The sequence below is a fragment of the Chelonia mydas genome, chromosome 1, assembly GCF_015237465.2.
Source record: "Chelonia mydas isolate rCheMyd1 chromosome 1, rCheMyd1.pri.v2, whole genome shotgun sequence".
Taxonomy (NCBI): Eukaryota; Metazoa; Chordata; order Testudines; family Cheloniidae; genus Chelonia; species Chelonia mydas.
In genome coordinates, this window is record NC_057849.1 from 208,913,655 (window position 1) to 208,985,743 (window position 72,089).

A 72,089-nucleotide genomic window follows, 5' to 3' on the forward strand; every position below is an offset into this window, starting at 1 on the left:
CTTCTGATTCCTAGGCACACACATGCGCTCTATCTCCACCCCACTCTGCCTCTCTGGGTTTTTGGTGGTTGTCTCAGGGCTCTGTGTCACTGTGCAGTGCTGCAGGCACAGTAATACACAGCAGAGTCAGACTGTGAGAGGCTTTTCCATTTAAGGTCCCATTTTTTGTTGTTTCTCAAGGCTGTCATAGGTTTGGCTGTGAAACTGGTTCCTGGTCCATCTTCTAGAGAGTAGAAGAGCCCCTCCAGCTCCCTTCCTCCCTGCTGCCGGTACCAGTACATGTACTTGCAGCTGGTTTGTTTCAAGGTACACTGCAGGGTTGAAGATTCTCCTAAGCCCCCCACGAAGAAGGGCAGCTGCTCCACGTAGGCTGAGCCCACACCTGGAAAAAATGTGAATTTTTTTTTACAAAACACAAGGGGACAAGTGAGGAGTGGAGGAAGAGAGAGAAAAAACTTGAGATGCAGTAAAAGACACAAAATGGACAAGACAGTCACTTTGCCTGTGCAAATAAACAGGGGCCTTTGTGTGGTATTCTTGGCTGAGATTTCCCTACCCTGTGGAGAGAATTGACAGGATATGTACTAGGAGTCTCCCATCTGGATTCACTCTGGAATGGGACAGTCTCAGGTGGGTGTATTTTTACCCACAAGTCCCTGCTTCTTGGTGATTCTCTTGGTTCCTCCAAGGGTCTTGAAGTGGATCAGACAATGTCTAGAGATCCCCTAATACCTCAATCTCAGTCATAAGAATATGTCCCCTCAACTTGGGACGCTGGCCCTCCCTGCCCCACCCCCATCCTCATAGTTACTTAGATGTACCTGGGACCGAAAGGAGCAGTGCTGAGAGCAGATGTCTCCACATGATGGAAACTTTCCCCTGCTCTGTCTCCTCCACACTGTAGGCTTCCTCTTCTCTATGCCTCGAGGGGAGTGAGAGGGGAAGGGTAACTACACTCCGCAGTGGGAGGAGAAACACTGTGGTGTCACTTTAGAGGAGAGACTTACTTCTGCCTCTGTCATCCTCTCCTTTGCCTCCTGGACGGCCAGTTTCATGAACGCTTTGGAAATTGTTTTCTGGTTCCCTTCTCCTGGGTGATGCCTTCCTCTCACTAACATGGGAATAAGAATTTATCCTGAGGAACAGTAATGGGGAAGACAGCAGCTGAGGGGAGGACACGTGTGCCGTGTTGCAGGCACCAGATTCTAAGTCTGGACAGCAGCTCCTGACACTCAACTAGAGGCACCCTGGTCTAGGGTTCAGGGTCTAGGGGATTACTGACACTGGATTATTTACAGAATGGCTGAATATGGGTTACATGTATTGCTTAATACAGTATTCTCGTACTCAGGACAGTGTTATGCTATCTCTCTGTGAATGTGTACTAATGCCAGAGTTTGTCTGTCTGCCTGTTTTTTTGGAAAGTAGAATATAGAAAGCAGAAGAAACATCATCTCTAAGGTTTTGTCAGAAGTTATTCCAGAATAAAGTAGAGTGTGAATTTGAAGGGCAATAGCTATCCTGGAATAAGAGTATCCTCAAGCTAGCATGGATGTAAATAGCAGTGTAGCTGTGGTAGCACAGGTAGCCAGAGTTCTGGCAGTACAAACCCACCTGAACCTCATGGGTCCATATTCGGTACAGCTAAGATATGCCTCCACTCCACTATCCTTGCTACTGCAGATACATGGTTATTTATACTCACCGTAGTACAATGGGAAAGAGTGTGAGTATGAGTAGCCAAGCAGGAGAATCACACTGCTAGCTCATTGAGAAGTGGACCCCATCCCCATGGTCATTCAGACAGTACCAGGGGCCCAGAAGAGCAGTGCTGAGAACAGAAGATGTCTCCACATGGTGGCAGCTTTCCCCTGCTCTAGCTCCTCTATGCTCTGTGTTTTCTTCTCTCTCTGCCTCAAGGGGAGTGAGAGGGAAGAGCAAATACACTTCTCAGAGGGAGGGGAAACTCTATGGTGTCATTTCACAGGACAGACTTACCAGTTTCCCACATTGACCCTCACTGTACTTTCTTCCTGGCCAGTTTCATGAATGTCCTTGACACTGGTGTCTGTGCCCCCTTCTCCTGGATGACATCTTCTTGACATTAATACAGGAATGAGAATTCCTCCTGAGGCATGATGATGGGGAAGGCAGCATCAGAGGAGAGGACACTTGTATTTACATAGCACGCCACAGATCTTAGGTATGAAAAGGGTGAATACTATATCTGTTATTTAAATTACATTTCCCTATAGCAGTTCACTGTTGTGATTTTATCTCTCTCTGTGTATGTACCTGTGTGAGTGCAGGTGTATGTCTGGCTCTTTCCTGAACAAAAAAAGAAACCAGAAAAAATACAGTTTCTAAATTAAAACTGTAGCTGGTTTAAGGTTACAGCTCTGAGCATATTACCCCTCATGTGCGGAGAGCACTGAACAATCTGGGGAGTGTCAGTGTAACACACCGGTTTGTACGTTTTATAGAATCATAGAATAGAATCATAGAAGATTAGGGTTGGAAGAGACCTCAGGAGGTCATCTAGTCCAACCCCCTGCTCAAAGCAGGACCAACACCACCTAAATCATCCCAGCCAGGGCTTTGTTAAGCCTGACCGTAAAAACCTCTAAGGATGGAGATTCCACCACCTCCCTAGGTAACGCATTCCAGTTCTTATCCTGGCTCCCTCTAGTGACCGGCTGGCAGAGCTGATCAAAGTGTGTGGGAAACAGAATAGAGCACACATAACCAGAGGGCAGGTGTGTCCTGTGTGTGGGGAACCATAGGTGCTGGAACTGGGGGTGCTGCTGCACCTCCTGGATTGAAGTGGTTTCCATCATATACAGGGTTTAAAGTTTGGTTCAGAGGCTTTCAGCACCCCCACTATACAAACTGTTCCAGCACCCCTGAGGGGACCTAAAGGAGAGAGTTAGCAGCATGTTCAGAGTGGGCTGCTGTTGATGTAAATGATAACAGTGCCCCTGACATTGAGAAAGGGTCTCCCTTGACGAGTCTCTGCACAGTTGGTGTTATTCCATCTCCTTCCTGCTGGATAACTAATCAGTTCCCCTGCAGCCTCTTTGTTTCAGACTCTGGGTGCTGGGCTGTGATTCCCCCTTCTTGGAACTAGGGGAGGTTTTTGTCACCATCTCCACTCTAATCTCTCACTGTGCCCTTACTGCAGGTGCAGTAGATGGTCTGCGACTGAGTCACATTCTGCATCTCCAACCTGAGCTCTGTGTTACTGACCCGCTCATACCGATAGGAAGTTCCCTCCTGGATTATTTCCTCCTTGTCACCCTTGGTTCCTGATTGCACCAGGAAGTGCAGATGGCCTTGGGCATCCTGCCAGTACCAGCTCATCCAGATGTAGGTCGTGTCCTTCAAGGTGCAGGTCACTGACTGTGACACTTCTGGCCTCACCATGAAATAGGGGGGTGACTGCTCCACTAATCTGCCTGTTGCACCTGGAAGACAAAGGGGTCACAACCAATAGGTGAGAAACCTCCCCAGGGAATCTGATCTTACCAGGTGGTTATTGCACGGAGCCCTGGTCTCACCTGAGAGGGCAGTGGCCAACAGCCCTATAAGCAGAGAGAGGAGCTGCAGCAGCTCCATGTCCTGTCAGCATCCTCACTGGGAGGTGTCTGGGAGGAAGGGGGTTTCAGATCCTGGGGGAGGGGAGAGGACGAGTGTACTAGTAAATAGGCGTGACCAGAGGTAACACTACTGATAAATGTGCTAGCTCAGCGTGCCTGCTGTTTGTGTGTGACACTCCCATACTGAGAGGAACTGCTCTGCCCCCTGGACAGTAGAAGGAATTGCTAAACCTTGAGGAACTCAGGCGCATGCCATCTCCCAGAATACAGTGAGAATTTCATGTGAACACAGTACACCAATGCACCTTGTCCAGTCTATCCTGTCTTGCAGTGCTGCACTGAAGAATCCACCATGACCCCTGGTAAATTGTTCCAAGGGTTAATTACTCTCACTGTTAAAAAATTATGCCTTAATTCCAGTCGGAGTTTATGTGACTTCAACTTCCAGCCACTGGATCAGGTTATGCCTTTCTCTGCTAGATTGAAGAGACCAATATCAAATATTTTCCCCATCATAGGTATTTATAGACTGTAATCCAGTCACCGTTTAACCTTCTTTTTAAGATTGAGCTCCTTGAGTCTATCATTATAAGGCAGGTTTTCTAATCCTTTAATCATTCTCGTGGCTCTTCTCTGAATCATCACCAATTTATCATCATCCTTGTTGAATTGTGGACTAGGCAGGTAATTCCAGTAATGGTCTCAACTCTGTGTACAGCATTGCTGATACCACCTCCCTGTTCTTACTCCATATCCCCCTGCTTAGACATCCATGGCTCAGCAATCATGTGAATAAGGCATTACAGTCAGGTCAGAACAGTCCCCAGAGACACAGTGAGACCAAACCACAGGGCGAGGGTTGGGGTCCAGCAACTGGATTTGGGGGTTTAATTTAAAGAAATAGAAAAAATGAAGAGAAAGAAATGGAAAGTGAGAGAGCTGGAGCAAAGGGAATAGTGAGAGAGAATAGGAAAGAAATGGAAGAAAATGTCAAGGAAGAAAGAAAAGTGTTAGCAATAGTGATCAAAGTCCAATTTCAAGAGACCAACAATGAAATCCTGGTCCCATTAGGGCAAAACTCCCATTGCTCTTAATAGAGCCAATTACATCTCAAGTGTGCAACATGGTCACTGATCTGGTGTGGGGGTTCCTGATGACCCTTACACTCCTTCTGGAGACAATGTATGTTCCAGACACTTCATCTTGGAAGTACACCCCTGCATTGTCCTTCCAACGTCTAAGCACACACAGCTCCCTCTATTTCCTCCCCTCTCTCTGTCTCTCTGGGATTTTGCTGGCTGTCTCAGGGCTTTGTGTCACTGTGCAGTGCTGCAGGTGCAGTAATACACAGCTGAGTCTGACAGTGAAAGTTTGTTCCATTTTAGTTCCCAGTTTTTGTTGCTCCTCTGGGCGGTCAAGAGCTCGGCTGTGAAGTTCACCAATTGGTCTCCATAAGAGTAGAAAAGCCCTTCCAGCTCCCTGCTTCCCTGCTGCCGGTACCAGAACATCCGGTCACAGTTGGACTGTTTCAGTGTACACTGCAGAACTAGGGACTGTCCTTGGCTCCCAGTAAGGAAGGGCAACTGCTCCACATATGCTGAGCCCACACCTGGAAGGAAATCGGAAACTACATGACAGAACCGTGCAGAGAGTGAGAGGACAAAAAGAGAGAGAGAGAGAGAACAAGTGAGAAAAGAATGAAGGGAAACCCAGAGGGAATGATGAGCAGAGAAAATGGGAAGGAAACAAAAACAGTGAGCAAACAAATGGATCTGCCCTGAGCCAGTCCTGTCTGGGAGTTCAGGCTCTCATGCACTAAATCAGTAGGAGCTATGCTAAGGGTGTCCCAAATGGGAGGGGTATTTTTGCTTTAGTTCCCCCACTCCTTAGTTATGCTCTCTATTCCTCCCAGGGTCTCAGAGCAGATAAAATGTGGGGAGCAGACATCCCCTCCACCCTCAGTCTCAGAGAAGAGAGTGTGTGCCCTGGACACGGGACTCTGCCCCTCTTTACCTTAACCCCATTCCTTGTGTTTCTCGGCCCGTACCTGGGACCCAGATGAGCAGTACAGGGAGGAGATGTCTCCACATCCCTGCAGTAGTGTCTCCCAGTTCTGTTTCCTCCATGATGTGAGTTACCATCTGTCTGTCCCTTAGGGGGAGTGAAGGGGATGGGCTAATACACTCTACAAGTGATCTCCAGCTGCCAACAGGGCTACAAATCCTCCAGCCCCACCCATTTGCGTTTCCATTTGTGTCTCTCTCTGCATGTTTCTGGTTTTCTCTCTCTTTAGGTCTTATTCTGTTCTCACTGTCCCCGATGTAAGTGAGGAGTAACCCCACTGAAGTCAAATCAAGCCTACAGAAGTACAGCCAGTCAAGTGAAAGCAGAGTGCCTTGTGTGTCTGTTTCTAGGGCTCTTTGTGTCCATCACCAAGCCTGGATCAGAAATAACACAATTTTTTAGAGAGCGATTCATTGCACTGCACTCAGAAACCTACACCTGGGATATGACCAAAGACCAAAATAGCCTCAGAGTCAGTAACTCCCAGCCTGAGTGAAATCAGTCCTGTAACCTGGGGTGAAAGGCTGCATGTCCTATTCTTGGTTCCCATAAGCCCGACAGTATCAGCAGAGAGTACGGGGGGTTATTGTTGTCACTGAACCCTGCAGAAACCATCTGGTCATGGCCTGGCTTTTTTGTCTATACACCACTGCCCCCTGCTGGGAGGAATCTGTGAGAGCTGCTAAAGCATGTACTAGCTTCCTCTGCTGGCTGTTAATGGTGGAGTGGCACAATCCAACAGTCTAACAAGCTCATTGTTAGAAAATTATGCTGCTTTCTAACCTGAAATACATGTCCCCAGCTCAGTATTGGCCATAATGAAGAGAGACAGGATTGAAAGGAGGAGTCTCTGACAAAGCGGGCTGGGAGGCCAGGGGTCATATTGTGGCCCTGTTGTCTCCTGCACTATGGCTTACTGCAAGGCAGAAGTCAGTGGTGCTGTCCCTGGGGCTGAAATTGTTGTACTCCAGGGAAAAAATAACTTTGGGGTTCACAGATGTCATGGGGAAACAGCCTTAAGACCGGGCCCTTAATTTGTAAAGGGGGAGAGATTCTGGGGAATGAGAGGAGAGGTGTAGAAATAAGGTGGGGAAGTGAGGAATGAGATAAAATAGGAGAAGTGGGGGGGGGGGGACAGAGGGGAGAAAGCAGAAGAGCACAGAAGGTTCGAAAGGTCTCCCTCATCCAGCTTGAAATGGCTCCCATTGCCCAATTTCATTCCATTGAAGGGAGGAGAAAGAGAGGGAGGAGTGAATGAGGAGACAGGGAGAATGGGGAAAGGAAGGTGTGAGAGAAGAGCAGGGAAATGGGGGAAGAGAAAGAAATGAAAAGTGAGGGTATGGGATAGAGACAAGAAGGAGAAAAGAACACCGGGCGGGTGAAGAGAGAAAAGAAGGAGAGAGGACCGGAAGAACAGAAAAAGATTTAGGGCACAGTGTCACAGACTCACAGGTCGTGCCTACTCTTGGCCCCTTCAGCGTGACAGCCCTTCTCTGGGGTCCACTGTCTCTTGGGGATTAAGCCCCGCCACCTCCTGGAACCCCATCTATCTGAGCCTTAGCATGCCTCTCTCTCGCCATGGGCCCCCTCAGGGAGTTCACTTGCTCTGGACCCCCGGGGCCTCCACTCCCAGAGGGAATAATGCAACCCTGTTCTCTAGACTGGAGCGACTCTAGCCAGCGTAAAACCCTCAGGCCTGGCCTCCCTGAGCATAGTACATCTAAGTCTCCCCTGCATCGAGGTAGGCTCTGCCTACTCTCTCTCTCTCCAGTCCCGAGACCCTGCGCTTTTCAGCTGGGCATCCGAGATCACCGTCCCCAACTGTTCCTCCCCTGTTCTTTGTCTTTTATCCCAGGTAAACCTGTCGCTGGGCCCCTCTCTCCTCTGTCCTTTGTTCCCCTCTGGCTGGAACGGATTGGTCAGGTCACCGGGGTCCTCTCTTCTCAGCCCATTGTCCTCCCACTGGCCAAAACCAGCTGACGGCCAAGCTGGCGTGGGCCTCTTCGTCACCAGGTCACCAGTTGTTCGGGTTCCGCATCTCCAGGCTGCTTTCTGGGGGTCCTGGCTGTTAGGCAAGGTCACAGCTGGTCCTCTGCAACAACAAACCCTCTCCCACCACTTTGTTAAACATGCAGCACACAGGGAAACTGAGGCACGCACACACTATTCATGTAAAACACTACAAAAATCCCCAACTTTGTCATCCACAGCTACACTAGAGAGTTTACAGCAGCACAGCTCCACCGATGCAGCTGAGCCACTGTAAACTCTCTAATGTAGCCTCTCTAAGCCGACCAGGAGAGAGCTCTCCCGTCAGTTTAACTACTCCAGTCTCAGAAAGCAGTCGTCCACGCCGGCACTGACAGCAGTGTAACTTATGTTGCTCAGGGAGGTGATTTACTCAGCCCCTTGAGAGACATAAGTTACGCTGACATAAGCTATAGTGTAGACATAGCCTTAGTAGGAGAGAAGAAGGAAAGAGGAAAGGTTCAGAAAAAGAGGAGGAGAGAGGCAATAGAGAAGATAGGAAAGGGAGAGGATGATATATAGGGACAGGGGTGGGAGGTGTTAGAGCAAGATGGAGTGCATCTTATGCAGGAGGCAGGCCTGTACACGGGTGTGGGGGAAGTCCTTTCCCTTTGCAGGGAGGTTTATTCTAAGCACTTTTGGCAGTTGAGTCACTGTGTGATCTTGCTTAGCACAGTAATATGTGCCTGAATCTTGCAACTGGGCTCTCTCTGCAGACAGAGACAGGACATTGTTTTTTGTCCCACTGCTCTGGAAGTGACCTTCAAATGGCTTCTCAAAATTTGCACTAGAGCCTTCTGTAGAAAACACCACCAGCTGCAGCCTTGCGTCCTTCCCCACGGCCTGTTTGTACCAGTACATGGTCATGAATTGAGTTGTTGATAGAGAGCAGTTCAGTGTCAGTGGCTGTCCCTGACTGACCACCATGTCTAGGGGTTGATGGATGGCACATCCTGTGAGGAAATGGAAATGAAATTAGATGAGGGTTTAATGTGATGAAATTGGGGAAAGAACTGGGGCGTAGATTTCTGGCTAGAGATCAGGAAACATTTCCAAAGGTGAGGGGTCTACCAGGGGGTAGAAGATTGATTACCACCTTCATTTTATAACCTCACTGTAGACATCCTTAGAGAATATAACATTGGAAACCACCCCACAGGGACTGGGGACAGTGTGAAATGGAAAAAATGCCCTCTATAAACTGTCCCATCTCTACTGTCTCTGATAAGAGCAAACAGATCTGTACACGCGTTTATGAGCTGTTGGTTAATTTAATGGATTTCAATGGTGCTCACTTACCCAAGGGGACAGGACAACCATGAAGAGCAAACAGGGAACCACTGGGTACCTGCACGTCTGGCTGAGGATCTGTCTGAGACAGCTGCATAGACACACACAGCCTGAGCCTGAATCAGAACTTCCAACCTCTGGCAGAGACTGTGAGACAGGAAGTGATGAGAGAGAGAGTGAATTTTGTTCAGGGAGGGGTTGGGGAGGCAGAGTGAGAATATTCAGTGAGACAGCAGTTGAATCACTGTAATACATGTTAGCAGGAGATATGACCCATACACAGCTGTGTGTATGATCCTAATTGCTACTGTGGGGGTATTTGTGTGGAGGAGTAGGGGCATTTTGGGTGTTTGTTTTCAGTTCAGTAACAGAACTAGGAGCTGGAGGAAAGAGCCACCAAGAGAGCCAAGCAGTTTTTTCTCTCCTCCTCACTCTTCTCTCCAGACTCCCACTAAACACGGAAGCTACAGAGAGTTCACACAGCATACCTTCGAGTTTGTTGTATGGGCTCATCACATTTTTCATGCCCCTGAGATATGCCCATTCATATTGCACAAGATCTGAACAGTCAGCAGCGAATAGCTTCGCTCTCTACCAGAGCTGGACTGGAATCTGTTGTGTTATTCTCCACATGCACACAAGAAGAACTGGTGTTAAACAAATAAATGCTTTCATTAATGGCTTTACATTCACCTAACAGCACAGTGCCTGTTCTCAGCTGCAGCAGGCAACTTCCTGATCACAGCAGCCTTCCAGTTCCAAGTTATTTCGACATTTCTATGTGACAGTGAGACTTTGAACTCTCCAACAACACCCTACTCTCTGTCACAACTATAGCTGCTGCTCCACACACCTGTGGCCTAGGGTCTTGAGGTCTAATATTGTCTGCAACTATTCACTGCATTTCCAGCACCGTGTGCACCAATGGGAAGACACTGTTACTGAGCTCACAAGGATGGACTGCTATAGCATAAATAACACTATGGGTAGTTCTCTCATATGTGATACACAGCAATGGTGTTTGTGCGCACTCATCCCCAAGTCAGCTGACCATTTCTTTTCTTAAACTTCTGATTCAGCTTAAGTGTTAAGGAATCTTATCTCCACTGGAGTTCAGGATGGCACTGCCTTTAGCCAGCCACCCTCCACGCTCACTGTGTCTGTGTATGAGCTGGTGGCTGTGACACTGACAGTCTGATGTGTCAGGGTCTCCTTAAGCCCTTGATGAAAGTACTTTTGCAGGCTCAGTTTCAACACTCGCTCTCCCTTATATGGAACTTCCTCTCCACTGACACCACCCTCATTTGCTGCTGGTCACATTGCAGATTTGTTAGATGGACAGAGGCCTCATTAGGGCATAGAAGAAGGGTGCCACCAAATCTGTTCTTCTCCCTCCACAGTGATGCCCAGCAGGAGGAAAAGGCACCCACCAGGGACTGGGATGGGGAGCTGCTCTCTCTCTATACAGATACCTATCCCTCTCTTTCTTTCCATTTCCTTTTGCTGCACCTCTCTGGAGCTCTTGTTCACTGCCCTCCTCGGCTGCAGGCGCAGCAACACAGGGATATGTGATGTAAGTGCAACTGGGAATCACAAAGTTGAGGATGAAGGGCTTTGTCGTGTTCCTCTTGATTGTGTAGTTCATAGACTCATAGATATCAAGGTCAGAAGGGACCACCATGATCATCCAGTCTGACCTCCTGCACAGTGCTGGCCACAGAATCTCACCCACTCCTGCAATAAACCTCTCACCTATGTCTGAGCTATTGAAGTCCTCAAATCGTGGTTTAAAGACTTCAAGTTGCAGAGAATCCTCCATCAAATGACCCGTGCCCCATACTACAGAGGAAGGCAAAAAACACACAGGGCCTCTGCCAATCTGCCCTGGAGGAAAATTCCTTCCCGACCCCAAATATGGCAATCAGCTGAACCCTGAGCATATGGGCAAGATTCACCAGTCAGATACCCAGTTATCTGGGGTCATATGTGATGTGTTGACTGCACCTCTTAGGGAATGAAGAGGACTTCCAGCATCCCTTCCATTGCCTGACTCTTCTAGTATATGAAGTCATACATACTGTCCATCGGAAGAGAGGGGACACCCAGAAACCTATGGAGATGCGAAGGCAGCTCCACAGACTGCAGCCACCCCCCTACAACACACTAGAGCACTTGTCTCAGCCACTGTAGCCAGGACAGGAGGTCAGGGAGGACCAGAACACAATAGCATTGCAGGGGAGTAGGAATGGGCTTAATGATTGGATTGGGGAAAAGAAAGAAAGAAAGAAAGAAAGAAAGAAAGAAAGAAAGAAAGAAAGAAAGAAAGAATAGTAGAGAGGACAGGGACTAAGAGAAAATCATTTGGAAAGAAAAAGGAGGGCAGGAGAGAGAAAGAGCCATATCTGAGATGTATGGCATGGCAGTTCCTGGGGATCTTTACAGCCCATCTGGAGACACCGAATGTATCCTAGACAATTCAACTAGGAACCATGACCCTGCAATAACCTTCTGACTCATAGGTGTGTGCACTCCCTCTGTTTCCTCCCATCTCTCTGGGTTTTTGCTGGCTGTCTCAGGGCTCTGTGTCACTGTGCAGTGCTGCACGCACAGTAATACACAGCCGAGTCTGACAGTGAAAGGCTTCTCCATGTTAGGTCCCATTTTGTGTTGCTTCTCAGGGCTGTCACGGGCTCAGCTGTGAAGTTGGTGCCAGGTCCATCTCCTCCAGAGTTGAAAAGTCCCTCCAGCTCCCTGCCTTCCCGTCGCCTATACCAGTACATCCAGTTGTAGCTGGTTTGTTTCAATGTACACTGCAGGGTTTTAGGATTCTCCTGAGCCCCTGTGAGAAAGGGCTGCTGCTCCACATAGGCTGACTCCATACCTGGAAAAGAAGCATTAAAAAAACATGACAGAAATATGAGGGACGCATGAATGCAGAAAATGGGGAGGTGGGGGAGGGAGAGAAAAAAAGTTTGAAAGAGAGAAACACAGAGAGAAAAATGAGAAGGAGAAAAAGACAGAAAATGGAAAAGACCTTGCCTGTGCAAACAAACAGGGATCTTTGTGCAATATTCTTGGCTGAGATTTGCCTTCCCTGTGGACTGAATTGACTTTACGTGCATTAGGAGTCTCCCATCTGGGATTCACTCTTGGTTCTGACAGTCTCAGGTGGGTGTATTTTAACTCTAAAATCTCTGGTCCTTGGTGATTCTTTCCATTCCTCCCAGCGTCTCAAAGCAGATGAGACATGGTCTTCAAATATCCCCTCATACCTCAGTCTCAGTGACGAGAATGTGTCCCTCAACTTGGGACCAACTTGGGACTCTGGGCCTGCCTGCCCCACCCCATTCCTTTGGTCACTCAGACTGTACCTGGGACCCAGAGGAGCAGTGCTGAGAGCACGAGATATTGCCACATGCTGGTAACTTTCCTCTGCTTTGTCTCCACCACACTGTGGGTTTCCTCCTCTCTGCACCTCAAGTTGAAAGCGAGCTGAAGAGCAAATATGCTCCTCAGTGGGAGGAGAAACAAAGTGGTGTCCCTTTATGGAGACAGTTATGGCTGCCTATGTCCTCTTCTCTCTCTGCTTCCTGGACAGCCAGTTTCAAGAATCCCGTGGAGACTGTTGTCTTGTCCCCTTTGCCTGGATGATGCCTTCTTGCCATTAACACAGAGAAGAGAATTTCTCCTCAGGAATGATGAGGGAGAAGATGCTATCACAGGAGAGGACTTGTGCCATGTAGCAAGCCACATATCCTAGAAGATATGGACAGGAGCTCCTGACAGGTGACTAGAGTGACCCCTTGAGGCTTAATGGGTTTCAGGTACTGAGGCTGGATTATTCACAGAAGGACAGAACGTGAATTATATTTATTGCTTAATACAGTCTTGTGATAATCAGAAGGATAGGTTTATATTATCTCTCTATGAATGTGTGTTAGTACTAGAGTCCTTTGGTCTGTTTTCTGGAAATTAGAATAAAGCACGAAGAAGAAGATCATCTCTAAGGTTTTGTCAGAAGTTATTCCGGAATAAAGTACAGTGTGAATTTGAAGGGCAATAGCTATCCTGGAATAAGAGTCTCCTCACGGGGAGCTATTCTGGAATAGCTATTCCAGTCAGTTTCCCAGAATCCCTAAATAAAAACAGCTGGTTCAAGGTTATAGCTCTGAGCAAATTATCCATCAAGTGATGAGGATACTAAGAAGTCTGGGGCATGTCAGTGTAACACACCAGGTAATGCATGTGATCATGGCTCCCTCTAGTGACTGGCTGGCAGAGCTGATGAGAGGGTGAGGGAGATAGGGGAGAGCACACCTGGCTAGTGTCCTGTGTGTGGGGAGCCTGTGAGGGAGCTCTCTGATCATAGCAATATTCCAAGCCTTGCATTGCTAAATGAAGGTGACTCTGTGAACTGTCTAACCTCATTCCACACCCGACCACAACAGTAGCTGCTGCTCCACACACCTGTGGCCTAAGCTCTCTCTGCATGAGGGCAATTTGCAGAGGTGTTGCTACATGATATGATGACACTGATGCACACCCCTAATACAGAGTGCTGCGCTGATGCAAAATAGGGGTTACAGTGGTAAATCTTACTGTAATATGTTTAACTTGGTTACTCCCATATGTACTTCCTTAACGTAAGCAGGGCCTTAGATGTGAAATGTTTTGAGTCTGGGCTAGTGGTTGGGGCCCATCTCCAGCACATTATGCCATTTGCAGCAGGAGTCTTCCTCCTCCCGGATAACTGTCCTGCTCCCTGAGGAGTGGCTGTGTGAACAAAGAAATAAGGGAGAGATACTGAGGGAGGAACATAAAAACATAAGAATGGCCTTACTGGGTCAGAACAAAGGTTCATCTAGCCCACTATCCAGTCTTCTGACAGTGGCCAGTGCCAGGCGCCCCAGAGAGAATTAACAGAACAGGCAATCATCAAGTGATCCATCCCCTGTCACTCATTCTCAGCTTCTGGCAAACGGAGGCTAGGGACACCATTCCTGCCCATCCTGTCTAATAGTCATTGATGGACCTATCCTCCATGAATTTATCTAGCTCTTTTTTGAACCCTTTTATGGTCTTGGCCTTCACAACATCCTCTGGCAAGTAGTTCCACAGGTTGACTGTGCATTGTGTGAAGAAATACTTCCTTTTATTTGTTTTAAACCTGCTGCCTATTCATTTCATTTGGTGACCTTTAGTTCTTGTGTTATGAGAAGTAGTAAACACTTCCTTATCTACTTTCTCTACACCAGTCATGATTTTATAGACTTCAATCATATCTCCCCTTAGCTGTCTCTTTTCCAAGCTGAAAACTCCCAGTCTTATTAATCTTTCTTTATACAGAATCCATTCCATACCCCTAATCATTTTTGTTGCTCTTTTCTGAACCTTTTCCAATTCCAATATATCTTTTTTGAGATGGGGTGACCACATCTGCACACAGTACGCAAGATGTGGGTGTACCATGGATTTAGATAGAGGGAACATGATATTTTCTGTTCTATTATCTATCCCTTTCTTAATTATTCCCAGCATTCTGATCACTTTTTTGACTGCTGCTGCACATTGAGTGAATGTTTTCAGAGAACTATCCACAGTGACTCCAAGATCTCTTTCTTGAGTGGTAACAGCTATTTTATACTCCATCATTTTATATGTGCTTTCCAATGTGCATTACTTTTCATTTATCAACATTACATTTCATCTGCCATTTGGTTGCCCAGTCATCCAGTTTTGAGAAATCCTTTTGTAACTCTTTGCAGTCTGCCTGGTTTTAACTATCTTTAGTAATTTTGTATCATCTGCAAATTTTCCCACCTCACTGTTTAACCCTTTTTCCAGATCATTTATGAATATGTTGAATAGGACTGGTCCCAGAACAGACCCCTGGGGGACACGACTATTTACATCTCTGCATTCTGAAAACTGACCTACCTTTTGTTTCCTATCTTTTAACCAGTTACCAATCCATGAGAGTACCTTCCCTCTTATCCCGTGACAGCTTACTTTGCGTAAGAGCCTTTGATGAGAACCTTGTCAAAGGCTTTCTGAAAATCTAAGTACACTACATCCACTGGATCCCCTTGGTCCACATGCTTCTTGACCCCCTGAAAGAATTCTAGTAGATTGGTGAGGCATGATTTCCCTTTACTAAAGTCATGTTCACTCTTCCACAACAAATTATGTTCATCTCTATGTCTGACAATATTATTCTTTATTATAGTTTCAGCTAGTTTGCCCAGTATTGAAGTCAGCCTTACAGGCCTGTAATTGCTGGGATCACCTCTGGAGCCCTTTTTAAAAATTGGCGTCATATTAGCTATCCTCCAGTCATCTGGTACAGAAGCTGATTTAAATGATAGAGTACAGACTACAGTTAGTAGTTCTGTAATTTCACATTTGAGTTCCTCAGAACTCTTGGGTGAATACCAGCTGGTGCTGCTGACTTATTGCTGTTTAATTTATCAATTTGTTCCAAAACCTCCTCTAATGATACATCAGTCTGGGACAGTTCCTCAGATCTGTAACCTAAAAAGAATGGCTCAGGTTCAGGAATCTCCCTCACATCCTCAGCCATGAAGACCGATGCCAAGAATACATTTAGTTTCTCCACAATGGCCTTATCGTCCTTGAGTGTTCCTTTATCACCTTGATTGTCCAGTGGCTCCACTGGTTGTTTAGCAGGCTTTCTGCTTCTGATGTACTTCAAAAAAAATTGCTATTACTTTTTGAGTCTTTGGCTAACTGTTCTTCACATTCTTTTTTGGCCTTCCTACTTGTATTTTTAGACTTCTTTTGCCAATGTTTATGCTTCTTTCTATTTTCCTCACTAGAATTTAACTTCCACTTTTAAAGGATGCCTTTTTGTGTCTCACTGCTTCTTTTACTTTGTTGTTTAGTCACGGTGGCTCTTTTTTGGTTCTCTTACTATGTTTTTTAATTTGGGGTATATGTTTAAGTTGAGTCTCTATTTTGGTGTCTTTAAAAAGTTTCCAAGCAGCTTGCAGAGATTTCAGTTTTGCCACTGGGCCCTTTAATTTCTGTTTAACTAACCTCATTTTTGTGTAGTTCCCCTTTCTGACATTAAATGCTACAGTGTTGGGCTGCTGTGATGTTTTTCCTGCCAAAGGGATATTAAATTTAATTCTATTATGGTCACTATTACAAAGCAGTCCAGCTATATTCACCTCTTGGACCAGATCCTGTGCTCCACTTAGCACTAAATCAAGAATTGCTTCTTCTCTGGTGGGTTCCAGGACCAGCTGCTCCAAGAAGCAGTCATTTAAGGTGTCAAGAAACTTTATCTCTGCATCCTGTCCTGAAGTGACATGAACCCAGTCAATATGGGGATAACTGAAATCCCACATTATTATTATAGAGTTTTTTATTTTAATAGCCTCTCTAATCTCCCTGATTATTTCACACTCACTGTCACCATCCTGGTCAGTTGGTTGGTAATATATCCCTACTGCTTTATTCTTACTATTAAAGCATGGAATTTCTATCCATAGAGATTCTATGGTACAGTTTGATTCATTTACGATTTTTACTTCATCTAATACTATGCCTTCTTTCACGTATAATGCCACTCCCCCACCAGCGCAACCTCTTCTGTCCTTCCGATATACTTTGTACCCTGGTATTACTGTATCCCATTGATTATTCTCATTCCACCAAGTTTCTGTGATGCCTATTATATCAATATGCTCATTTAATATGAGGCACTCTAGTTCACCCATTTTATTATTTAGACTTCTAGAATTGGTATATGTCAAAGTTCCTTCCCCACTCTGAACTCTAGGGTACAGATGTGGGGACCTGCATGAAAACCCCCTAAGCTTATTTTTACCAGCTTAGGTTAAAACTTACCCAAGGTACAAACTACTGCTGTTGCAGACATTGGCCTGGGGTCCGGGTCCATCACCTCTGACCGGGTCCTGGTAGAAGTTTCCGGAACAGAGCTAGGCATGACGGCTTGTTTAGCCTGGCTGCAGGTGACCATTCCCACCCTCTTGGCTAGCTTCACACGATTGGCCAAGTCTTCCCCCAACAGCATGGGGATGGGATAATCATCATAGACTACAAAAGTCCACGTTCCTGACCAGCCCTTGTACTGGACAGGCAACTTGGCTGTAGGCAAATTGAAAGAGTTTGACTTGAAGGGTTGAATCATCACTTGGATCTCTGGGTTGATTAAATTGGGGTCCACTAAGGAAACATGGATAGCTGACACTTGTGCTCCGGTGTCCCTCCACGCGGTGACCTTCTTCCAGCCCACACTCACAGTTTCCCTCCGCTCCGAGGGTATCTGGGAGGTTTCTGGGCCTGAGGACCTCTGGTGTGATTCCTGTGCAATGAACTGTAATCTGTTGGGATTCTTGGGGCAGTTGGCCTTTACATGCCCCGGCTTGTTACATTTAAAACATCGTCCAGCTGACGGGTCACTGGGGCGAGGTGGGTTGCTGGAGAACGGTGTGGCGGGACGATAAGGTGGCTGGAGGGTTCCTTGGGGGGTAGTTGGGGCCTTGGGCTGCCCCCGGGAAGTAGGGTGTGGTCTGATGTTGTCCCTTCTGGTATCCGCTGCAACTGCGACCAGTTTTTTTCTTTTCTGCCACCTCCACCCATTTGGCTCCAATCTCCCCCACCTCAAGTACAGTTTTGGGCTTCCCGTCTAGGATGTATCTTTCTGTTTCCTCAGGAACACCCTCTAAGAACTGCTCCATTTGCATTAAGAAGGGCAAATCTTCTGGAGATTTAACACTTGCTCCTGATATCCAGGCATCCCAATGTTTCACAATGTGGTAGGCATGTTGGGTAAATGACACGTCTGGTTTGCACCTTAGGGCTCTGAACCGCCGACGGGAATGCTTGGGTGTTAGCCCCATTCTGACTCTCGCCTTGGTTTTAAACAGTTCATACTTGTTCATGTGTTCTTTAGGCATTTCAGCCGCCGCCTCAGCTAAGGGTCCACTGAGCTGCAGCCTCAGCTTTACCATGTATTGGTCTGTAGAGATACCGTACCCAAGGCAGGCCCTTTCGAAGTTTTCTAAGAAGGCCTCGGTATCATCGCCTGCCTTGTAGGTGGGGAACTTCCTGGGATGTGAAACAGTACCTGGAGAAGGATTGCTATTCTGCTGAGCCTTTGCCTTCTCCATCTCCAGTGTATGCTTCATTTCTTTTTCCCTTGCCTCCATAGCACTCCTGTGGGCAGCCTCCCTTTCCTCCTCAGCATGCTTCCATTCTTTTTCCTTTGTCTCCATAGCTCTCCTGTGGGCAGCCTCTTGGGCTTTTCCCTGTTCCTCCATTTCTTTTTCCTTTGCCTTCATAGCTCTCCGGTGGGCAGTCTCTTTGGCTGTTTCTGTTTTGGGCTCTGTCATGTTTGCCTCTCTGTTTTTAACTACCTTTACACCTGAGAGTTAGAAATAAAACAAACAAAAAACTTGGCTTGTAAAATTTTGCTGTGCTGTCCGGATACCTGTGTTTTCTGGTAGTGATTGTCAGCCTACAGAAAAATCCTTAAAAAAAACCCCTAACACCTTTGTCTCCAGGCAAATAGTCAGAAAAACCCACTAGTTGCTCTTAGGTAAAAAAAAAACTTCTTCAGGTCTGTGAAGACTTGTGAATTTCCCTGCAGGAAGTTAACTACCCTGCCTTTAGGTCGAGAAAACTCCAGCTCACAAAAGACAATTGCCTTTTGTCTCTGCTCTGGCCCCAAAGCAGAGAAAAAAAACCTCTAACTGCTTTTAGCTTAAAAGCTGCTTTCCAGCAGCCCAAAGGAAAAAAAATATTTCCTTTTAAAATCTGTGCTTCTGGTTCAAAAAATCTCAAATTGATCTCAAAATGATTTCAAGTTAATTCCACCGCTCTGCCACCATGTCAAGGTTCCTTCCCCACTCTGAACTCTAGGGTACAGATGTGGGGACCTGCATGAAAACCCCCTAAGCTTATTTTTACCAGCTTAAGTTAAAACTTCCCCCAGGTACAAACTATTTTACCTTTTGCCCTTGGACTTTATTGCTGCCACCACCAAGCGTCTAACAAATATATAACAGGGAAAGAGCCCGCTTGGAAAAGTCTTTCCCCCCAAAATCCTCCCCAAACCCTACACCCCCTTTCCTGGTGAAGGCTTGATAAAAATCCTCACCAATTTGCATAGGTGAACACAGACCCAAAACCTTGGATCTTAAGAACAATGAAAAAGCAATCAGGTTCTTAAAAGAAGAATTTTAATTGAAGAAAAAGTAAAAAGAATCACCAGTGTAAAATCAGGATGGTAAATACCTTACAGGGTAATCAGATTCAAAACATAGAGAGTCCCTCTAGGCAAAACCTTAAGTTACAAAAAGACACAAAAACAGGAATATACATTCCATTCAGCACACCTTATTTTATCAGCCATTTAAACAAAACAGAATTTAACGCATATCTAGCTAGATTACTTACTAAATTCTAAGACTCCATTCCTTGCTGTTCCTGGCAAAAGCATCACACAGACAGAGAGACCCTTTGTTTCTCCCCCAACGCTTTGAAAGTATCTTGTCTCCTCATTGGTCATTTTGGTCAGGTGCCAGCGAGGTTATCCTAGCTTCTTAACCCTTTACAGGTGAAAGGGTTTTTCCTGTGGCCAGGAGGGATTTTAAAGGTGTTTACCCTTCCCTTTATATTTATGACAGTATATAAGCACTTTAAAAACTTGTCTCCTTTTAGCTGTCTGCCATTACATGATGTAATTGAATGGGACTCTTTTTTATTTGACTGTTTCTGATCAGACCCTGCCTGTATTTTATCATTTTCCATCCTCTCATCCTCACTAGGACATAGAGATTCCCTATTAATAGATCCTCCCCGAAGGGATGTCTGAACCATGTGCTCCTCCGCACCTGTCGGCTTTCCCCCAGCTCTTAGTTTAAAAACTGCTTTATGACCTTTTTAATGTAAAGTGCCAGCAATCTCTTTCCATTTTGGTTCAGGTGGAGCCCATCCTTCCTGCATAGGCTCCCCCTTTCCCAAAAGTTTCCCCAGTTCCTAATAAATCTAAAGCCCTCCTCCCTACACCATCGTCTCATCCAGGCATTGAGAGTGGCTGTTCTGCCTGTCTAACTGGCCCTGTGTGTGGAACTGGGAGCATCTCAGAGGATGCTACCATAGAGGTCCTGGACTTCAATCTCTTACCTAGCAGCCTAAATTTGGTGTTCAGGACCTCTCCTATCCTTCCCTATGTTATTGGTACCTACATGTACCACGACCACTGGCTCCTCCCCAGCACTACACATAAGTCTATCTAGATGTTTTGAGAGATCCACAACCTTGCACCAGGCAGGCAAGTCACCATGCGGTTCTCCTGGTCATCGCAAACCCAGTTATCTATGCTTCTAATGATTGAATCGCCCATTACTAATACCTGTCTCTTCCTAATAACTGGAGTTCCCTCCCCCGGAGAGGTATCCTCAGTGCGAGAGGATACCACAACATCATCTGGAAGGAGGGTCCTAACTATGGAAATGTTTCCCTCTGCTCCAGTTAGATGCTCTCCTTTCCTGGGACTTTCATCCTCCTCAACAGCACAGAGGCTGTCAGACTGGGGGTGGGACTGTTCTACTGTGTCCCGGAAAGTCTCATCTATGTACCTCTCTGTCTCCATCAGCTCCTCCAATAGTTCCTCTCACTAACATGGGAATAAGAATTTATCCTGAGGAACAGTAATGGGGAAGACAGCAGCTGAGGGGAGGACACGTGTGCCGTGTTGCAGGCACCAGATTCTAAGTCTGGACAGTGGCTCCTGACACTCAACTAGAGGCACCCTGGTCTAGGGTTCAGGGTCTAGGGGATTACTGACACTGGATTATTTACAGAATGGCTGAATATGGGTTACATGTATTGCTTAATACAGTATTCTCGTACCCAGGACAGTCTTATGCTATCTCTCTGTGAATGTGTACTAATGCCAGAGTTTGTCTGTCTGCCTGTTTTTTTGGAAAGTAGAATATAGAAAGCAGAAGAAACATCATCTCTAAGGTTTTGTCAGAAGTTATTCCAGAATAAAGTAGAGTGTGAATTTGAAGGGCAATAGCTATCCTGGAATAAGAGTATCCTCACGGTGAGCTATTCTGGATTAGCTATTCCAGTCAGTTTCTGAGTATCCTTAAATAAAAACCTAGCTGGTTCAAGGTTATTGCTCTGAGCAAATTATCCATCAAGTGATGAGGATACTAAGAAGTCTGGGGCATGTCAGTGTAACGCTCCGGTTAGTGCTTGTGATCATGGCTCCCTCTAGCGATTGGCTGGCAGAGCTGATGAGAGGGTGAGGGAGATAGGGGAGAGCACTTCTGACTAGTGTCCTGTGTGTGCCTGTGAGGGAGCTCTCTGATCACAGCAACATTCCAAGCTCTGCACTGCTAAGTGAAGGTTACTCTCTATGAACTTTCCAACCACAACCCACTCCCTGCCATGACCACAGCTGCTGAGCCACATCTGTGGCCTAGGCTCTCCCAGCATGAGAGTAATTTGCAGTGGTGTTGCTACACTGATATAGTGACACACACACCCTAATACAAAAATGCTGCACTGATGCAAATCAGGGCTTATAGTGGTGAATCTGACTCTGGTATGTTCAATGTGGCTACTCCAGCGTTTACTTCCTTAATGTAGGCAGGGCCTGAGATGTGAAATGCTGCATGGCCTGGTCCTTAATTCCCAGAGCTAACTTCTGTGATGAGCATATTTTGTTGTGCTTGCACAACATCAAATGAGAATTAGCCCTTGCATCTTGATTTATCCTAGAAATGGGACCAAGCTGGAGAATTTGGATCTCCATTTGGATTGGAACTTCCCCAAGGTTCCAGCATGTTTGAATTCCATGATGCAGTTGGGCCTTTTATAGAGACAGACCTGAGTCAGGAAGTTGCAAGGTGATTTGCTCCTCATGTGCTGATTCAGATCTGAACTAGTGGTTGGGGCCAATCTCCAGCACATTAACCCATTTTCATGAGGACCCTTCCTCCCCCTGGATATTTGTCCTGCTCCCTGGGGAGGGGCTGTGGGAACAGGGACATAAGGGACAGATAGGGACAGAGGAAAGAGGGATAAGGAAAGGAGTGACAAAAGGAGGCAGGCTGAAGAAAGGGAGGGAGAGACAGCAGACAAACAAAAATAAAGAGTAGGAAACTGAAGAAGAAAGGAGGAGAGAGGAGGCAGAATGTTCTCCCCTGGAGTAGAGGGAGTGTTGTCTAGCAATTACTGCAGGGTCTGGAGATTCAGAATCCTGGGTTCTAGTCCTACCTCTGCTTCTCACTCTCAATGTGACCTCCAGTAAGCCACTTAAAGTATCCGTGCCTCAGTTTCCCCATCTGCAAAACAGTGACAAATCTGTGAACCACGAAGAGGTTTTAATAAACTGTTTGGGGATACTCCAGTGAAAGATACTACAAGAGGTAAAACTTTGTTCTTCCAGCACTATTAGGAATGGATACAATAACACTCAACACATGAGTGAGTCCCTAGCTGAAAGTGATTCACTAGGATGGGTGGACTGGCCTTCTATAGGGCATGTAGGGTATTCCAGGGAAGTGAGGGAGCCAGAGGCTGCAATTGTTTTTTAATTTCAAGAAGGAAAGAAAAAAGTGGAAGAAGTGGAGAAAAGGAGAAGGAGATAGCTGGGTAAAAGAGAGACAACGAATGGCAAAAAATAAACTGAAAAGAGAATAAGGAAAAGGAAGAAATAAAAAATGAAAGTACTGTAGAAAATCCTCCCTACTGCAACTGTGTGTAGAAAATAGTCAGTGAATCTGCATAGCGGTCACTGAACTGGGATTCATTTGGAGCCACCCTAGTCTCCTAGATCCTTCTGTGACACTGCACCCCATATTCTTCACAGATATATTATTATGATATGAGTATGACATAATCATAATGTATTTTATGTAAGATAAGTCATGTGAGGTGTCATTGGAAAGGTTATGATTTACTGAATATGATTATCCTATTTGTATACATGTATCATTTTTGTATCTGAAGTTAGGAATATTGACTATGTATCTGTATTACAAATGTGTTTACACCTGGGGAACGTCCATTAGGTAAAAGGGTCTCTGTCTAGACGACTGGCTGGGAAGGGATCATTCAGGTTAATGAGCCATTAGGATAAAACAATCGGCCTTAGAAGAAGCTTATCTCCACCCGGGGCGGGGGGGCTTCCTGTGGATGCTGCAGACAGCCTCCAACTCCTGGCTGCTGTGACGCTACAGGGACATGTGCAGTGGTGAGCTGGATCCGGTTCGCACCGGTTCGCGCGAACCGGTTGTTAAATTTTGAAGCAGTTTTAGAACCGGTTGTTAACCCGCTTCCCTGCAGGGGGCACTGAGGCTTTGATGGGCCCCGGCTGGGAAGTGATGTAATTCCTCCTCCGGCCGCCAGGGGCGCTGCGCTGCGGGAGCCATGTGGGCTGCCGCCTGGCCCTGGGCATGAGCCCTGATGCTGCTGCTGCTACCCCGACCCCTGGCCCTGGGGCTCCCGCTGCTGCCTGGTGGGTCCCCGGCTGCTCTGCTGGGCCTGGGCTGCGTCCTGCTGCTCGGGCTGCTCCGAGCCGCTCTCCCCGTGAGTACCCACCACCCTGCCCGCAGCCAGCCCCTGTCTCCAGCCCCCCCGCACCCCATGCCCACAGCCAGCCCCCGTCTCCAGCCACCCCCGCACCCCCTGCCTGCAGCCAGCCCCTGCCGCACCCCCTGCCCTGCCCGCAGCCAGCCCCTGTCTCCAGCCCCCCCGCACCCCATGCCCACAGCCAGCCCCCGTCTCCAGCCACCCCCGCACCCCCTGCCCGCAGCCAGCCCCTGCTGCACCCCCTGCCCTGCCCGCAGCCAGCCCCTGTCTCCAGCCCCCCCGCACCCCATGCCCACAGCCAGCCCCCGTCTCCAGCCACCCCCACACCCCCTGCCCGCAGCCAGCCCCTGCCGCACCCCCTGCCCTGCCCGCAGCCAGCCCCTGTCTCCAGCCAGCCCCGCACCACCTGCCCGCAGCCAGCCCCTGCCGCACCCCCTGCCTTGCCTGCAGCCAGCCCCTGCTGCATCCCCTGCCCGCAGCCAGGCCCTGCCGCACGCACCCCCTGCCCTGTCTCCAGCCAACCCTGCACCCTCCTGTCTCCAGCCAGCTCCGCACCCCCTGTCCTGCCTGCAGCCAGCCCCGCACTCCCTGCCTCCAGCTAGCCCTGCCCCACACCCCTGTCTGCAGCTGGCCCCATGTCCACTGGTGCCCTGCAGTTCCCAGGGCAGTAACCCTGCACACCTGCTTCAATGAGGGGGGGGCAGGAAGCAGCTGAGACCCACACATGTGCACACCCTAGGGTGACCAGACAGCAAGTGTGAAAAATTGGGATGGGGGTGGGGGGTAATAGGAGCCTATATAAGAAAAAGACCCCAAAATCGGGACTGTCCCTATAAAATCGGGACATCTGGTCACCCGAGCACACCCCCAGGGAGTGGCGGAGACCCACACATGTGAAACAGAGCTCATTTCTTGTTCAGGCCCATCTTTTTAAAAAAGAGCTTTAGGCAGGGTTAACATACACCCATATTTTCCCGGCCATGTCCGGCTTTTTGGTTCTTAAATCGCCGTCCGGAGGAATTTTTAAATTTTATGTTACACTCTGAATACCTTTGTCAGATCTTAAGATGAGCTCTGTGCAGCTCAACAGCTTGTCTCTCTTGTCTATACTTGGCAAAATCATGCAAGGTATGTAGATACGAGCATTTGGGAAAGGACATGAGTTACACAAAGTAAAGAGACCATGTTACTTTTCTGCCATAGCACAGCTAGGACATAATGCTGTGCACAAAGATTGCTCTTTTTTAACATCTTGTAGAAGTTTGGTAACGGCCCACCAGTATGTGGTGTGGGTTTGACTGAATTGAAAATGATATCCCATAGGACCAGTATACTAAAGGGAACAGGCAGCTTTCCTTGGTTCATAGTTGCTCCGTACATGGGACCACAGCAGATATTGGTGCTGATGGGGACTGTCACAGGACTATCAGTGATTCCTGTAATTGTGGTATATTTAAACTGTTTAAAGTTGTAAGCTATCATTTTAAATTTCAGGGAGGTTTCCTGGTCCTGCTTGCAAGCTATGGTGCTCTGTAGGGAAGCATGTGATCTGGGCCTAGCAGCCGTCAATCTGCAGCCAGCCAGCCTAGAATAAAGTAGGGGAAGTTGTGTCTCTCGGTCTTTAGGGAGCAGCCTGCTTTATTTCTCTCTGTTTTGGGGTTCTAGTGTGTTATTGTTCTGAATTCTAAGAAATAAAGCACTGTTATGGCCAATCAACCAGCAAGAATATTTTTTGTATTTATTTAATTTATCTGTGTTTAGGCTATGAACATAACAGTTATATAACATGTGGATTCCTTATATTTGTCACACTCACCCTTGGCTGATAGAATAACCTGTCTGAACATTTCAGAGTAACAGCCATGTTAGTCTGTATTTGCAAAAAGAAAAGGAGTACTTGTGGCACCTTAGAGACTAACCAATTTATTTGAGCATAAGCTTTCGTGAGCTGCAGCTCACTTCATCGGATGCATACTGTGGAAAGTGTAGAAGATCTTATTATATACACACCTCCTCCCACCCCACTCTCCTGCTGGTAATAGCTTATCTAAAGTGATCACTCTCCTTACAATGTGTATGATAATCAGCAGGAGAGTGAGTTTGTGTGTGGGGGGGGGGGGTGAGAAAACCTGGATTTGTGCTGGAAATGGCCCAACTTGATTATCATACACATTGTAAGGAGAGTGATCACTTTAGATAAGCTATTACCAGCAGGAGAGTGGGGTGGGAGGAGTCTATCCTGTCTTGCAGTGCTGCACTGAAGAATCCACCATAACCCCTGGTAAATTGTTCCAAGGGTTAATTACTCTCACTGTTAAAAAATTATGCCTTAATTCCAGTCGGAGTTTATGTGACTTCAACTTCCAGCCACTGGATCAGGTTATGCCTTTCTCTGCTAGATTGAAGAGACCAATATCAAATATTTTCCCCATTATAGGTATTTATAGACTGTAATCCAGTCACCGTTTAACCTTCTTTTTAAGATTGAGCTCCTTGAGTCTATCATTATAAGGCAGGTTTTCTAATCCTTTAATCATTCTCGTGGCTCTTCTCTGAATCATCACCAATTTATCATCATCCTTGTTGAATTGTGGACTAGGCAGGTAATTCCAGTAATGGTCTCAACTCTGTGTACAGCATTGCTGATACCACCTCCCTGCTCTTACTCCATATCCCCCTGCTTAGACATCCATGGCTCAGCAATCATGTGAATAAGGCATTACAGTCAGGTCAGAACAGTCCCCAGAGACACAGTGAGACCAAACCACAGGGCGAGGGTTGGGGTCAGCAACTGGATTTGGGGGTTTAATTTAAAGAAATAGAAAAAATGAAGAGAAAGAAATGGAAAGTGAGAGAGCTGGAGCAAAGGGAATAGTGAGAGAGAATAGGAAAGAAATGGAAGAAAATGTCAAGGAAGAAAGAAAAGTGTTAGCAATAGTGATCAAAGTCCAATTTCAAGAGACCAACAATGAAATCCTGGTCCCATTAGGGCAAAACTCCCATTGCTCTTAATAGAGCCAATTACATCTCAAGTGTGCAACATGGTCACTGATCTGGTGTGGGGGTTCCTGATGATCCTTACACTCCTTCTGGAGACAATGTATGTTCCAGACACTTCATCTTGGAAGTACACCCCTGCATTGTCCTTCCAACGTCTAAGCACACACAGCTCCCTCTATTTCCTCCCCTCTCTCTGTCTCTCTGGGATTTTGCTGGCTGTCTCAGGGCTTTGTGTCACTGTGCAGTGCTGCAGGCGCAGTAATACACAGCTGAGTCTGACCGTGAAAGTTTGCTCCATTTTAGGTCCCAGTTTTTGTTGCTCCTCTGGGCAGTCAAGAGCTCGGCTGTGAAGTTCACCAATTGGTCTCCATAAGAGTAGAAGAGCCCCTCCAGCTCCCTGCTTCCCCGCTGCCGGTACCAGAACATACTGTCACAGTTGGACTGTTTGAGTGTACACTGCAGAACTAGGGACTGTCCTTGGCTCCCAGTAAGGAAGGGCAGCTGCTCCACATACGCTGAACCCACACCTGGAAGGAAATCGGAAACTACATGACAGAACCGTGCGGGCAGAGAGTGAGAGGACAGAAAGAGAGAGAGAGAACAAGTGAGAAAAGAATGAAGGGAAACCCAGAGGGAATGATGAGCAGAGAAAATGGGAAGGAAACAAAAACAGTGAGCAAACAAATGGATCTGCCCTGAGCCAGTCCTGTCTGGGAGTTCAGGCTCTCATGCACTAAATCAGTAGGAGCTATGCTAAGGGTGTGCCAACTGGGAGGGGTATTTTTGCTTTAGTTCCCCCACTCCTTAGTTATGCTCTCTATTCCTCCCAGGGTCTCAGAGCAGATAAAATGTGGGGAGCAGACATCCCCTCCACCCTCAGTCTCAGAGAAGAGAGTGTGTCCCCTGGACATGGGACTCTGCCCCTCTTTACCTTAACCCCATTCCTTGTGTTTCTCGGCCCATACCTGGGACCCAGATGAGCAGTACAGGGAGGAGATGTCTCCACATCCCTGCAGTAGTGTCTCCCAGTTCTGTTTCCTCCACGATGTGAGTTACCATCTGTCTGTCCCTTAGGGGGAGTGAAGGGGATGGGCTAATACACTTTACAAGTGATCTCCAGCTGCCAACAGGGCTACAAATCCTCCAGCCCCACCCATTTGTGTTTCCATTTGTGTCTCTCTCTGCATGTTTCTGGTTTTCTCTCTCTTTAGGTCTTATTCTGTTCTCACTGTCCCCGATGTAAGTGAGGAGTAACCCCACTGAAGTCAAATCAAGTCTACAGAAGTACAGCCAGTCAAGTGAAAGCAGAGTTCCTTGTGTGTCTCTGTTTCTCGGGCTCTTTGTGTCCATCACCAAGCCTGGATCAGAAATAACACAATTTTTTAGAGAGCGATTCATTGCACTGCACTCAGAAACCTACACCTGGGATATGACCAAAGACCAGAATAGCTTCAGAGTCAGTAACTCCCAGCCTGAGTGAAATCAGTCCTGTAACCTGGGGTGAAAGGCTGCGTGTCCTATTCTTGGTTCCCATAAGCCCGACAGTATCAGCAGAGAGTACGGGGGGTTATTGTTGTCACTGAACCCTGCAGAATCCATCTGGCCATGGCCTGGCTTGTGTGTCTATACACCACTGCCCCCTGCTGGGAGGAATATGTGAGAGCTGCTAAAGCATGTACTAGCTTCCTCTGCTGGCTGTTAATGGTGGAGTGGCACAATCCAACAGTCTAACAAGCTCATTGTTAGAAAATTATGCTGCTTTCTAATCTGAAATACATGTGCCCAGCTCAGTATTGGCCATAATGAAGAGAGAGAGGATTGAAAGGAGTAGTCTCTGACCAATAGGGCTGGCAGGCTGGGGGTCATATTGTGGCCCTGTTGTCTCCTGCACTATGGCTACCTACAAGGCAGAAGTCAGTGGTGCTGTCCCTGGGGCTGGAATTGTTGTACTCCAGGGAAAAACTAATTTTGGGGTCCACAGATGTTGCCGGGAAACAGCCTTGAGACCAGGCCCTTAATTTGTAAAGGGGGAGAGATTCTGGGGAATGAGAGAGAAGAGGTGTAGAAATAAGGAAGGGAAGTGAGGAATGAGATAAAAGAGGAGAAGTGAGGGGAGGAGACAGAGGGGAGAAAGCAGAAGAGCACAAAAGGACGGAAAGGTCTCCTACATCCAGCTTGAAATGGCTCCCATTGCCCAATTTCATTCCATTGAAGGGAGGAGAAAGAGAGGGAGGAGTGAATGAGGAGACAGGGAGAATGGGGAAGGGAAGGTGTGAAAGAAGAGGAGTGAAAAGGGGGAAAGAGAAAGAAATGAAAAGTGAGGTTATGGGACAGAGACAAGAAGGAGAAAAGAACACCAGGAGGGTGAAGAGAGAGAAGGAGTAAGGACCGGAAGAACAGAAAATGATTTAGGGCACGGTGTCACGGACTCACAGGTCGTGCCCACTCTTGGCCCCGTAGGGTCCCTGGGGGGAACCCCCTTCAGTGTGACAGCCCTTCTTGGGGGTGCACTCTCCCTTAGGGGTTAAGCCCCTCCACCTCCTGAAACCGCACCTCTCTGAGCCTTAGCATGCCTCTCTCTCGCCATATGCCCCCTCAGGGAGTTCACCCGCTCTAGACCCCCGGGCTCTCCACTCCCTGAGGGAATAATGGAACCCTGTTCTCTAAACCAGAACAACTCTAGCCAGCGTAAAACAGGGGGCTTTATTGAGCGTCTGAACACAGCACAGGAAATTCTCAGTTCCCTCAGGTCTGGCCTCCCTCAGCACAGTACATCTAAGTCTCCCCTACATCCAGGTGGGCTCTTCCTGCTCTCTCTCTCCAGTCCGGGGACCCTGCTCTTTCCAGCTGATCATACTCCCCCCAACAGCTCCTCCCCTCTCCTTTGTCTTCCGTCCCAGGTAAACAGGTGGCTCGGGCCTTCTCTCTTCAGTCCTTTTTTACCCTTTGGCTGGAACTGGTTGGTCAGGTCACTGGGGTCCTCTCTCCTCAGCCCATTGTCCTCCCGTTGGCCAAAACCAGCTGACGGCCAAGCTGGGGTGAGCCTCTTAGTCACCAGGTCACCAGTTTTTAGTTTACCCCATATCCAGGCTGTTGTCCGGGGTCTTGGCTGCTAGGCAAGCTCGCAGCTGGTCCTCTGCAACAACAAACCCTCTCCCACCACTTTGTTAAACATGCAGCACACAGGGAAACTGAGGCACACACACACTATTCATGTAAAACCCTACAAAAATCCCCAACTTCGTCATCCACGGCTACACTAGAGAGTTTACAGTGGCACAGCTGCACCTATGCACCTGTGCCATTCTAAACTCTCTAATGTAGCCTCTCTAAGCCCACCAGGAGAGAGCTCTCCCGTCAGCTTAACTACTTGAGTCTCAGAAAGCGGTTGTCCATGCCAGCACTTACAGCAGTGTAACTTATGTTGCTCAAGGAGGTGATTTACTCAGCCCCTTGAGAGACATAAGTTACACTGACATAAGCTATAGCGTAGACATAGCCTTAATAGGAGAGAAGAAGGAAAAAGGAAAGGTTCAGAAAAAGAGGAGGAGAGAGGCAGAAGAGAAGATAGGGAAGGGAGAGGAGGATACATAGGGACAGGGGAGGGAGGTGTTAGAGCAAGATGGAGCGCATCTTATGCAGGAGGCAGGGCTGTACATGGGTGTGGGGGAAGGGAAGTCCTTTCCCTTTGCAGGGAGGTTTATGCTAAGCACTTTCTGCAGTTGAGTCACTGTGTGATCTTGCTTAGCACAGTAATATGTGCCTGAGTCTTGCACCTGGGCTCTCTCTGCAGACAGAGACAGGACAATGTTTTCTGTCCTATTGCTCTGGAAGTAACCTTCAAATGGCTTCTCAACAGTTCCACCAGAGCCTTCCATAGAAAACACCACCAGCTGCAGCCTTGCGTCCTTCCCCACGGCCTGTTTGTACCAGTACATGTAGGTGTAACGGGTTGATTTTTGGGAGCAGTTCAGTGTCAGTGGCTGTCCCTGACTGACCACCATATCTGGGGGCTGACGGACGGCCCATCCTGTGAGGAAACAGAAAAAAAATGAGATGAGGGTTTAATGGGATTAAATTGGAGTAATGGGGGAATTTCAGGCTTGTGATGAGGAAACATTCCCAAAGGTGAGGGCGATCGCCGCATGGAAAGGGGTGGAAGCCTTGTTGCTGCCTTCACTTTATAATCTCACTGTCGAAAGTGTTGGAGAATATAACACTGGAATATAGCACATCACCCCGCAGGGGCTAGGGATGGGGGAAATGGGAAAGATGGTCTGTCCCATCTCTACTGTCTCTAAAAATGAACAGATCCATAGACATATTCATGTGCTTTTGCTTAATTTAAAAGATTTCACTTACCCAAGGGAGACAGGCCAACAATAAAGAGCAAATGGGGAACCATTGGGTACCTGCTCATCTGGCTGGGGATCTGTCCGAGACAGCTGCATAGACACACAGCCTGAGTCTGAGTCAAAACTTCCAGCCACTGGCCAACCAGGGAGCAGAGACATGTGAGACAGGAAATGATATGAGAGAGAGAAGAAAAAGAAACCACCTGGCTAGAAGGGGGAAAAAAGAATGAGAGAGAATGTTGTACTGAGGGGGGCTAGGCAGAATGAGGATATTAAATGGCACAACAGTTGAGCTGAAAGGGAATTATGGAACAGTGAGAGAATTGTACTTAGCAGGAGATATGGCCCTTGTGCAGCTGTGTGTGGGATATTACTTTATCTCCAACCTGAGCTGCATGATACTGACCCACTCAGACCTGTAGGATGTTTTCATCAAGGATATTTCTTCAGGGCCACCCTTGGTGAAAGGTGAAAGATAGGTGCATTTTGTGTCTTTTTTCTTCAATTCAGTGAGTGAATTGAAAGCTGGAGAAAAGAGGCATCATGAGAACCAAACAGTGAGATACTTAGATTCAGTTTTTTGTCTCCTCTTCAGGGTAACACTCTCCTCTCGATACTCCCACTGTACACTCAAACGTGTGGGGTCATCACTTTTTGTGCCACTGAGTTCAGCCCCTTCATTTCACACAGATACTGAAATGTCAACAGATAGGAATGGCTTTACTGTCTGCCAGACTGGACTGGAACCTATTGTGTTGTTCTCCACATGAAGACGAGAAAAACCTGTGCTAAACAAATATGTTCCTTCACTTTCAACTTTACCTTCACCTGACAGCACAGACCAGGGCCTGCTCTTAGATGGAGCAGACAGCTCTCTGATCACAGCAGTATGACATACTGCATTGCTATATGAAGGTGACTCTTTGAATTCTCCAACCACACCCCATACCGTGTCACAACAATAGCTGCTGCTCCACACACCTGTGGCCTAGGGTTGCATGGTTTTTGATTGTCTGTAACTGGTCATTGTATTTCCAGCACCATGTACCCCAGTGTAAAGACACCATTCCTGAGCTCACATGGACCTACTGTTACAGCAGAAATAACACTGTCTGGGCAGCTCTCTCAGACGTGGTACACAGCCATGGTGTTTGTGCACATTCGTCACCTGAGCACTTCATAGAATCATGGAATCACAGAAAATTAGGGTTGGAAGAGACCTCAGGAGCAGAGGTGGATTTACAGTAAAACACAGAGTTCCCTGGCACGCGGCCCCCAGGGCCTTGCACATGGAATCTGACCCAGGCCCTGAATAGTCCCCAGAGTCAGTAACTCCCAGCCTGGGTGAAATCAAACCTGTGACCTGGGGTGAAAGGCTGCCTGTCCTATTCTTGGTCCCCATAAGCCCAACAGTATCAGCAGAGAGTACGGGGTGGGTATTTTTATTACTGAACCCTGCAGAACCCATCTGGTCATGGCCTGGCTTGTGTGTTTATACACCACTGCCCCCTGCTGGGAGGAATATATCAGAGCTGCTAAGGCATGTACTAGCTACCTCTGCTGGCTGTTGAAGGTGGAGTGGCACAATCCAACAGTCTAACAAGCTCATTATTAGAAAATTATGCTGCTTTCTAATCTGAAATATTTGTCCCCAGCTCAGTATTGGCCATAATGAAGAGGGACAGGATTGAAAGGAGGAGTCTCTGAGCAAGCGAGCTGGCAGGCCGGGGGTCATATTGTGGCCCTGTTGTCTCCTGCACTATGGCTACCTACAAGGCAGAAGTCAGTGGTGCTGTCCTGGGGGCTGCAAATGTTGTACTTCAGGGAAAAACTCACTTTGGGGTTCACAGATGTCACCGGGAAACAGCCTTGAGACCAGGCCCTTAATTTGTAAAGCGGGAGAGATTCCGGTGAATGAGAGAGGAGAGGTGTAGAAATAAGGAAGGGAAGTGAGGAATGGGATAAAAGAGGGGAAGTGAGGTGAGGGAACGGAGGGGAGAAGCCTAAAGAGCACAGAGGGATGGAAATGTCTCCTACATCCAGCTTGAAATGGCTCCCATTGCCCAATTTCATTCCATTGAAGGAAGGAGAAAGAGGGGGAGGAGTGAATGAGGTGACAGGGAGAATGGAGAAGGGAAGGTGTGAGAGAAGAAGAGAGTAAAGGGGGAAAGAGAAAGAAATGAAAAGTGAGGTTATGGGATAGAGACAAGAAGGAGAAAAGAACACCGGGAGGGTGAAGAGAGAGAAGGAGTAAGGACCGGAAGAACAGAAAAAGATTTAGGGCACGGGGTTATGGACTCACAGGTTGTGCCCACTTTTGGCCACGGACGGTCCCTGCGGGGAACCCCCTTCAGTGTGACAGCCCTTCTTGGGGGTCCACTCTCTCTTTGGGGTTAAGCCCCTCCACCTCCTGGAACCGTACCTCTCTGAGCCTTAGCACGCCTGTCTCTCACCATGGGCCACCTCAGGGAGTCCACTCACTCTGGACCCCTGGGGCCTCCACTCCCAGAGGGAACAATGCAACCCTGTTCTCTAGACCGGTGCGACGCTCAGCCGGTGTAAAACAGGAGGATTTATTGAGCATCTGAACACAGCACAGGAAACTCTCAGGTCCCTCAGGCCTGGCCTCCCTCAGCACAGTACATCTAAGTCTCCCCTCATCCAGGTGGGCTCTGCCTGCGCTCTCTCTCCAGTCCAGGGACCCTGTGCTTTCTTGCTGGGCATCCGATATTACTGGCCCCAACAGCTCCTCCCCTGTTTGTCTTCTGTCCCAGGTAAACAGGTCGCTGGGGCCCTCTCTCTTTCATCGTTTGTTCCCCTCTTGCTGGAACTGGTTGGTCAGGTCACCAGGGTCCTCTCTCCTCAGCCCATTGTCCTCCCATTGGCCAGAACCAGCTGACTGCCAAGATGGGGTGAGCCTCTTAGTCACCAGGTCACCAGTTTTTAGGGTACCCCATCTCCAGGCCATCGTCCGTGGGTCCTGGCTGCAAGGCGAGGTCACAGCTGGTCCTCTGCAACAACAAACCCTCTCCCACCACTTTGTTAAACATGCAACACACAAACACTATTCATGTAAAACACTACAAAAATCCCCAACTTTGTCATCCACAGCTACACTAGAGAGTTTACAGTGGCCCAGCTTCACCGGTGCACCTGTGCCACTGTAAACTCTCTAATGTAGCCTCTCTAAGCCCACCAGGAGAGAGCTCTCCCATCAGCTTAACTGCTCTAGTCTCAGAAAGCAATTGTCCATGCCGGCACTTACAGCAGTGTAACTTATGTTGCTCAGGGAGGTGTTTTACTCAGCCCCTTGAGAGACATAAGTTACACTGACATAAGCTATAGCATAGACATAGCCTTAGTAGGAGAGGAGAAGGAAAAAGGAAAGATTCAGAAAAAGAGGAGGAGAGAGGCAGAAGAGAAGATAGGGAAGGGAGAGGAGGATATATAGGGACAGGGGAGGGAGGTGTTAGAGCAAGATGGAGTGCATCTTATGCAGGAGGCAGGGCTGTACATGGGTGTGGGGGAAGGGAAGTCCTTTCCCTTTGCAGGGAAGTTTATGCTAAGCACTTTCTGCAGTTGAGTCACTGTGTGATCTTGCTTAGCACAGTAATATGTGCCTGAGTCTTGCACCTGGGCTCTCTCTGCAGACAGAGACAGGACATAGTTTTTTGTCCCACTGCTCTGAAAGTGACGTTCAAATGGCTTCTCAACAGTTGCATTGAAGCTTTCTATAGAAAACATCACCAGCTGCAGCCTTGCGTCCTTCCCCACGGCCTGTTTGTACCAGTACATGCTGGTGTAACGGGTTGATTTTTGGGAGCAGTTCAGTGTCAGTGGCTGTTCCTGACTGACCACCATGTCTGGGGGCTGACGGACGGCCCATCCTGTGAGGAAACAGAAATAAAATGAGATGAGAGTTTAATGGGATGAAATTGGAGAAATGGGGGAATTTCAGGCTCGTGATCAGGAAACATTCCTAAAGGTGAGGGCGATCGCCGCATGGAAAGGGGTGGAAGCCTTATTGCTGCCTTCACTTTATAATCTCACTGTCGAAAGTGTTGGAGAATATAACACTGGAAACCACCCCACAGGGGCTAGGGATGGGGGAAATGGGAAAGATGGTCTGTCCCATCTCTACTGTCTCTAAAAATGAACAGATCTATAGACTCATTCATGTTCTTTTGCTTAATTTAAAAGATTTCACTTACCCAAGGGAGACAGGCCAACAATAAAGAGCAAATGGGGAACCATTGGGTACCTGCTCATCTGGCTGGGGATCTGTCCGAGACAGCTGCATAGACACACAGCCTGAGTCTGAGTCAGAACTTCCAGCCACTGGCCAACCAGGGAGCAGAGACATGTGAGACAGGAAATGGTATGAGAGAGAGAGAGAAGAAAAGAAAAAAACCTGGATAGGAGAAAGAAAGAATGAGAGAGAATTTTGTACTGAGGGGGGCTAGGCAGAATGAGGATATTAAATGGCACAACAGTTGAGCTGGAAGGGAATTATTGAACAGTGAGAGAATTGTAATTGGCAGGAGATATGGCCCTTGTGCAGCTGTGTGTGGGATATTACTTGTAAGTGTGGGATGTATTTCTGAAGGGAAGGTGCATTTTGTGTCTTTTTTTTTTCAATTCAGTGAGTGACATACTTAGATTCAGTTTTTTCTCTCCTCCTCATAGTAACACTCTCCTCTCGATACTCCCACTGTACACACACAAACATGTGGGGTCATCACTTTTTGTGCCACTGATATCAGTCCATTCATTTCACACAGGCTCTGAATCGTTAGCAGATAGGAATGGCTTTACTCTCTGCCAGAGCTGAACTGGAACCTGTTTTCTTGTTCTCCACATGAACTCAAGAAAAACTTGTGCTAAACAAATATGTTCCTTCACTTACAACTTTACCTTCACCTGACAGCACAGACCAGGGCCGGCTCTTAGATGCAGCAGCCAGCTCTCTGATCACAGCAGTATGACATACTGCATTGCTATATGAAGGTGACTCTTTGAATTCTCCAACCACACCCCATACCATGTCACAACTATAGCTGCTGCTCCACACACCTGTGGCCTAGGGTTGCAGGGTTTTTGATTGTCTGTAACTGGTCATAGTATTTCCAGCACCACGTGCCCCAATGGAAAGACACCATTCCTGAGCTCACAAGGATGTACTATTACAGCAGAAATAACACTGTCTGGGCAGCTCTCTCAGATGTGGTACACAGCAGTGGTGTTTGTGCACATTCATCCCCAAGTCACCTGTACATTTCTTCTCATACACCTCTGATTAAACCTAAGTATGAGGGGATTTTATCTCCATTGGAATGCCAGACAGCAGTGCCTTTAGCCAGCCATTTTCCACACTTATCATGTCTCTCTATCTACTTCTTATCATGCAATCTTGCGCTCCTTCTCTGTACTCTGTATAATGGAGTTTACACACTTGTGATACTGACAGTCTGATGTGTCAGGGTCTCCTGAAGCCCCAGGTGAAGGTACATTTGCAGGCTCAGGACCAACACTCACTCTCTCTTGTATAGAATGTCCCCCCACTGACACTACCCTCATTTGCTGCTGGTCACACTGGAGATTTGTTCAATGGACAGTGTCCTCATTATGGCATTTGAAGGAGGGTGCAGCCAGACCTCTTCCTCTCTGCCCCTAGTGGTACTCAGCAGAAGGAAAGGGCACCTGCCAGGGACTGGGATGGTGAGCTGCTCTGACTCCCTCATTCCCCCAATTATTTTGGTGCCACCACTCTGCAGCTCTCTCACACTGTCCTGCTTGGCTGCAGGCCCAGAAACACAAGGCTGTGTGATTTGACTGGAGGTGAGGAATCACCAGGACTAGTGGGAATGAGCTCAGTGACGGAATTTTGGAATAAGTCTCAAGGAAGAAAGAAAAGGGGGGAGGAAATATAAAAGTACAGAGACAGAGAGACAGGAAAGAAAGGAGGGCAATGAAGAGAAACCTCCTAACCCAGAGACTGATGGTGTGAATGGGCCAGGGATCTGGTATGGCAGCTCCTGGGGATGTTTACAGCCCTTTTGGAGACATCCCAAGTGTCTGGGAACCCTGGCCCTGTCATAGCCTTCTGATTCCTAGGCAAAGACAGCTCCCTCTACTTCCTCCCCTGCCTCTGTCTCTGGGATTTTGCTGGCTGTCTCTGGGCTCCATGTCACTGTGCAGTGCTGCAGGCGCAGTAATACACAGCTGAGTCCAACCGTGAAAGGTTTGTCCATTTTAGGTCCCAGTTTTTGTTGCTCCTCAGAGCTGTCATGGGCTTGGCTGTGAAGTTGGTCCCGGATATATTCCCGGTAGAGTAGAAGAGTCCCTCCAGCTCCTTGTCTCCCCACTGCTGGTACCAGTACACCCACTTGCAGAGGAAGGGCAGCTGCTCCACGTAGAGTAGGGTGACCAGACAGCAAATGTGAAAAATCGGTATGGGCGTGGGGGGCAATAGGACCCTATATAAGAAAAAGACCCAAAAATCAGGACTGTCCCTATAAAATCGGGACATCTGGTCACCCTAACATAGAGGGAGCCAAACCCTGGAGAAAAATTGGCAAAAACTGACAAAATCATAAGGGGACAAATGAGAGTAGAACATGAGGGGAGAGAGGGAAAGAAGGGAAAGATTAAATGAAGGAAAAGAAAAAAATTGGAAAGAGTGATGAAAGAGGGAGAGAAACACTGAGAAGCAGAAAAAGACAGAAAACAGAAAGGACAGCCACCTTTCTTGTGGCAGATTCCTGGCTGATTTGATGTCCCTGTAGACTGAACAGACAGGGCATGCACTAGGAGTCTCTCATCTGGGATTCACTCTTGGGTCTTACAGTCTCAGGTGGCTGCATTTTACCCACAAGTCACTGCTGCTTGGTGATTCACTCCATTCCCTCTGTGTCTCAAAGCAGATGAGATGTTTCAGAATCTCCTGGAGACAGGTGTCCAGGTCCCTTTCTCCTGGATGATGCTTTCCTGCCACTAACATGGGAATGAGATTTGCTCCTGAGGAATGATGATGAGGAACACACCATCAGGAGAGGAAACGTGTCTCTACATAGCAGGCCACAGATCCTAGGTACAGATATGGGACTGACACTCAGTAAATACACACAACTACAATCACTCTGGTGCAGGCCTCATATGCATTTAATTTAGATTTTCATATTGTAGCTGATTTTTATGGTATTATTTTTCTCTCAGTGTATGTGTGTGAGTGCAGGTGTTTGTCTGTCTATTTTCTGGGAAGAAGGACAAAGAAACCAGAAAATACACCATTTCTTATTTTAATAAACCTAACTGGTTAAAGGTTACAGCTCTGAGCAAATAATCCAACATGTGCAGAGGGCACTGAGCAGCCTGGGGCGTGTCAGTGTAACACATCGGTTCGTGTGTGTGATCATGGCTCCCCCTAGCGATGGGTTGGCAGAGCTGATGAGAGTGAGTAGGAAAAGGAGAGAACACACATGACAGGAGTGCAGGTGTGTCCTGTGGGGGTCGGGGGTGCGTATGAAGGAGACTGTTAGCAGCGTGTGCAGCGGTGAGAGACGTGTGATGGGGGCTGCTGCTGATAGGAAGAATAACGGTGTCCCTGACTGATAAGGGGGTTTCCCTTGAGGGGTCTCTGCACTGTTGATTTTATCCCATCTCCCCCCCGGCCCCGCACTGGATAACTAACCAGATCCTCCCAGAGCCTCTTGGTTTCAGACTCCTGGTGCTGGGCTATGGTTCCCCCATTGGAAGAGACATCTCTGAACCAGGGGAGGTTTTTGTGGCCATCTCCGCTCTGCTCTCTCACTGTGCCCTGTGCTGCAGGTGCAGTAGATGGTCTGGGACTGAGTCACATTCTTTATCTCCAACCTGAGCTCCGTGTTACTGACCCGCTCAGACGTGTAGGATGTTTCCATCAAGGATATTTCCTCAGGGTCACCCTTGGTTCCTGATTGCACCAGGAAGTGCAGCTGGCTTTGGACATCCTGCAGATACCAGCTCATCCAGGAGTAGGTTGTGTCTTTCAAGGTGCAGGTCACTGATTCTGATGCTCCCAACCGCACCATTAAATATGGGGATGACTGCTCCACTAATCTGCCCTCTGCACCTGAAAGACAAATGGGGATACCCCATGGAGTGATGAACCTCTTCAAGGAGCATGACCCCACCTGGGTGGCTGCAGCAGGGATTCCCGGTCACACCTGAGAGGGCAGTGGCCAGCAGCCCCATTAGCAGAGAGAGGAGCTGCAGCAGCTCCATGTCTCCATCAGCATCTGCATAGGAAAGTGTATGTGGGGTGTTTTCAGAGCCCAGGGGAGAGGCGGGGATGAGACTCTCACATCCCTTGTTTGTAATGAATAGGTTTGGCCAGAGGTGTCAGTGTTGACAAATGCATAAGCCCAGAGTATCTGCTCTATCTGTGTGACATTCCCAGACTAAGGGGAGCAGCTCTGTCCACCTGGGCAGTAAAGGGAACTGAGAAAATTTGAGGAGCTCAGGCACATCCTTCCCCTCGAGAACAGTGGCAGGTTTATGCGTGCGCACCCACACACACACACACAGGCACCCCTGCATTCCTCCATGCCACCTTGTCCAGCCTGTTCTGTCAGGTAGTGCTGCACTGCAGGTGCAAGGGAGTCTGTATACATGGGAGCTCTATTATCCCATCACGTGCATGAAGCATATATGGTAAAAGCATGGAGAGCAGATGGGATCATTTTTAAAAGAGCTCAAGTTTGAGCTAAAAAAGAGAACACTTGATTATCCTTATGTAGCAGAGCTGGGACATGTTGAGTGCATGGGGATTGCTCACTTTTTTAAGGAAAAAGTTAATTTTGGCAATGCCCCCCTAAATGACATGTAGGTTGGGCCAAATTGAACATGATTCCCTACAAGAGCAGCAGACAAAAGGGAACAGGTAGCCTTTCCTTGGATCTTAATTGTTTCATACATGAGACCACAGCAGATATTGGCATTAGTTGGGACTCTTGGGGGATGTACCAATGATTCCTATAATTGTGCTTTATTTAAAACTGTGTTTAAAATTGTAAGTTATTACTTTAAATTTTGGGAGGTTTTCCTGGTCCTGTTAGTGGGCTCTGTAGGGAAAAGTGTAATCTGGACCTAGCAACATTCAGTCAGCAGCCAGCCAGCCTAAAGTAAGGTGGGGTAATGAAATTTTGTTATTGTATGACTAAAGGGAAGCAGAACTGTATTTAGCCTGTCCTGATTGAGGGGGTCACCCACCCTCAACTGAACTGCACTCGCTAAGGTTTGGATGCCAGAGCCCAGTGGAGAGAGAAAGACATTGGGGACAGGTGTTTCTGTCTAGCGGTGTGGGCTTTGCCTAAGAGCCACAGGCACTATCTGACCTGTCCCTCTCCAGATGGAGCTAATTAGGATCCATTGAGAGTCTTTTGGTTTGTTAAGTGACCACTAGAGCTGAAATCACTGATTATCAGGTCTAAGTGCTTAGATCTGCTGTGGGACAGTGGGGAAGAGACAACCTAGCCTGCACTAGTAATCCCCCACTGAGAGCTAAAATCACTGATTGCTGGGTGGAACCTCAAGAGACGTACTCACAGAGGTCGCAGTAAAGAGGTGGGTGGCAGCAGAAGGTGATGGCTCAGGGCCATCAGCGACGGAGCAGACCACGGCACAGTGGAGTGAATGGTGGCACTACGAATGATGTCAGCAGATTGAACAGCGGCAACTGTGAGCCACTTACAGCGGCGGCAGCAGCAAAGACATTGGTCAACATCTCTTCCCCCCTCCCCACCTGGGTGGGAGGTGAACTCATGTGAATCTACCGCTGAACTCTGGGTCTCTGCTGACCAAGACAGCAACTGTGAGTGGGGTGCAGTGGAGGGAGAGGAGAGTGGTGTGTTAAAGAGACATTTGTTTTTTGGACTTTCATACCACAAGGCAGGGCTTTAACTAGGGCGGGGCGAGTGGGGCTGCCACCCAGGGCACAGAGCCAAGTGGGGCAGAAAAATGGGGCGGTGCACAGAATCGGGCCCAGCAGCATCACCCCTTCCTGCAGGATTGGGTCCGACTGAATGCTCTGCACCCTCTTCCCAGGGTTCTGTTCTTAAAGGCACAGGCAACCCAATGACAACACAAGGCATCTCTTCTCTATCTGATATAACCTACAGGAGACTTGATTCAGTGAAATATTTTACATACCCCCCCCCCGCCAAAAATTATGTGTCACACATTTTGAGTATTTAAAAGATTCCCTTATCAGTTTATATGCCTGCATAAAGTCTCTTAGCAGTTCACAAATTTGTCTTTGCTGCTGCTGTGATTCCCTGAATTGCAATCCCTTTCTTATAATCCATTCTAAATATAGTTTTGCTCCTTCTAATGGTTTACTTTGTTAAAATGTGATTTTTATAACTCTTATTACTCTGAGCACTTCATCGTTTATCTTTGTCAACATTGTAGGGCAGATGGATGTCACTGTGCTATTTAATTTATATTTTAATAGCAGATAATCATTGAAACTATTTATAAGTACACAGTTGCTAGTAGTTTTAGCAATGACATCTGTGTTTCTATTATAGCACTTCCTATGTTTTTACAGTGATTTTTAATTTGGAATTTTTTATTCTAAATTTTTCTTTTTATAGCACAAGTTGACTTCCAGTCTGACTGATTTCCTGGCCTGGTGTCAAAACATCTTCATTTTCATTTGATCCACCAATAGGGATTGCCTTTCTCAACTGTTATTTTGCCTCTCAATCCAACCCTTGGTGCTTTTTCACATGTCACAGCTTGTGAAAACTTGGTTCCCAGATATTCACTAAGGGCAGTATACTATCTCATATTAAATCCTCCTCAAAGGCAAAATCTACTGTAATTTTTACTGAATGGCCATACTGAGTCAGTAATGGTCCATCAAGTCCAGTATCCTGTCTTCGGACAGTGGCCAGTGCCAGGTGCTTCAGAGGGAATGAACAGAACAGGCAGTCATCAAGTGATCCTGCCACCAACTCGCAGCTTCTGGCAGTAGGAGGCTAGAGACATGGACACCCAGAGCATGGGATTTCATTTCTGACCATCTTGGCTAATAGCCAATTGATGGACTTATCCTCCAGGAATTTATCTAATTCTATTTCCAATACAGTTATAGTTTTGGCCTTCACAACATACTGAAACCACATCTACAACCCCGAGATTGCTTGACAACAAGAATTCAAAAATAATGAGTTATACAACCCCAAATCATGACATTCAAAAAAAGAAATAAATGATACTGGGGTTTTTTTTGGAGCCCTTTTGTTCCTGAGCCTTTAGGGTACAGGAGGCCCAGATCCACAAAAGCAGGAGTCTAAACCCCTGAGTGAGTCTTGGCCTAGCCTCATAGTTTTGCTGTTACCTCTCCCAAATAATTAATATACCTATGGCCACATCTACACTACAAATCTGTTAGGTCAAGTTATATCAGCATACAGTCACCACAGTTAGTATGTCACTTGTGCATGTGCCTACTTGGTTCCTTGTGTCTGTGGTGAGTGTACTCACCAGGAGTGCTTGTATTGATTCAGAGTGCGGTGCACCATGGATCTGTATCAACCATCCATCACAACTGCTACATCTTACCTTTGTCATCCTCTGATTTAGTGGTAGCAAATTTGATGGGATGGTTGATGTCCTGTCACAATTTGCTATTCCTGGACCAGAGGATGGGGAAGGTGAGAGGTTGCAAATTGTGGCTGTTGTATCCCATACATCACAATTTGTTATCACTGAAAAAATGATAAAGGAAAGTGGTAGCAAATTGTGATAACGCAGCAAAAGAGAACACCCACAGATATCAGTAGCTGCTACAGGTAGCAAAAATCTATCAGAAGCAGTTTTTGCCTGGCTCCTGGCAGGCAGCAACAGTTTTCAAATTGTGGCACACGTCCCCCTAGGAAGGCGGACCCCAGAGTTTGAAAACCTCTGTGCTAAATGGAAAGCAGAAATCTGAGGGGTGCACATGACCCTGCATGATCCCCCATGCATTGCCTGTAGGGGGCGCAAATATGCTTGCTTGCCCCAGGTGTTAAAATGCTTAGTTATGGCTCTGCCACAAAGTGAGAAATGGAGGCAAAGGACTCTGCTCAGTGTACTCCGGTTAGTGTGTGTGATCGTGGCTCCCTCTAGAGACGGGCTGGCACAGCTGATGAGACTGAATAGGAAAGGGAGAGAACACACATAACCGGAGTGCAGGTGTGTCCTGTTTGTGGGGAGCCTGTGAGGGAGAGAGTTAGCAGTGTGTACAGTGGGGAGAGATGTGTGATGGGGACTGATGATGATGGGAAGGATAACAGTTTCCCTGACTGACAAGGGGTCTCCCTTGAAGGGTCTCTGCACTATTGGTGTTAGCTCATCTCCCTCCTGGGATAACTGACCAGTTCCCCCGGAGCCTCTTGGTTTCAGACTCCTGGTGCTGGGCTGAAATTCCCCCAGTGGGATAGATATCCCTGAATGAAGGAAGGTTTTTGTCACCATCTCTGCTCTGTTCTCTCACTGTGCTCTTTGCTGCAGGTGCAGTAGATGATCTGGGACTGAGTCACATTCTTCATCTCCAGCCTGAGCTCTGTATCACTGACCCGTTTCATCTGATAGGATGTTCCCATCCTGGATGTGTTACCAGTATCACCTTTGCTTCTTAAAGATTCCAGGAAGTGCATCTGGCCTTGGGCATCCTGCAGGTACCAGCTCATCCAGGGGTAGGTTGTGTCTTTCAAGGTGCAGGTCACTGACTCTGATGCTCCCAACCGCACCATTAAATATGGGGATGACTGCTCCACTAATCTGCCCTCTGCACCTGAAAGACAAAGGGGAATGCCCCATAGGATGATGAACTTCTCCAGGGAGTCTGACCCCACCCAGGTGGCTAATGCAGGGAGCCCCAGTCTCACCTGAGGGGGCAGTGGCCAGCAGCCCCATTAGCAGAGAGAGGAGCTGCAGAATCCCCATGACCCTCTCAGTGTCTGCACAGGAAGGCATTTGTGGGATGTCTGCAGAGCCTGGGAGAGGGGAGGGGCAGGGTAGGGTGGGGTAGGGATACAATTTACACATCCCTTGTGTGTGGTAAATAGGCGTGGCCAGAGATATCAGTGTTGATAAATGTATTAAGCCCAGCCCAGAGCACCTGCTCTTTCCGTGTGACACTGCCAGATTAAGAGGAGCAGCTCTTCCCACCTGGACAGTAGAGGGAACTAAGAAAACTTGGAGAACTCAGGCACATGCCCTCCCCTAGGGAACAGTGACAATTTCATTTGCACTCATGCACACACACAATGCATTCTCACAGGCCACCTTGTCTGTCCTGTCCATAGGATATCAGGACTGGAAGGGACCTCAGGAGGTCATCTAGTCCAACCCCCTGCTCAAAGCAGGGCCAATCCCCAATTTTTGCACCAGACCCCTAGATGGCCCCCTCAAGGATTGAACTCACAACCTTGGGTTTAGCAGGCCAATGTTCAAACCACTGAGCTATCCCTCCCCCCGGTGCATATAGATTCCCTCGGCTCCTGCAGTGCTGCACAGCAGGAGCCGATGGAATCTATATGCACACACATCTATTCTGTCATTATGCATATGGTGCAAACTTGGCAAAAGTATGGAGGGTAGATGGGTCATTGCAAAAGCATGTGAGTTACACAAGAAAAAGAGCCCACCAACTGGGACACAATGGGCTGAATGGGGGATGCTCAGTTTTTGTGCATGCTGTAGAACTGTACCATGGCCTCCACAATGAGGTGTGATCTGAGCTGAATTAAACACGATTCCCCACAAGGGCAGCAGACAAAAGGGAAAAGGCAGCTTCCCTTGGACCACAGCAGATATTGGTGCTGGTGGGGATTCTTAGTGGATGTGCTGGTGACTCCTGTAGTATCACACTCAATTGCCATGTGGATGCCCTATATCTCTTACGCTTGCACCAGTCATATAGATGGACCTTCCTGAGAATAGGTCCTTGTCTTCTTTCTAGGTTTGTTTCCGAATGGATCAGCTCTGTGCTATGGGGATGATTTCTGTTCATTTTGATGTATTGCTAGAGGTTTCCGATTGACTCTATCTATTTACTACATCTCCAGCACCATGTGCACCAACGGGAAGACAACATTGCTGAGCTTATAAGGATATACTGCTACAGCAGAAATAACACTGTCTGGGCAGCTCTGTCAGACATGGTATACACCAGTGGCATTTATGCACACTCATATCCAAGTCCACTGAGCATTTCTTCTCTTAACCCCTGATTTGCATTAAATGTCAAGGGTCATTCCCTGTTTGAAATTCAGAGCCACATTCTCCTTATGCACCTATCTTCCACCCTCGTGGTTTCTGTCTATCTGCTTTAGCTGATACCATCAACTGCCACTTCCCTGCTCTTGAATAATGGAGCTTTACAAGTTGTGGTTCCTGTCATCAACAAGCCGTCTCCTGTTTCCAAAGTCTTCCAGAGCCCTTCTGGGTAAATCTTGACTCTTCATGATATAGAATGGCCTCCCTACTTGAAATCATCCTCACTACAAGCTGATCGGATGCCAAATTTGAGTATTAATTTCAGAAATTCTTAATAGTAGTTCAGTGCCCTCTACAGAGAATGGAGAGATGTTGCTGACAGCCCTGTTTGTCTATCTCTCAGGTGATCCACACTTAGAGGGAATGGCAGCTGCAGGGGACTGGGTTAGGTTGGGGACCTCCGCTCTCTTCTCCCCTCTCTGTCTCATTTTTGTTGCACATCCTCACAGCTCCTTCACGTTTGTGATTTGCTGCAGGCACAGAAATGCATGGCTGAATGATGCAGTCTCAGCTGGGGAATTCAGACAAAGTACTTCATGGAAGTTCTAATCACCATGTAGACTAGATCCATGTATGGTGTGATTGTCTCTTCGTCTGAGGAAAGGAAGAGAGCTTCTAGCTCACTGCCTCCCTCTGCCTGATGGTACCACTCCATGACAGAGTGCATGGTGTCTTTCATTTGGCAGGGGATGCTCAAAGATGACCCCTGCTGGCCACACAGTTTTAAAGGTTGATCCATAAATTGTAGGCATCCACCTGCAACACACAGCAGCACAGGCATCTCATATATTCACAGATACGTATATTTTAAGACAACGAGGAACCATTATTATCGTCTAGTCTGACCTCCCAAATAGCACAGGCCAGAGAATTGCATCTACTAATTCCTGCACTTAACCCACAGCATATGGCTCAGTTAAAGCATATAGAATCATAGAATATCAGGGTTGGAAGGGACCTCAGGAGGTCATCTAGTCCAACCCCCTGCTCAAAGCAGGACCAATCCCCAATTAAATCATTCCAGCCAGGGCTTTGTCAAGCCTGACCTTAAAAACTTCTAAGGAAGGAGATTCTACCACCTCCCTAGGTAACGCATTCCAGTGTTTCACCACCCTCCTAGTGAAAAAGTTTTTCCTAATATCCAACCTAAACCTCCCCCACTGCAACTTGAGACCGTTACTCCTTGTCCTGTCTTCTTCTACCACTGAGAATAGTCTAGAACCATCCTCTCTGGAACCACCTCTCAGGTAGTTGGAAGCAGCTATCAAATCCCCCTCATTCTCTTCTTCTGCAGACTAAACAATCCCAGTTCCCTCAGCCTCTCCTCATAAGTCATGTGTTCCAGACCCCTAATCATTTTTGTTGCCCTTCGCTGGACTCTTTCCAATTTATCCACATCCTTCTTGTAGTGTGGGGCCCAAAACTGGACACAGTACTCCAGATGAGGCCTCACCAATGTCGAATAGAGGGGAATGATCACGTCCCTCAATCTGCTCGCTATGCCCCTACTTATACATCCCAAAATGCCATTGGCCTTTTTGGCAACAAGGGCACACTGCTGACTCATATCCAGCTTCTCATCCACTGTCACCCCTAGGTCCTTTTCTGCAGAACTGCTGCCTAGCCATTCGGTCCCTAGTCTGTAGCGGTGCATTGGGTTCTTCCGTCCTAAGTGCATGACCCTGCACTTATCCTTATTGAACCTCATCAGATTTCTTTTGGCCCAATCCTCCAATTTGTCTAGGTCCTTCTGTATCCTATCCCTGCCCTCCAGCGTATCTACCACTCCTCCTAGTTTAGTATCATCCACAAATTTGCTGAGAGTGCAATCCACACCATCCTCCAGATCATTTATGAACATATTGAACAAAACCAGCCCCAGAACCGACCCCTGGGACACTCCACTTGACACCGGCTGCCAACTAGACATGGAGCCATTGATCACTACCCGTTGAGCCCGACAATCTAGCCAACTTTCTATCCACCTTACAGTGCATTCATCCAGCCCATACTTCTTTAACTTGCTGACAAGAATACTGTGGGAGACCATGTCAAAAGCTTTGCTAAAGTCAAGAAACAATACATCCACTGCTTTCCCTTCATCCACAGAACCAGTAATCTCATCATAGAAGGCGATTAGATTAGTCAGGCATGACCTTCCCTTGGTGAATCCATGCTGACTGTTCCTGATCACTTTCCTCTCATGTAAGTGCTTCAGGATTGATTCTTTAAGGACCTGCTCCATGATTTTTCCGGGGACTGAGGTGAGGCTGACTGGCCTGTAGTTCCCAGGATCCTCCTTCTTCCCTTTTTTAAAGATTGGCACTACATTAGCCTTTTTCCAGTCATCTGGGACTTCCCCCGTTCGCCACGAGTTTTCAAAGATAATGGCCAATGGCTCTGCAATCACAGCCGCCAATTCCTTTAGCGCTCTCGGATGCAACTCGTCCAGCCCCATGGACTTGTGCACGTCCAGCTTTTCTAAATAGTCCCTAACCACCTCTTTCTCCACAGAGGGCTGGCCATCTACTCCCCATGCTGTGATGCCCAGCGCAGCAGTCTGGGAGCTGACCTTGTTAGTGAAGACAGAGGCAAAAAAAGCATGGAGTACATTAGCTTTTTCCACATCCTCTGTCACTAGGTTGCCTCCCTCATTCAGTAAGGGGCCCACACTTTCCTTGACTTTCTTCTTGTTGCCAACATACCTGAAGAAACCCTTCTTGTTACTCTTGACATCTCTTGCTAGCTGCAGCTCCAGGTGCGATTTGGCCCTCCTGATTTCATTCCTACATGCCCGAGCAATATTTTTATACTCTTCCCTGGTCATATGTCCAAACTTCCACTTCTTGTAAGCTTCTTTTTTATGTTTAAGATCCGCTAGGATTTCACCGTTAAGCCAAGCTGGTCGCCTGCCATATTTACTATTCTTTCGACTCATCGGGATGGTTTGTCCCTGTAACCTCAACAGGGATTCCTTGAAATACAGCCAGCTCTCCTGGACTCCTTTCCCCTTCATGTTAGTCCCCCAGGGGATCCTGGCCATCTGTTCCCTGAGGGAGTCGAAGTCTGCTTTCCTGAAGTCCAGGGTCCGTATCCTGCTGCTTACCTTTCTTCCCTGTGTCAGGATCCTGAACTCAACCAACTCATGGTCACTGCCTCCCAGATTCCCATCCACTTTTGCTTCCCCCACTAATTCTTCCCGGTTTGTGAGCAGCAGATCAAGAAAAGCTCCCCCCCTAGTTGGCTCCTCTAGCACTTGCACCAGGAAATTGTCCCCTACGCTTTCCAAAAACTTCCTGGATTGTCTATACACCGCTGTATTGCTCTCCCAGCAGATATCAGGAAAATTAAAGTCACCCATGAGAACCAGGGCGTGCGATCTAGTAGCTTCTGCGAGTTGCCGGAAGAAAGCCTCATCCACCTCATCCCCCTGGTCCGGTGGTCTATAGCAGACTCCCACCACTACGTCACTCTTGTTGCTCACACTTCTAAATTTAATCCAGAGAGACAGAGACAGGGGAGGAGATAGGGATATCAAGATATACAATCCTGCTTTGTGGGTTCCAGATGTTGAAGAATCCACCACATCCCAAGGGAAGTTGTTTCAGTGGGTAATTATGCTCACTGTTAAAAAGTTGTATCTTATTTTTAGTGTGAATTAGTCTAAATTCAGATTGTAACCATTGGATCTCATTATGCCTTTATGCCATAGAATGAAGAGCAGTCCATGATCAGAAATCTTCTTCCCATGCAAGTACTTACAGATTGTAGTCAACTTACCTCTTCACCTACCCTTGGATAATTAAACAGATTGAACTTTTGTGTTTCTCTGTAAAGCAGGATTTCCAGATGACAAATTATTCTTTTCTGAACCCTTTATAATATTTTAACATCTTTTTTGAATTGTGGGCCCCAGAACTGGACAGGGTATTCCAGGAATCCCGTATACAGAAATAGCACCCCCTAATCACTTCTTCTCCATATGTTCCTGCTCAGATATCTGTGGCTCAGCAGTCATGTGAATAAGACCACATCAGGACAGTCCCCAGAGACGCAGTCAGACCAAACCACAAGGGAATGAGGGCTGGGATCTGCAATTGGATTTGGATGTTTGATTTAAAGAAACAGAAAAAGTGAAGAGAAAAGAATGGAAATTGAGGGAGCTGGAACAAAGGAAATAGTAGGAGAATGAGAGATTATAGAGAAGGAATGGAAGGAATTGGGAAGACAAGAGAGAGAAGTTCAAGCAGTAAAGAGCAATGTCTGATTTTGAAAGCCCAACAGTGAAGTCCTGGCCCCACTGAAATCCAGTGGCAAAACTCCCATTGTTATTAATAGAGACCAAGTCACATCTCAAGTGTGTGACCAGGTCAGTGATCTAGGATGGGAGCTCCAGGGGCTCTTTGCACCCCTTTGGGAGATGTTCTGTATATCCCAGACACTTCATCTGGGAACCACTGCCCTACAGTGTCCTTTCGACTCCTAGGCACACACAGCTTCCCTATCTCCTCCCCTGTCTCTGTCTCTCTGGGTTTTTGCTGGCTGTCTCAGGGCTCTGTGTCACTGTGCAGTGCTGCAGGCGCAGTAATACACAGCTGAGTCTGACCGTGAAAGGTTTTTCCATTGTAGATGCCAATTGTTGTTCTTTCTCCAGGCTGACATGGGCTTAGCTGTGAAGTTGGTCCCAGATCCATCTCCTGAAGAATAGAAGAGCTGCCCTAGCTCCTCTGCCTCCTGCTGCCAGTACCAGTACATCCAGTAGTGGCTGGTTTCTTTCAATGTACACCGCAGAGTTTGGGATTCTCCTGGAACCCCTGTGAGGAAGGGCAGCTGCTCCACGTAGGCCGAGCCTGCACCTGGAAGGAAACAGGAAACAATATGATAGAACAGATGGTGACAAGTTGATGAAAAAGTGCAACAGGGAGGAAGGAAGGGAAAGAAGGAAAGTCAGAAGGAAAGAAAGAGGGTAAAAAAAATTGAGAAGCAGAATAAAAGCTAAAATGAAAAACAGGACAGTCATCTTCACTGTTCAGCCAAACAGGAGTCGTTGTGGGAGATTCTTGGCTGAGAGCTGACTTCCCTACACAGTGAATTCATGGGATATGTGCTAAGTGTGTCCTATCTAGGATTCACTCTTGGGTCAGACACTCTGAGTTGGGTGTTTTACCCACAAGTCCTTGTTCCTGGGTGGTTCTCTCTGTTCCTCCCAGCATTTCTAAGCAGATGCAGTCTCCAGAGATCCCCTCACACCTTAGTCTCAGTGACGAGAATGTGTCCCTTCAACTTGAGATTCTGGGCCTGCCTGCCCGCCCCACCCCATCCCCGTGGCCCCTCAAACAGTACCTGGGGCCCAGAGAAGCAGTGCAGAGAGCAGGAGATATCTCCACATGATGTCAGCTTTACCCTGCTCTGTCTCCTCCATGCTCTGGGTTTCCTTCTCTCTGTGCTTCAAGGGAAGTGAGAAGGGACGGACAAATACATTCTTCAGTGGGAGGAGAAACACTATGGTGTCACTTTTCAGAGTAACAGCCGTGTTAGTCTGTATTTGCAAAAAGAAAAGGAGTACTTGTGGCACCTTAGAGACTAACCAATTTAGTTGAGCATAAGCTTTCGTGAGCTACAGCTCACTTCATCGGATGCATACTGTGGAAAGTGTAGAAGATCTCTTTATACACACAAAGCATGAAAAAATACCTCCCCCCACCCCACTCTCCTGCTGGTAATAGAGACAACCTGGATTTGTGCTGGAAATGGTCCCACTTGATTATCATACACATTGTAAGGAGAATGATCACTTTAGATAAGCTATTACCAGCAGTATGCATCCGATGAAGTGAGCTGTAGCTCACGAAAGCTTATGCTCAAATAAACTGGTTAGTCTCTAAGGTGCCACAAGTATTCCTTTTCTTTTTACTAGGGTGTCACTGCAGAGGAAAGGCTCATCTCATTCTGCTTTCTGAATGGCCAGTTTCATGAATGTCCTGGAGACTCATGTCTGGTCCCCTTCTCCCGGATGATGCTTTCCTGCTGCTAATGCAGGAGTGAGAATTTCTCCTGAAAAATGTTGTTGGGGAAGATGCCATCAGAGGAGATGTCACATGTGATCATGTAGCAGACCACAAATCCTAACTATGAACATAGACTCCTGAAACATGACTAGAGTCACCCTGGCTCAGGCTCTAGGGGCTGCAGATACCAAGGCTTCACAATGCACAGAATGTGGATTATATTCATTGCTTAGTATAGTTTTTTATATTCAAAATGATTGTTTTTTATGGTATCTCTCTTTAAGAACGTATGCCAGTGCAAGTGTCTCTATGTCTGTATTCTGCATAGTAGGATAAAGACACCAGAAGAACCACTGTCTCTGGAGCTTTGTCAGAGAAGTTAGTCTGGATAGCTATTGCGGTCAATTTCCCCATAAATGTATCTGGCTAAAGGTTCCAGTTCTGAGCAAATTACACATCATGTGCTGAGGGCACTGACCAGCCTGGGGAGTGTCAGTGTAACACACCAGTTTGTGCATTTGATTGTGGCTCCATCTAGTGACCAGCTGTCAGAACTGATTAGCATGTGTGGGAAACAGAAGAGATTACACACAATGAAGTGCAGGTGTATCCTGTGTGTGGGAAGCTGGAGGGGAGGGATAGGATACAGAAGGACCTAGACAAATTGGAGGATTGGGCCAAAAGAAATCTGATGAGGTTCAATAAGGATAAGTGCAGGGTCCTGCACTTAGGATGGAAGAATCCAATGCACCGCTACAGACTAGGGACCGAATGGCTAGGCAGCAGTTCTGCGGAAAAGGGGAGGGATAGGATACAGAAGGACCTAGACAAATTGGAGGATTGGGCCAAAAGAAATCTGATGAGGTTCAATAAGGATAAGTGCAGGGTCCTGCACTTAGGATGGAAGAATCCAATGCACCGCTACAGACTAGGGACCGAATGGCTAGGCAGCAGTTCTGCGGAAAAGGACCTAGGGGTGACAGTAGACGAGAAGCTGGATATGAGTCAGCAGTGTGCCCTTGTTGCCAAGAAGGCCAATGGCATTTTGGGATGTATAAGTAGGGGCATAGCGAGCAGATCGAGGGACGTGATCGTTCCCCTCTATTCGACACTGGTGAGGCCTCATCTGGAGTACTGTGTCCAGTTTTGGGCCCCACACTACAAGAAGGATGTGGATAAATTGGAAAGAGTCCAGCGAAGGGCAACAAAAATGATTAGGGGTCTAGAGCACATGACTTATGAGGAGAGGCTGAGGGAGCTGGGATTGTTTAGTCTGCAGAAGAGAAGAATGAGGGGGGATTTGATAGCTGCTTTCAACTACCTGAAAGGGGGTTCCAAAGAGGATGGCTCTAGACTGTTCTCAATGGTAGCAGATGACAGAACGAGGAGTAATGGTCTCAAGTTGCAATGGGGGAGGTTTAGATTGGATATTAGGAAAAACTTTTTCACTAAGAGGGTGGTGAAACACTGGAATGCGTTACCTAGGGAGGTGGTAGAATCTCCTTCCTTAGAGGTTTTTAAGGTCAGGCTTGACAAAGCCCTGGCTGGGATGATTTAGTTGGGGATTAGTCCTGCTTTGAGCAGGGGGTTGGACTAGATGACCTCCTGAGGTCCCTTCCAACCCTGATATTCTATGATTCTATGATTCTATGATTCTAAGCCTGTGAGAGAGCGCGGTAGTGGTGTGTTCAGAGGGGGAGATGTGATGGGGCTACTGCTGATGGGAAAGATAATGATGCCCCTAACATAGACTAAGGGGAGTCTACCTTGACGGGTCTCTGCACTACTGCTGTTTGTCCATCTGCTCCTGCTGTTTAACTGACTGCTCCACTAATCTGCCCTATGCACCTGAAAGACAAAGCTGGACATCTTGTGGATTGATGAAACCTCTCCAGGGAGACTAACCCCACCCAGGTGGCTGCTGTAGGGCATCCTAGGCTCACTTGAGAGGTCAGTGACCAGTAGCCCCATTAGCAGAGAGAGGAGCTGCTGCATCGTCATGTCCCTCTCAGTATCTGCACAGGGAGGTGCCTTTGGGGGGTTGTAGAGCCTGTGGGAGGAGAGGGGATGAAACTCACACATCCCTGGTGTGTAACATAGTTGTGTGACCACAGGTATCAGTGTGTGCTCTCTCCTGCTCTCCCCTCCCATCAATACTGGAAGTAGTTGCTCTACCACCCCTGGCCAAAGGGATAATGCAGAAGCACTTGGGGTGGTCTGAAACATACTTGCCATTAGTGAGCTGTTTTGCAAACCTGCATGTAAGGAGATACATTGCTGATAACTGGGAGATAGTTACACTTATGAAGAGAGGATAGATAAATACCCATCTGTAATCCAAACCAAACAATCTCTGAAAAAGCAATTCCACTGAGCTAGCAAAGGAAAATTGACACAGGTGTTTGTATGATATAGCCCAGGAGGCAGGTGGCACTGCCTGTTCATTGAAATGTGTGGAGTGTGGATATCAGGCAATTCTCTGCTGGTACTAAATATATAAAGGAATTTTTCCAGCTCCTGAATTCAGTCTAAGATGTTGCTACGTCTTTGCAAGAAAAGTATGTGGTCACAAAGTAGCAACATTACTCCAGAAACCTTTTCTATAGCAGTGTAGGATTTGGATAGGATGTCTCACTCGTGCAGAAGGCTGCCTGGCTGACCTGGCTTTGTGCAAGGTTGAATACTCAGTGTTCTGCAACACATTGTAATGTAACACAATGCAATACCATACATTTCTTTGTAATATCATCCAGTGTAGTATAATATAGTACCATGCAAAACATTGCAATGAGACACAACACAGTATAATGCAATACAACACCATGCAGTGCAATAAAATACAATGCATGTATATGCAGTTTCCTCCATACCCAATAACACAAACTATCTTCCAGGGAGAGGGAATGTTAAGTGAAAAACAAGTGAAGAACATCAGGGTGCATAACAAAGGAGAGCTGGGACTGAGGGCATCCGTGCAAGGGGAGCAGAGGGAAAGGCACAGCTTTATTTAGAGGGAGCAATGGGAGACAGATTGGGCTGCGTGGGGCAGCAAGTGGATATAAGATCAGGTGAGTTGAGAGAAGATCTGAAAACCAAAGTCTGATTTTGAATTGAATTCAGGGACAGCCAGGAAATGTGAATGTTGGTGAGGATGCTCCAGACATAAAACATGTTGTAGCAAAGACATCTCCCCCATGCAACATTTACCCTTATTCTGTTCAGGTAACTCTTCTGCATCTGTATCCTATGGCTGGGATAGCCTGAGCTGTCATAAGCCATCCTGCAAGTCACAGTTCTGTTTCACCCTGAGCTCTGACATGTTCTCCTGAGAGCTTGTTCCACCTTTGACCTCTTCCCTTCTCTCATCTAACATCCTTTCCTCTCAAAAATACAACCTTTGACTTGACCTGATTTGACTCTCCATGCCTGAGTTGGTTCCCTCTGTCTAGTCCTGCATTTCTGACTGTTTCCAAAATCTCTTCCTGAACAGCGTGCAAGTCCCTCATTCTTAATATGGCTAAAACTGAGTTCCTTATTCTCCCTCCTAACCCTTCTCATCTTACCTTACTCTCCTTTGCTTTTGACAGCGTCACCCTCCCTCTCACCCAAACTTGAACCCTGGGCAACGTCTTTGACTACTCTCGTCCCAGTTGTGTCCAAATCCTCCCGCTTCTTCCTCCACAACTTATCAGTTACCTGACCCTTCTCTCTGCCCAGACAACCATAACATATTTTCAGGCCCTGAGCATTCCCCATATTGACTGCTTTTACCTCCTCCTCCTCTCTGGTCTCATTGATACCCATTTTGCAACCACTCTGCTGTATCCAAAATGCAGTTATAACATATTTGTGTGGGCCAGAAAAACAATTTTTCAACCATAGCCCAAATGTAACTGACAAGCTTTTATAGGTATGTCTTCACAATATGGAGCACATACTGACGGCATCACGTGTTCCTCTGCCGCCATTTGAGAAGCAGAAGGATGGTGTAAGGAGGTTGTGATGCTGGTAAACCAAGTGCCAACTCTGGCCAAGGCCATATGCATTAGCTAAGAACTGACAAACTCATAGCTGGAAACCAAACCAGCTCACCTGTATGCTAGTTTTCTTCAAAACAGTCTGATAAGAATGTATTTAGAGTTTAGACTCTACGAAAGGCTTGTAAGTTGTTGTGTGCATTAATCTCACTTGTAATGTCTGTATTCCATGCTACATGGTAAAATATAAGTTTGTTTTGTAATTGTGCAAATGCCTACTCTGAATTTGTGAACTCAAATGGGAAGAGTGACTCCCCCGCCCATCCAGAAGGACTATCAAAATTAAGTGGGCCATCATAGGACAAAAGCTTTGTTAATCAGTCCATCAATCCATGGAGAAGTACATACATAAGGCCTTATTCCATAGATTTCAGTGCTGTTTGGACTCTCACAAGGGCTGGAGCTAAGAAACAAAAAGCAGAGAGCCCCAAGGTCAACCTGAGTTAAGCCCTAAAAAGACATTTAGTGGTGACTGATTACTACATCTCTGTCACCTTTTGAATCACAGACTGAAGCTCATTTGTGCATATATGTTTGCTTGCTTTAAACTGTAAATAACTCTCATTTATTTTTCTTTGTTAATAAACCTCTAGCTAATTCATTACAAGACTGGCTACAAGTGTTGACTTCGGAGTGACTTCTAAGGTACAAATTGATGTGGGATAAGTGACTGGTTTCTTGGGACTGGAAGGAACCTGAATATTTTGTGATTTTTGGTGTAAGTAACCATTTATCACTGAGTCCATCTTGCCTGGGTGCCAAGAAACACTGGAGTGCCCAAGGGGACTGTCTGTGACTCCATGGTAAGACTGTTACAGTGATCCAGGAGTTCACACTTGTTACTGGGTTAATTAAATCTGATTATGGAACATACCACCGGTTTGGGGTGTCTCCTGTGTTACACAGATCCTCAAGGCTGCTATTGTGTTGCTGGCCTTATGGATTTGAGCCTCCTCCTTTCACTCCACACCTAGCTCTTATGCTGTTTTAGTCTTCTAAAGGTGTTTTTTTAAATCTCATTTAGCTCCTCTTTCATTTCATAATCTCACTCGGCATGTTTCTCATTGTCAGTTTGTGTGGTATGTTCCTGTTCCTGGATATATCTCCCATGCCAGTCACCACTGTTATGGAGACAGGGAGTCTTGCCCAAATCCTCCTCCTTAAAAGAAACCATGCAACTCTAATCTCTGTCACACAGCTAAAATATCTCCTCCTGTAATCCCTAGATAGTTGCCTCTTCCAGCAACGTCTCAGGTGCATCCCCTTATCTCACATCCTCTCCATGTGATGCAGAGATTCTCTGCTCTTCCTTTGCAAAAGAAAGTGAACATGAGTTTAGAATCCGTGACAATGAAAACCAAAGTAGGGGCTGGCCAGTGATAGGCAGAGCAGGAGCTGTTCTGTACACACCCCCACACTCCCACATATCCTTTGTTGATGACTCTCAGTCCTGTCCTGCAGCAACCCCTGCTATCCTGGTCCTGGATTTCACACTCAGCTCTGCCAATGCCCCTCAATCCTGACATGCACCCCCTGCTCTTCCAGTCCTGAGCTCTCCCCACAGCTCTGTCAATGCAACCTCAATCCTGATATGCAGCATCATGTGGTATCCTATTCTTGAAATCCTCACACAGCTCTGCCTGCACCTCTCTCTTACCTGCCATACCCATGGAAATGTGCCTGGCTCTCTCTTGAGCAGAAGACGCAAATTGTGCTGTATTGTGCAATGGTTTAGATTTGTTTGCAAAAAGAGGCTAGGATGCAACACACACACATTCACTGACTTCAGCAAGACTGTCAGCAAAACAACCTTGGATCCAAGAATAATGTGTGGAACCTGATCCATTTAAATCTTGTCCCTGAGAATCTGATTAGATGCCCTTCCTTCTCTGTTCTCTATCTGTTTTGGGAGTGCCAGTCCCAGCAGATTAACATGCAAGGCTGCTCTGGGCATTTCTAGCAGGTATAAAGAGAACTAACAACCCCCTGACACATACCCACAGGTGTGAGTTGAGGCTCACGGGGTGAGGGAACAGATCACAGTGGTTTATATAACTGAACAGATTGGCAATGACACAAAGCAACAGAGGAAAAACAAGCCACTCCCTGCAGAACCGGTTGTATGGTCACTGGGTTGCTGGGGCCTGCCACTGTTGATATTATTACTGCACACTGATAATGTCTCTGGGAGGGTTAGAGTGTTTTGATAGTGTTCCAGTCTCCCAATCAAGGGGCAATGCATAGGACAAGGGTGTTTCTGTAATTCATATCCCCTTCCGTACTATTCAAATCCCCCTTCTTTAGCTATTGTAACAATGACCTCAAGTCCCTGCTCTTCAGAATCTGCCCCACCACATCCAGTACTAAAAAGCATGGCCATGCATCACCCCCTTGCCTCAGACAACTACCCTGCCTGCTCAGGCATTGCAGGAATGAACTGAAAATAGCTCTCTTGTCATTTGAAACATGCCTTCAGCCTGCCTCAGGGATGTGGCTTCTCATTACAATGCGCCTCAGCAACTCTGCTCAAGGACCACAGCACTTGCCTCCTCTATGTCCTTTCCCCAAATGTCACCTGGTGTGAGAGCCTTCTCTCTGCAGCTCCAGCCACCCAGAACAGACTCTCTCTTTCTCTCTGTCTCATTGACTGTCTTTGTATTATTTCAGAACCCGGGGGGAACTTTTTGCCTTTATACTATTATTATTGTTGTGGTAGTGCCTAGAGGTGAATCAGGCCAGGGTCCCATTGTGCTGGGTGCTGTATAAACATAGAATCATAGATTTTAGGCCAGAAGGAACCATTGTGATCATCTAGTTTGACTTCTTGTATAACACAGGCCAGAGAATTTCACCCAATAATGCCTGCATCAAAGCCTGTGACTTCCGGTTCAGCTACAGTGTATCTTTTAAAAAGCTAGTCTTGATTTTAAAACATCAAGTGATGGAGATCTATTGTGTTCCTATGTAACATATGGTAAATGAAAGTCTCTGCCCCAAACAGCTTACAGTCTAAAAGACAAGACATAAGAAATGGATGACAATATCAGGTGGGCAAGGATACAGGGTGGGGGAGAGGGGTTAAAAATATTAGGACATTGGACACTTTTTAATCTCTCTCTCCCTCTTCCACTGTCATTACATTCTGTACGCTACTCTGAGTGCTATCATTTGGACAAAGGCTATTACTTGTGATAGACCCAATTCCATGAGGGGAAAGCAGTCTCCAGTCTCACGGTCTCTTTCCTGACACTGACACAGGGGTGCCCCGACTGATGGTGCTTTTTCTGATGCAGACTCTCCTCCCATGAGGAATGGACTGAGATTCACCAACATATTGCTTCTGAATGGCCCTCACGGCTAATGACTATATGATACTAATGAATGACTGGTGCTCACTCCAGCCTTTCCAAGACAGGGGCGAGCTGATGAGAGGACTCCTTAAAAGAAATCCTTTCTCTTTGTGAACTGAGGTAACATGCTGGCTCTCAGAATACCAGTTTGGATGGGAATGCTGAGTCCCCTCCTGCATCCAGATAGGTCCAAAGAGCTGTTCAATATCTTGTGACACTAGCACATAGGGTCCCTGGTACCTGTCTCTCCCAGGCATTGCACCAAGGTGTATTACATAAAGTGTTGACTTTGCGCCATCTATTTAATCAGATGTAGAAGAATAAGTTGCTGCCCCTCTTCTTTGGCACCAGGCCTAGCCTTGCCAGACATCCGTATAAGCTGGACCCCTTACCTCAGAGCATCCTGCCCAGGGGATCAGCACGAGAGAGAGGCTACCCTGATCCTGACGAAGATGATGAGCCTCCTGTGGACCAAGAGCCTTCTCTTCATCCTGTCCATCCCATGCCTCTGCTCCAGCCAGCCCTCACCTCCCCTGTTGCATTTCTCTGCTTTCCTGGACCACTCAAACATGGTCTTCATGCCCTGGGGCCATGATAAAGAGGAGATGATAAACTTTGAGCTCCAGGTCCGCACTGTTGGCTGGGTGGCATTTGGATTCAGCCCTCATGGAGAGTTGCCTGGGTCCGACATTGTGATCGGGGGCATTTTCCCCAATAGCAGCATCTATTTCTCTGTAAGTTGAAAACATTTCCCCTCCTTTCCCCTTTTCAGAGGGTCATGCTTTACACATACTGCATTCAAGGCAGGATTCTGTGTGGGTTGAGTTCACAAGCAGGAAGATTTAGATAGATTTGGGTAGTTCCATCTACTATCAGGTCAGTGGATGCTTCCAGAAGCAGTACAGTCCTGCTAACACATGGCCGATGCACCAACACACATGCAGTCAACATGGAGCTAGGTTCACAACCCTATCCCTCACCACTATACATGCTCATGCAGATATACCTGCTACCTGCCTTCACCTAGATACATACCTGAAAACACTGCATGCTTCTGTTTACTAACAAGCCGATGCTCTAATGAAAGTCTCTGGTCCACCAGTTCAATGACCCGCTATGACTAGAGATAGGGGAAATCATGTATGGTTTATTTCCTTGGTTCTCAACCAGGATACACATATCCCTGGTGGTATGCAGAGGTCTTCCAGGGAGTACATCAACTCATCTAGAAATTTGCCTAGTTTTACAACAGTCTACATAAAAAGCACTAGTGAAGTCAGCACAAACTAAAATTTCATACAGACAATGACTTCTTTATACTGCTCTAATACTATACACTGAAATGTAAGTACAGTATTTATATTCCAATTGATTTATTTGACAATTATATGGTAAAAATGAGAACATAAGCAACTTTTCAGTAATAGTGTGCTGTGACACTTTTGTATTTTTATGTCTGATTTTGTAAGCAAGTAGTTTTTTAAGTGAGGTGAAACTTGGGGGTATGCAAGACAAATCAGACTCCTACAAAGGACACAGTAGTCTGGAAAGGTTGAGAACCATTGGTTTATTTTATGTGGATTCTGATGACATTTGTTTTGTCAGTTTCACTTCCTGTGGTTTCACTTGCCTTGAGTTTTGCTATGTCTTTTTTCCCATTCAGACAAAAAGATGAGTTAAATCCCTACTACTCTAACTTCTCCCAATCCTTGAAAGGCCAGATAAAATGTAACCTGTAGCCAAACCATTCCTCATTCTGAATTTGCAGAACCAAAGCTCAGCTGATTAGGTTTTGCAAAATCCAAGCCACCCCAGTTTGCCCATTATGGAACACAGGTCAAACTCAGTATAATATGGTAAACATGTGAGTCTAACCAAACCAACGAGTTCTGTGAAGACTTGGGTGTTACTTGCAAAACATTTACCATGTATTTAGTTATCACCAAGCCCTTAGAAAACCAAAGAGCTTAATCTCCGAATAGTTCTGTTTATCCAGAGGCTTTTTTTTTTCTGAACATTGATGAAACTTTGCAGGGTCAAAATCTATCTATTCTACTCATCTGGTTTCATTTCCATTTCATGTTTGAACCTGAAACTAAATTAGTTTCGCATGTTTTCATTGGTTGGTTGTGAAATTCTGGTCACAATGACCAGAATTTTCAAAATGATTCGGGAATGCTTTAATTTTTTAAGGGGTCTCATGATGTCCTCCTAATAGTGAGGCACCCCAAATCATTAGCTGATGTAACTTCAAGATTGTGGCTAGCATGGGACCTCTGATGGTTGGGAAACCACAGGTGAGGGGCAAAGAGGTTCCAATAGTCTTGGCAGATCCAGAAAGGTGTATAAGAATATAGGCAAGCATGCTCACGCACACATGAATACACACATCTACACCCCATATTAGCACTCACCTATTAGCTGAACCAGTAGTACAAACAATAGGTAAATTCGGGGGGAGGAGGGGAATGTAGTTAAATGTAGATGTAGTATGTGTGTATGTTTACACTGCTCTCTCTCCCTCTCTCTCTTAATCATTCTTCTCTTTCTCAAGAGTGAGAGATATTTTTCCAAATACGTCTCAGGGATAAGAAATGTCTAGAGAATGATTTTACTTCTAGTTTTTAATACTTATTTTGTGTATTGGTTTTTGTGTAACTCATTTTGGGACTGTTCATCTTTGCTTTTTTAGCTTAATAAATAACGTAATACAAAGGGGAATTTCAAAGAATAGAAAACAAAGGAGGTATTTTCTAACTCCCCTCTGTAATGTGATTCCCAGCTTGGTGAAGGAATGGTTTAGAGGGATTCGAGAAGCTACAATTAGAGGCAATGGAGGTGAAATTGAGCAGAAAAAAAAGGATGTCAGGCTGGGTATCGGGAAATGCAGGGAAGGTGATATGAGGTTTTGGATAGTCACCCCAAGGAGCAGAGATGTGCTACCAATATATTCACAAGGGGCTCCTATAAAAATGTTCCCTCTTAGCTTATAATAACCTCCTGTCCCAGGGACATTTAAATGCTTTCACAATCATGATTGATAGAGGGGACTCCACTTGGCAAAGAAACTTATATTAAGTGCACTTAATTGGAAAAAAATGTACTTTGTACCAGAAAAATATTCTGAGCACATAAATAGTTTAGCAAAGTGTTCTGCTTGTTCATTTGAAATGGGATGGGTCGATGGGAGTGAGGTGGTGATCTTATAGGGGGATATAGGATCTCCTGTCCTAGGAAATTTTGTTTCTTGTCCATTCCAAAGGGGGGGAAATTCCACAAGCTCTTTCATAGTGTATGGACTATATTTCAGTCATAGAGCTTATCTTGACGGCACCACCTTTCTCAGTTGCGATTGAGGGCCACCTCCCATCACATTCACTATTACATTGATCACCTCCCTTCCCATTCATAATCACATAACATTCCTATGGCAACTGCTTCAACCGCTTACACAGATAAGTAGCATTAGAAAGGTAGCTGATGAATGTGTAGAGGTCATTTAATGCAATTTAGAAGCTGGAAATAAGGAGAAAAACACCAGCTGTTTGTGCACCACCAGCAAGTGCTGTGCAGACCACTACTGATCCATGGACAACAGTCTGAAACTAGACAAAACTCAGGAGAATACATTGTGGGGGTGGATCTCTTGTCTACCAGTCCAGTGCCATTCTGTACTGTCTTCAAGCAGAATTCTGTGTCGAGTCCTTAATGATCAGAAATTAGGGGTGAATTTGCTTGGATGTGATAACATGCTGTGAATCTTGTTTTGGAGTCATTTCATTTATACAGTCATCTCCATCTTCCTTGGGTCAGTTGAACTTTTTTTCTCACTATGTATTTGTCCTACATGACTAATCTCATTCAGCCCATCCTGGTTCCTGTTTACTTTAAATTCCTTTTCTGTGGCAGGCTGCGGAACATTATCCAATCCCTCATTTTTTGCTCCAAATCATCAGATCCTCAGTGATTCTACCCTATTCACTTCTGGTCTCAAGATGTAGGATTTCATGCTTTGTTGCACCCCTCTGATGCTGAGGCAGTCCTGGAGGGAAGTCACTTAAACATGTTTCCCAAAAGAAGAGTTGAAGGTGTACATTTTTGCATTTCCTGTAGTGAGTCAACTTGCCAAAACCCTTGACTTGCAGCAGTACAGAAAATGCTCTTGTATTTTGAAGTCTAGACATGACAGGCCACATTTGCAAAGGTATTTAGGCACCTAGAGATTCAGATAGGCACCTATTAGGATTTTCAAAAGCACTAGGTGCCTAATTCTCATTGAAATCAATGTGAGCTGGGCACCGAGGCACTTTTGAAAATCCCACTACCTCCTTATCTGTATCTTTAGGCATCTAAATATCTTATAAAATCTGGCCTTACATCTTCTCCTGTTCTCATAGGGTAGCACTCACCTTTGATGACCTCATTCAATCCCTTTGTATGTGTGTGTGTATATATAGATATATATTCTAAACGTGTTTGGTTTTCTTACAGTGACTGTACTGATAAAGCAGTCTGTTAGGCAGAATATTCAGAAGGGTTCATCACCCATAACCAGGGACCATTTTTCAAAGGCTGGGTGCTGATCTCTTTTGAAAATCTGCCCATAAGTGTTCCAATGGGAGGTGCTGGGTGCACAGCTCTTTTAATCATCTGCTCTATTGATCTCTTCACTTGCTCCGTTTTTGCTAAAGATTCAGATTAGTTTACTTCTGAAAAGCAGTGGATGTATTGTTTCTTGACTTTAGCAAAGCTTTTGACATGGTCTCCCACAGTATTCTTGTCAGCAAGTTAGAGAAGTATGGGCTGGATGAATGCACTATAAGGTGGGTAGAAAGTTGGCTAGATTGTCGGGCTCAACGGGTAGTGATCAATTGTTCCATGTCTAGCTGGCAGCCGGTATCAAGTGGAGTGCCCCAAGGGTCGGTCCTGGGGCCAGTTTTGTTCAATATCTTCATAAATGATCTGGAGGATGGTGTGGATTGCACTCTCAGCAAATTTGCGGATGATACTAAACTGGGAGGAGTGGTAGATATGGTGGCAGGTAGGGATAGGATACAGAGAGACCTAGACAAATTGGAGGATTGGGCCAAAAGAAATCTGATGAGGTTCAACAAGGATAAGTGCAGGGTCCTGCACTTAGGACACAAGAATCCAATGCACCGCTACAGACTAGGGACCAAATGGCTCAGCAGCAGTTCTGCAGAGAAGGATCTAGGGGTGACAGTGGACGAGAAGCTGGATATGAGTTAACAGTGTGCCCTTGTTGCCAAGAAGGCCAATGGCATTTTGGGATGTATAACTAGGGGCATAGCCAGCAGATCGAGGGACGTGATCGTTCCCCTCTATTCGACATTGGTGAGGCCTCATCTGGAGTACTGTGTCCAGTTTTGGGCCCCACACTACAAGAAGGATGTGGAAAAATTGGAAAGAGTTCAGCGAAGGGCAACAAAAATGATTAGGGGTCTGGAACGCATGACTTATGAGGAGAGGCTGAGGGAACTGGGCTTGTTTAGTCTGCAGAAGAGAAGAATGAGGGGGGATTTGATAGCTGCTTTCAACTACCTGAAAGGGGGTTCCAAAGACGATGGATCTAGGCTGTTCTCAGTGGTAGCTGATGATAGAACAAGGAGTAATGGTCTCAAGTTGCAGTGCGGGAGGTTTAGGTTGGATATTAGGAAAAACTTTTTCACTAGAAGGGTGGTGAAACACTGGAATGCGTTACCCAGGGAGGTGGTGGAATCTCCTTCCTTAGATATTTTTAAGGTCAGGCTTGATAAAGCCCTGGCTGGGATGATTTAGTTGGGGATTGGTCCTGCTTTGAGCAGGGGGTTGGACTAGATGACCTCCTGAGGTCCCTTCCAACCCTGATATTCTATGATTCTATGATTCTATGATTCTAAGTTTACAGTCTAAAAATAGGAGCATATTGCAACAGTTTATGATGATGTAGAATATGTTGATAGGATTAGTGGTTCCCTTTTCATAAAGACCTCTGTGTGGACAGTATTCAATACTGGGGAGATGTGAGCCTCAAAACATTTTGAGGCTTGAATACAACCACTGGCTTCTGGGAAACTCAACTGAACTTAGGCAGAGGTTTGAAGGTCTCTTTTTGCACTCTTTACCCTTCACCTCAACCTTTCCTACTTCTCTTTTTCTGTCTGCCTATCTCTATCTATCCCTTTCATAGATCATGGATCTGCCTCTTTAAGAAAGAAGATAAGTTTTACGAGTCAATGAACATCACATATAGAACCATCACTTGAGTGCAGTGCATTATATGAGCTGTTAAAAACATAAGATGGGGTTTTCAGTTGTGCTCATCATTTGTATAACTCAGTTCCCATTAAATCCATTGCTTCAGTGGGAACAGCGTTGGCAAAATGCAAAGTGCTTTGGAAAGTCTCATCCCGGCTCTTTTTTAATTGAAATGCTGTGCAGCGGTTTCAGATTGATAGCAAAATTACAATTAAAAAGTCTGATCAACCTAAAAATGACAATATGAGTTCGTGATATTATAATTCTTAATTAGTATTATTATTGTAGTACCTAGAAGCCCTATTTTCAAAAGATCTGCTTTTTCACTGGTACATTAATGGACAGATTACCAGAACTCTACATACACAAATGTGTATGTTTGTGGATCTAACGTGGGAACACATTTGCCATCATTCTACATGTAACTGCACGTACAAATGACCACTTAGATACATGGCTGGTCATCGGTGCTCAGTTACCAAGATTACATTTGAAGTTGCACTCACAGAACAGGCACACAAATAGACATTTTCCCCCATGCATTAACACATGCAGCAATTCTGAAAATCTGGCCTTCAGTGTCAGACTTTATCTCTCGTGGACCTTGTGATCCTCCCCAGGGGTACCCAGAGCTGTGAGGTATCTCACCACTACCTGCCCTTAGAGTGAAGCAATCTTGTTTGGGCCTGCTATAGCTCAGCTATGTGAAACCAACAGCCTCTGACCCCACAAGCACTTCCTTCCAGGTCTCCACAGGCCTCACTGTCTCTGTGCAAACTAGTGTTAGGCACACACCAACCCCGAGTCCCCATGGCGTTCCCTCTGTAGTATCCAGGCCCAGTCACTGGGCTCTCACAGAAATTACCAGGTAAGGTGGCCCTTAAGGAAAAGCTTGTCTGGTACAACTCAGGATCAGATCCTTTATAACCTAATCCTTCTCCCAGGTGACATTGGCAGCAACAAGGACTCTTAACACTACAAAACAGAACCAGCTCCAGTCCCCACTAAGAAATCTGGGGAACTTTAACACTGCTCTGGGGCACCTCTAAGAGACAGTACTTCACACTCACAAGCACTGAGTCTGTGTATAGTAAATGAGAATCTTTATTAAAAGGGAAAGGGAACCCAACATTAGTCTGGGAAAACACCACAACCACATTCAAAGCATGTGACTATAAACAAACCCGACCCCACAGTGTGTTGGGCAGTAGCCCTTCACTTCAGTTTCTCACCTTGCAGTGTAAAAGTCTAACAAATGTTCCTTTAACAGATCACTCCCCTCTGTCTCCCCTGCACCCCACTCACAGCTGCTGTCCTTGGTCAGCAAAGACCCAGAGATCAAAGGAGTGCTCACATGGGCTCACCTCCCACCTCTGGGATGCCCAGAGAGGTGCCCTGATCATGATGATGATGATGACGATGCAATAACTGGCTCACAGTTGCTGCTGTTCACTCTGCATCTCTGCCCACTGCCGCTGATGTGCTGTCATTCACTTTGCCACACGCTGCTGCACCGTTGCTTTCTCCACTACCACTGCATCTCTACTGCAACCTCAAAGATGCCAAGTCTTGAGATCCTACCCTATAACCCAGCTCTCAGCAGTTAATGAAGCGCAGGCTGTGCAGTCTCTTTCGTTGAAAGACTGTCCCACAGCAGGGATAAGGTCTTAGTACTTAGACCTAGTTATCAGTAATTTTAGCTCTAATGATCACTAAACAAAAGACTCTCCATTGAGCCTAAGCAGCTGTATTTAAACAGTGGAGAGGAGAAGGATCAAACAGCACATAGGACTCTTATGTAGAGCCCACACCACCATGTGGGAACACCTTTTCCCACCCTTTCCTTTCACTAGGATTTGGCATCCTATCTCCTGCTTAGCAAGTGCAGTTCAGTTGAGAGTGACCCCCACAATCAGGACATGCTAAGCTCAGTTCTGCTGCCATTTACTTGTACAATAAGGATAACAGCATTTCATTACCCCTGCATTCAATACAAAAGGGATTTGTAGAATCACAGAATCATAGAATATCAGGGTTGGAAGGGACCTCAGAAGGTCATCTAGTCCAACCCCCTGCTCAAAGCAGGACCAATCCCCAACTAAATCATCCCAGCCAGGGCTTTGTCAAGCCTGACCTTAAAAACTTCTAAGGAAGGAGATTCCACCACCTCCCTAGGTAATGCATTCCAGTGTTTCACCACCCTCCTAGTGAAAAAGGTTTTCCTAATATCCAACCTAAACCTCCCCCACTGCAACTTGAGACCATTACTCCTTGTTCTGTCATCAGCTACCACTGAGAACAGTCTAGATCCATCGTCTTTGGAACCCCCTTTCAGGTAGTTGAAAGCAGCTATCAAATCCCCCCTCATTCTTCTCTTCCGCAGACTATACAAGCCCAGTTCCCTCAGCCTCTCCTCATAAGTCATGTGATCCAGTCCCCTAATCATTTTTGTTGCCCTCCGCTGGACTCTTTCCAATTTTTCCACATCCTTCTTGTAGTATGGGGCCCAAAACTGGACACAGTACTCCAGATGAGGCCTCACCAATGCCGAATGGAGGGGAACGATCACGTCCCTCGATCTGCTGGCAATGCCCCTACATATACATCCCAAATGCCATTGGCCTTCTTGGCAACAAGGGCACACCGTTGACTCATATCCAGATTCTCGTCCACTGTAACCCCTAGGTCCTTTTCTGCCGAACTGCTGCCAAGCCATTCGGTCCCTAGCTATATATATATATAAATAGAGATTGGAGACACAATAGAGCATAACTGGAGACACAGTAGAGCATAACTGCCAGATAGTTATAGTATAGTATAGTGTTACTGTATATATACGTCTTTATTAAACATATATATATATAATATTTAATAAAGATGTATATACACACTAACACTGTATTATAACTAGCTGACAGACTTACTGTGCTCTACTGTGTCTCCTGCATGCTGTCTCTCTCTCGCTCTCTCTGTCTCTTCTTCCTCTGCTCCACTGACAAGATTCCCTCTGCTGCTGTTATTCTCTCTCTCCTCAGCTCCTCAGCTGTTGCTGCTGCTGCCTGCCCGCTGACACCCTGACCTTTATACCATTCGGTAAGAACTTTCTAGACACTTTAGCTAATATCTTTTGTCAGATCTTTCTTGGATGCATGCCAACGGCCAACATTCTTTTTGGATGCATAATAACATTCTAAACTGTCAGTTCTATTTTTAGTCTTGTTTCTAACTGTCAGTTCTGTGTTGAGCACTACATGACCTGCAGCTTCCATCTAATGGTGGAGTGACTCGTGCTTATTTAAAATGGAAGCCAAACATCTGGGGATTTTAAGATGGAGTTTCTCTGGTATCGCAGGGCTGCAGGTGCCTCACAGGAGCTGTTGTCTGGCCAGGGAACCAGTTCTGGGCTTTTCATTTTGGGGCACAAAGTTCAGCCTTTGGGTTTGGAGGAGGAAGGTTTGAGGTTTGGGAGACATAAAGACTGAGTCTCCAGGAGAAAAAAGGGACTAGTTATTATTTTATATGAACTAGCTCCCATCCACATCCCTAGTCTGAGCAGTGTGTGGAAATGCCTCTGACATCCTTTCCTTATTCATCCCTGCCAAGAATGGCGAGCAGGTGAGGATCATCTGCAAAGACAATAAATATGACTTCTCCCTGCAGGAAACACGGGACCTGAAAGAGGTCATCACCATCAAAGCGATATATGTTCTGCCAGTATCTCCCACTGGGACATAGTTTGTGGGCTGGGGACTGGGATGCAGAGGAGGCAGAACAGGCTTACATAGTGACACAGTTTTTCTCCATGTCATTTTGGTTTGGAGCCTATTACCGTCCCACATAGTTTTCCAGTTCCCACTGGTGGGTACCGATTGCTCTGTGCTTTCTCCAGGCACACTTTTGGCAGTGGCCCCTGCTCCTACAGCTCTGACTATGTGACCTGTTTTGTGCTGCAGGGAGATGAGATCCTAGTGGAATGTAACTTTCAAACTTTGGATCGGACGGAGATCACCTTCATAAGTCTGATTTCTATCTGCAAATTTTCTATGCATTTAAGACCAATTTAGTTTTATTGAAAGGTGCTGGACTGACAGATCTTGGAGAACAATGCCCTCTATCCCAGGACTAACGCAATGCAAGCTTTCTTTGACATACACAGAGATTCATACCATGATTGAGGGGTGGCTCCCCAATCAGGGAAGAGGGTCTCCAAGACTGAGATGGAACACAGCTGCTTAGAATCATTCATCACACAGAATTCCCCTGGGGTCTGGCTTGGGCTAAACTATAGAAGGGGCTGGTAATGACACTATGGGTAGTATTGTTCCCACTGTGTCTTAGTAGAACATTGTGTTGCTCTCTGTACCTTGAAGGGTGGGCCAAGTACCTTGAATGAGATGTGCCTGGCATTCCTCTTCTATTAGTCTCACAACAACATCTCCAGCTGCATGGGCTACCCAGACATCCAGCAGATTGCCCACACACTTGGCCAGGAGGCCTCAGAGTAAGTCCCTCATTAGATGCATTTCTGGGGAGTAGAGAGCAAAACTTCTGAGGGATGTGGCAATGGATGGGGAGGATGCCAATTGAAAGAGATAACTGAGAAGGGATGTTGCTGATATTGCACATGTCTGGACCTGTCTGATTGAACCCTACTCAGGAATTTTTCATTTGTGATACCATAACAGTCTCCTTTCCTTTTTTCCTCCCTTCTCTCCTTCCTTCTTCTCTCCTCTTCCTCCCCTCTCCTCACACTTGTCTTCCTCACTCTCCCAAATCCCCTTTACTCTTCCCCTGCAGTGCGATGGAAGGAATGATTGCCATGAACTATGTCGAGTGGAACAATGAAACCATCAAGACTGCAGAGAAAGCAGCCAAGGAGGCTGATCAGATAGTCATGATTAAAACCACTGATGTAAGTGTCCTTTGCCTTTACCCTCCTGAGTGGTTAAGGGTTGGGGAAACATGGTCAGCTCTGGAGTTCGAGACCAAAGCACATGGCAGAACCAGAGTCAGTGCCTTACACAAAGAATGGCACCTGCACTCCACTGATATCTACTGGGTCACATGTAAAGGAAGGGCCCATAGGCAGGTGTATTCACTTCACTTTACACTTTCACTGACTACTCCATCCCCTGATAGTCTAACCCTGGACCTCCCGCATTGCACACTCAGCTCTGCCAATGCCACCCAATCCTATTCTGAGGCCCCACTTCTATTCCAGTCCTGGGCACAACACACACACAATTCTGTTAATGGCTCTCAATCCTGACAGCCCCTATCCCCAGCTGTTATCCCTGAACTGTTACTGCTTCTTCTCAAATCTTTCAATGCATCTTACTCCTCAACTGTGTATTGGTTAGAGGACACTCTCTTGGGATTCATCTGATGAGCTTTGGAACTATGTCACCAAAGAAGTATACATGGGAATAGCATGAGCATGTAGGGACAAAATCAGGAAAGCCAAGGCAAAGAATGAGTTACAGCTAGCAAGGAACATTAGAGACAACAAGGGGTACTTCAAATATGTTAGACATAAAAGAAAGATCAAGTATGGTGTGGGTCTGCTGCTCAGTGGAGAAGGTGAGCGCAGAACAGAAGATGATCGGAAAGCAGAGCTGCTCAATGCCTACTTTGCTTCAGTCTTATCACAAAAAATAACGTGTGACCCGATGACTAGCAAAATTACCACAGACAATATAGGGAAAGGGATGCAGATCAGGATAAGTAAAGAACATGTCAGAGATCTTCTGACCAATTTGAATTAATTCAAATCAGTGTGGCTGGATGCTATTCACCCATGGCTACTGAAGGAATTAGCTGAAGAAATCTCAGAGCCACTGGCAATAATGGGCCGATAATATTTACAAATTCATGGATGACAGGAGTGGTCGTGGAAGACTGGAGAAGGGTTAATGCAGTGCCCATCTTTAAAAAGGAGAAAAAGGAGGAGACAAGGGACTATAGACCAGTAGCCTGACTTTGATAGAATCATAGACTTTAAAGTCAGAAGGGACCATTATGATCGTCTAGTCTGACCTCCTGCACAACGCAGACCACAGAATCTCAGCCACCCACTCCTGTAACAAACCCCTAACCTATGTCTGAGCTACTGAAGTCCTCAAATCGTGGTTTAAAGACTTCAAGGTGCAAAGAATCCTCCAGAAAGTGACCCATGCTTCACACTGCAGAGGAAGGTGAAAAAACCCCAGGGCCTCTGCCAATCTGCCCTGAAGGAAAATTCCTTCCCAACCCCAAATATAGCAATCAGCTAAACCCTAAGCATGTGGGCAAGACTCACCAGCCAGACACCCAGGAAAGAATTCTCTGTAGTAAGTCAGATCCCACCTCATCTAACATCCCATCACAGGCCATTGGGCATATCTACCGCTAATAGTTGAAGTTCAATTAATTGCCAAAATTAGGCTATCCCATCATAGCATCCCTTCCATAAACTTATCAAGCCAGATGTATCACGGCTTCCCTTGGAAGGCAGTTTCAGAACTTCACTCCTCTGATGGTTAGAAACCTTTGTCTAATTTCAAGTCTAAACTTCCTGATGGCCAGTTTATATCTCGTGGAGGGATAGCTCAGTGGTTTGAGCATTGGCCTGCTAAACCCAGGGTTGTGAGTTCAATCCTTGAGGGGGCCATTTAGGGATCTGGGGCAAAAACTGGGGATTGGTCCGGCTTTGAGCAGGGGAGTGGACTAGATGACCTCCTGAGGTCCCTTCCAACCCTGATATTCTATGATTTGTTCTTGCATCCACATTGGTACTGAGCTTAAATAATTCTTCTCCCTCCGTGGTATTTATCCCTCTGATATATTTATAGCGAGCAATCATAGCGCTCCTCAGCCTTCTTTTGATTAGGCTAAACAAGCCAAGCTCTTTGAGTCTCCTTTCATAAGACAGGTTTTCCATTCCTCGGATCATCCTAGTAGCCCTTCTCTGTACCTGTTCCAGTTTCAATTCATCCTTCTTAAACATGGGAGACCAGAACTGTACACAATATTCCATATGGGGTCTCACCAGTGCCTTGTATAACGGAACTAACACCTCCTTATCTCTACTGAAAATACCTCACCTGATGCATCCCAAGACCGCATTAGCTTTTTTCATGGCCATATCACATTGGCGGCTCATAGTCATCCTGTGATCAATCAACACGCCGAGGTCCTTCTCTTCCTCTGTTACTTCCAA

The 72,089-nt window shown here is 46.6% G+C and overlaps 1 long non-coding RNA gene and 2 gene segments (V, D, J or C); all 3 read right to left on the minus strand.

Annotated features, from left to right (window-relative positions):
* Nucleotides 1-2,554: 2,554 nt before the first annotated feature.
* Nucleotides 2,555-30,058, minus strand: LOC119567275. 3 transcript variants are annotated; one of them, XR_006290847.1, is made up of 3 exons: nucleotides 27,542-30,058; nucleotides 3,558-5,205; nucleotides 2,555-3,464 (listed from the first exon to the last, which is right to left on the minus strand). It is a non-coding gene; the product is annotated as an uncharacterized LOC119567275 (long non-coding RNA). The 3 variants fall into 3 exon arrangements; XR_006290842.1 differs by lacking the exon at nucleotides 27,542-30,058 and adding an exon at nucleotides 5,644-6,271; XR_006290846.1 differs by lacking the exon at nucleotides 27,542-30,058 and adding an exon at nucleotides 5,610-6,271.
* A 13,305-nt stretch (nucleotides 30,059-43,363) lies between these two features.
* LOC114022339 lies at nucleotides 43,364-43,992 on the minus strand. The segment is given in 2 exon segments: nucleotides 43,364-43,751; nucleotides 43,846-43,992. Coding segments are annotated over 2 exon segments (414 nt in total).
* A 5,211-nt stretch (nucleotides 43,993-49,203) lies between these two features.
* On the minus strand, nucleotides 49,204-50,813 carry LOC114022340. The segment is given in 2 exon segments: nucleotides 49,204-50,094; nucleotides 50,582-50,813. Coding segments are annotated over 2 exon segments (375 nt in total).
* Between the last annotated feature and the right edge of the window lie 21,276 nt (nucleotides 50,814-72,089).